Source organism: Urtica dioica, chromosome 5, assembly GCF_054948205.1.
Source record: "Urtica dioica subsp. dioica isolate 48M chromosome 5, U.dioica_male_clone48M_v1_H2, whole genome shotgun sequence".
In the NCBI taxonomy this organism is placed as follows: Eukaryota; Viridiplantae; Streptophyta; class Magnoliopsida; order Rosales; family Urticaceae; genus Urtica; species Urtica dioica.
The window spans coordinates 40,603,279-40,671,078 of record NC_142760.1 but is presented as its reverse complement, the minus strand read 5'-3'; the positions used below and the strand labels follow the sequence as shown (position 1 = coordinate 40,671,078).

At 35.9% G+C, this 67,800-nt stretch overlaps 11 protein-coding genes and 2 non-coding genes across 17 annotated transcripts in view; 6 read left to right on the top strand and 7 right to left on the bottom strand.

Annotated features, from left to right (window-relative positions):
• The window catches only part of LOC149398522 (Major facilitator superfamily protein), a 4,351-nt gene extending 2,239 nt beyond the window's left edge, over positions 1–2,112 (bottom strand). Inside the window, exons 1-3 of the mRNA XM_089615327.1 lie at positions 1,714–2,112; positions 1,036–1,163; positions 186–407 (exon numbers count right to left, since the gene is read on the bottom strand). Of these exons, the coding sequence (XP_089471453.1) occupies positions 186–407; positions 1,036–1,163; positions 1,714–1,794 (431 nt within the window). The 5' untranslated portion in view covers positions 1,795–2,112. The remainder of the gene's footprint in view (positions 1–185; positions 408–1,035; positions 1,164–1,713) is intronic.
• A 600-nt stretch (positions 2,113–2,712) lies between these two features.
• LOC149398521 (Pollen Ole e 1 allergen and extensin family protein) lies at positions 2,713–4,750 on the bottom strand. The gene is made up of 2 exons (XM_089614002.1): positions 4,478–4,750; positions 2,713–3,156 (listed from the first exon to the last, which is right to left on the bottom strand). Exons 1-2 carry the CDS (start codon positions 4,635–4,637, stop codon positions 2,876–2,878), a joined length of 441 nt encoding a protein of 146 aa, XP_089470128.1. The 5' UTR covers positions 4,638–4,750; the 3' UTR covers positions 2,713–2,875.
• A 438-nt stretch (positions 4,751–5,188) lies between these two features.
• On the top strand, positions 5,189–5,263 carry LOC149398520 (small nucleolar RNA R21). The gene has a single exon (XR_016299321.1). It is a non-coding gene; the product is annotated as a small nucleolar RNA R21 (small nucleolar RNA).
• A 56-nt stretch (positions 5,264–5,319) lies between these two features.
• Positions 5,320–5,399, top strand: LOC149398519 (small nucleolar RNA R21). Its single transcript, XR_016299320.1, has one exon. It is a non-coding gene; the product is annotated as a small nucleolar RNA R21 (small nucleolar RNA).
• A 7,105-nt stretch (positions 5,400–12,504) lies between these two features.
• LOC149398518 (Protein kinase superfamily protein) lies at positions 12,505–15,976 on the top strand. Its single transcript, XM_089615164.1, has 5 exons — positions 12,505–12,788; positions 13,357–13,538; positions 14,233–14,422; positions 14,785–15,176; positions 15,453–15,976. Exons 1-5 carry the CDS (start codon positions 12,665–12,667, stop codon positions 15,810–15,812), a joined length of 1,248 nt encoding a protein of 415 aa, XP_089471290.1. The 5' UTR covers positions 12,505–12,664; the 3' UTR covers positions 15,813–15,976.
• A 5,893-nt stretch (positions 15,977–21,869) lies between these two features.
• Positions 21,870–28,764, top strand: POLGAMMA2 (polymerase gamma 2). Its single transcript, XM_089615162.1, has 11 exons — positions 21,870–22,277; positions 22,826–23,627; positions 23,716–23,907; positions 24,502–25,184; positions 25,266–25,716; positions 25,892–25,987; positions 26,124–26,216; positions 26,312–26,506; positions 26,609–26,701; positions 27,220–27,522; positions 28,289–28,764. Exons 1-11 carry the CDS (start codon positions 22,138–22,140, stop codon positions 28,448–28,450), a joined length of 3,210 nt encoding a protein of 1,069 aa, XP_089471288.1. The 5' UTR covers positions 21,870–22,137; the 3' UTR covers positions 28,451–28,764.
• A 441-nt stretch (positions 28,765–29,205) lies between these two features.
• Positions 29,206–35,969, bottom strand: TOR1 (ARM repeat superfamily protein). 3 transcript variants are annotated; one of them, XM_089615226.1, is made up of 8 exons: positions 34,879–35,969; positions 32,714–32,905; positions 32,047–32,149; positions 31,353–31,978; positions 31,086–31,269; positions 30,876–31,013; positions 29,944–30,386; positions 29,208–29,682 (listed from the first exon to the last, which is right to left on the bottom strand). In XM_089615226.1, the coding sequence occupies exons 1-8, from the start codon at positions 35,596–35,598 to the stop codon at positions 29,485–29,487; spliced, it is 2,604 nt and encodes an 867-aa protein (XP_089471352.1). In that variant the 5' UTR covers positions 35,599–35,969; the 3' UTR covers positions 29,208–29,484. The 3 variants fall into 3 exon arrangements, with proteins under 3 accessions (XP_089471351.1, XP_089471352.1, XP_089471350.1); XM_089615225.1 differs by having other exon boundaries at positions 29,206–29,682; positions 30,876–31,269; positions 32,092–32,149; XM_089615224.1 differs by having other exon boundaries at positions 30,876–31,269; positions 34,879–35,968.
• A 4,805-nt stretch (positions 35,970–40,774) lies between these two features.
• On the bottom strand, positions 40,775–43,226 carry LOC149398515 (protein TIC 20-I, chloroplastic-like). 3 transcript variants are annotated; one of them, XM_089615912.1, is made up of 3 exons: positions 43,102–43,226; positions 42,711–42,881; positions 40,775–41,529 (listed from the first exon to the last, which is right to left on the bottom strand). In XM_089615912.1, the coding sequence occupies exons 2-3, from the start codon at positions 42,850–42,852 to the stop codon at positions 40,919–40,921; spliced, it is 753 nt and encodes a 250-aa protein (XP_089472038.1). In that variant the 5' UTR covers positions 42,853–42,881; positions 43,102–43,226; the 3' UTR covers positions 40,775–40,918. The 3 variants fall into 3 exon arrangements, with proteins under 3 accessions (XP_089472038.1, XP_089472041.1, XP_089472040.1); XM_089615915.1 differs by having other exon boundaries at positions 40,775–41,526; XM_089615914.1 differs by lacking the exon at positions 43,102–43,226 and adding an exon at positions 42,970–43,072.
• Positions 43,227–44,660: 1,434 nt separating this feature from the next.
• On the top strand, positions 44,661–46,452 carry LOC149398514 (hexon). The gene is made up of 2 exons (XM_089615734.1): positions 44,661–44,852; positions 45,645–46,452. The coding sequence occupies exon 2, from the start codon at positions 45,752–45,754 to the stop codon at positions 46,268–46,270; it is 519 nt and encodes a 172-aa protein (XP_089471860.1). The 5' UTR covers positions 44,661–44,852; positions 45,645–45,751; the 3' UTR covers positions 46,271–46,452.
• Positions 46,453–49,847: 3,395 nt separating this feature from the next.
• CHL (chloroplastic lipocalin) lies at positions 49,848–52,629 on the bottom strand. Its single transcript, XM_089615473.1, has 5 exons — positions 52,471–52,629; positions 52,103–52,232; positions 51,447–51,686; positions 50,624–50,914; positions 49,848–50,192 (listed from the first exon to the last, which is right to left on the bottom strand). Exons 1-5 carry the CDS (start codon positions 52,524–52,526, stop codon positions 49,899–49,901), a joined length of 1,011 nt encoding a protein of 336 aa, XP_089471599.1. The 5' UTR covers positions 52,527–52,629; the 3' UTR covers positions 49,848–49,898.
• A 246-nt stretch (positions 52,630–52,875) lies between these two features.
• LOC149398512 (uncharacterized) lies at positions 52,876–55,357 on the bottom strand. Its single transcript, XM_089615471.1, has 9 exons — positions 55,258–55,357; positions 55,006–55,162; positions 54,795–54,907; positions 54,631–54,709; positions 54,347–54,375; positions 54,139–54,232; positions 53,795–53,884; positions 53,525–53,717; positions 52,876–53,360 (listed from the first exon to the last, which is right to left on the bottom strand). The coding sequence occupies exons 2-9, from the start codon at positions 55,147–55,149 to the stop codon at positions 53,026–53,028; spliced, it is 1,077 nt and encodes a 358-aa protein (XP_089471597.1). The 5' UTR covers positions 55,150–55,162; positions 55,258–55,357; the 3' UTR covers positions 52,876–53,025.
• Positions 55,358–56,888: 1,531 nt separating this feature from the next.
• Positions 56,889–60,487, bottom strand: ASHH1 (SET domain group 26). The gene is made up of 5 exons (XM_089615759.1): positions 60,324–60,487; positions 60,120–60,254; positions 58,754–59,076; positions 57,761–57,854; positions 56,889–57,680 (listed from the first exon to the last, which is right to left on the bottom strand). The coding sequence occupies exons 2-5, from the start codon at positions 60,245–60,247 to the stop codon at positions 56,948–56,950; spliced, it is 1,278 nt and encodes a 425-aa protein (XP_089471885.1). The 5' UTR covers positions 60,248–60,254; positions 60,324–60,487; the 3' UTR covers positions 56,889–56,947.
• Positions 60,488–66,184: 5,697 nt separating this feature from the next.
• Positions 66,185–67,800, top strand: part of SGP1 (Ras-related small GTP-binding family protein) — a 3,058-nt gene continuing 1,442 nt past the window's right edge. Inside the window, exons 1-5 of the mRNA XM_089615177.1 lie at positions 66,185–66,591; positions 66,681–66,801; positions 66,928–67,024; positions 67,148–67,187; positions 67,323–67,406. Coding sequence (XP_089471303.1) covers positions 66,301–66,591; positions 66,681–66,801; positions 66,928–67,024; positions 67,148–67,187; positions 67,323–67,406 — 633 coding nt within the window. The 5' untranslated portion in view covers positions 66,185–66,300. The remainder of the gene's footprint in view (positions 66,592–66,680; positions 66,802–66,927; positions 67,025–67,147; positions 67,188–67,322; positions 67,407–67,800) is intronic.

The following is a 67,800-nucleotide window of genomic DNA, read 5'->3' as shown; positions in this document are numbered from 1 at the left end:
TGAATTAGGCTCCACAACTCATCAATAAACAGATAGGATTGGGGTGGATTAAGGCATATAAATTGTATGAGTGTGGAAGAAATTCCACTAAGGAGATTTGTGAGTCTCTCAATCCGATTATCTTGTACTTTCATATCATTTTACGAATGTAGCAACGTTTGTATAAAAAAAAGTCAGGAACGTACCGCTCGGATCTTACTGCCTCGGCAATCATGGCGTCGATGACCACATCAGCCATGGCTGATCCGAAATTCTGCAGTGTCAATAGAGACATCAAAGGCCAACTGGAACTTCTCGTGATCTCGTTCAGGCCTAGTACGAGCCATGGGACGAGAGCGAGAACGGTTGAGATCAGTAAATATGGAATCCTTTTCCTTCCTTTAATTGGTATACAATCCGAAATGATTCTGCAAATGTGTATTTTGAATTGCATAATCAGATTCGGAACCCACGCTGAATTTTCCATTCTGTTATCGATCTAAAAATCCTATCAGCCTCATTCACTATTTTTCTTTATTATTATTATTCATTTGAACTAACTTCCAATCTCACCATCTATATTGATAAAGAAAAGCTTATGACTAGTCCAACCATTTTGCAAGCAAAAAACAAACGTTATTGAAATTGCACCACAAAAAAATTCAGCTAAATATGGGTTGAATAGGTATTAAATTAATAAATAAAATACATGCTAGGATTGCTGGGCTCTAAAAATGATCATTTTGCATCGAAAAAAAAAAAAAAAAAAAAAAAAAAAAACCTGCACGGGACAAATCATACCCGTATAAAGGTTTAATGCTCACTCTGTTATTGATCTAAAAATCCCATCGGTCTCATTTGCTACTGTTTTTTATTCATTTGATCTCACACCTTGCAAATTACAAAGGTAATTTAAATCCCACCATCCATGTTGATAAAGAAAAGCTTATGACTAATCCAAATATTTTAACAAGCTTACAACATGATTCAATTCCACTTAAATGAAATAACAATAATAAAAAAATAAAAATAAAAAAGTGTATGAGACAGCCATACCCATATAACGGTTTGATGCTCCACGGGAAAAATGCTACTGAAAAGACGAATTGCGAAGCCGAAGGAGATAGCTTGAGCTTATCCTTTAGCTGGTATGAAACAGCAGTCCAAACAAAGGATCTGAAACCCTGCATATACATAAATATTATATTCATCAGAAAATGAGACTGTAGTTTGAAAATCAGAAGGTATAAATTATAACACGCATTAGAATACATAGCCGTGATTATGACTATAATCCAAGCCAAAAACCAGTTTCCATTATCATTTAGCTAAAAACTCGTCTATTTCAACACGCCAAAAATTAACCTGTCTCCAAACAAAAGTATATGCTAGCAAATAAATTAAACAAAACAAATATTTTTCTAGAAGGTAAAACACCAAATGAAATTTAAGACAATAAACATCCAATCAAGCGACCATAAATTTCAGGTATTTCTGGAAAAAAATAACAGAAAAAATAATCCAAAATAAAAAAAAAATCACTGCGGACTTCTGAATCACAAATGACCATTGTTAATTCAAATTCACGCATCTCAAGCTCAGCGAGAAAAAAAAAAAAAAAAAAAAAAAAAAAAAAAAAAAAAGGCATTCGCATAGAGGTTTCATTGATCGAAACGCACAAAAACGAAATTATATCCGATCTGAAAACGAAAATTTTAGAAGCGAAAACCATACCTGCGTGAAGTAAATCAAGCAGATGAGCCAGAGAAACGAAGCTCCGAACGAATCTCGTAGCTTTCTCAGCCACTGTATCATCTTTCTATGACCTCAAAACAACCACACACACACACAAACAAACAAAAAAAAAAGATCTCTTTCCTCGGAGAAATTATTCGTAAAATTAACCTTTCAAGCTTTCTCGGATAGTGCATTCATGCCCGATTTCTTTCAACGATCAACGGTTTTTTCTTTCTTTCTTTTGGGCGCTAAACATAGGACGCTTTTACCCCTCCGATTCCCAAAATTTAGAGCGTTACGCTTCTGACGGTTTCGTCATTTCGCGAAAATTATACAAAATGCCTTCAACACGTATGTCGTCCTACCAAATCTTGCCACCTAAGCATTTGACCCAACATTGATTATTTGGCGGAATGTTTTCCATTTTTACCCTTTTGGGACAGAATATTCCAAGTTCTAAATTTTTCTCCGTGGTAGATAGATGAGTATAAACTGTCAAATTACATATTTTAAGCCTTTTAACCCACTTTATTAGTGCATGATGAATCTTGGCCTTGTTTGGTAGGAAATATTCTTGCAATTGCAAGGTATAAAACAGAAAGAAAAGAAAATCTAATGAATTCACAATCCCTCAAAACTAAAACAAGCTTACAAGAAAAGCTACAAAATTATTAAAAAATAAAAAATAAAAACACTTGTGATTGAGAACCAAAACTAAATAATACAAAAGCTATTAAGCTTCAATGATACAAAGGGTGTGTGAGCGTTTTTCACTTTAATTTTAATAGATTAACTTAATCATTTTATCGGGAGAAAAAAAAAATCGTTACGTGACCTCTTAAGGCATTTTCAGTAATAAAACAAAATTACAATTAATCGGGGTTCAACGTTAGATCGAAAATTATCTGTAAATGTTACTCGATACAGCAAGTTGCCAAAGCCAAAATCCATACTTAAGCTCATCACTATACACCTAGTACAAATATACACACAAACTAACCAAAACCTTCACTAATAAAATTTAAAATAAAAATAAAAATAAAATTAACTGCAAACAACCAAAAAAAAAAATCTTATAATTATGAGCTCCGAGTGTAATTTTCTATTATTTTTTTATAATATTTAAATTATTCGAGTATGTTTTTTTTTTTGTTTGGCCTCAAATGCAGGAGGTGGGGGCGGTGATGTGGCGGTAGACGAAAGCTCTGACGGAGTGGGAGTAGCCGGAAGGGCGATTGTACGTAAATTTGACCCCACCACCTTCGCCGAGTTGGGTGCAATGATCGTGGAAGCTGGCGATGGGACGCGCGAGGCACGCATCCCATCGCTCGCTCTCTGGCATCGTCTCCGCCACAGAATACACACCTCTCGCGTCCGTGAACGCTTGGTAGTTTAGGACTTCCCCCGATTTCGTCACGCAAAGAACCGCCACCTCAGCACCTGAACCGCCATAAAAAAAAATTTGAAATTAGTCTAAACTAAAGGTGGAATTTAAGGTTAATAAGTTTTTTTTTTAAAATTTCATTCTTGCATCACTATAATATTGTACAAATGATTAGATTACATATTTAAAAAATTGACACAATAATACTATTTGTTCGTCACTTACCAAAAATCAACGAACATTCAAATATTGACACATCTGGTACCAAACTAGTCGCGAACGGCAACCAGTTCGTGACTAATGTGTCACGAAATCAACCCAATTCATGACTGATTTGGTACTAGATGTGTTAATATTTGGATTTTGGTTGATTTTTGATAAATGACAAACAATTTGTATTATTATGGTCAATTTTCCTAGATAGTTAAATACAAAATATGAGGAAAATCTTCTAAGCTTACAATATTTTTGGGGTTGGAAACCTCTACCCTTGCATCCATCACTTGAATGGGTAGAGGCACCTAAACTAGGTCTTCTAAGGGTAAGTTAATTTTAAAATAAAATTATATGCTAAAATCAACCAAATTGTTTTTTATAGTTAACTAAAATACATTCATAGGCAATTTTGAAAGGAAAAAAAAAAGGTTAATCTACGTTAATCTTACATATTAAAAAAAAAAAAAAAAAAAAAAAAAAAAAAAAAAAGCGAGAGAGATAGAAGAAGAAGCTAATCTTTTGAAATTTCAGTTGATAATGTCAACCTAGCATTCCTACTCGTTGGTTTAGGTCTTTTAGAATAAAAAAGAAGTATTTTCTGGATATTGAAATCACATTACAATGACTATGGAAGGGTGACTTTAATTTCAATGCAAAAATTTAGGGATTTTTTTGTCTCTTCTCTCTCTCTTTTTCTTTTTCTTTTTCTTTTTCTTTTTTCTTTTTTCTTTCTTCTACTCCTATTGATCATCGTAGGCGGTTTTCAATTTCAATAACATTTTCTAATGGGAGCACTAGTAATAGCACATTTTACACATAGATAACGACTTGATGTAATTCACTTTGATAAGTGATTTTACATTCATGTTGATCACTGTGAGTGAGTGAAATAAAGTGATGAAAAGTATATAGAACTCGAAGGCTTTGATTATCAACTTTTGAATTCCACTTTCAGTTCACTCATTAAAAAATAAAAAAATAAAAAATAAAAACCAACAAACTACTTTACAAATGGTTCACAATTATCATTTCATTCATACCCAGAAAAGAACCTCTGTTAAAAAAACCCATCATCAAAACCTCCTTAAAAGACCCAAAGAGAGAGAGAGAGAGAGAGAGAGAGAGAGAGAGAGAGAGAGAGAAAGAGAGAGAGAGAGAGACCTTCAAGAACATAATCTTCTGGGCCCACTGAAGAATCTCCACAGACATCACAGACAACCCTGCCATGAATCTCACCAGTCCAACCTTCTGAACCAGAAATCAACACAAACATAAGAATCATAAATATCAAACCATTCTTCTTCTTCTGATAACCTTCCATGGACAAATCTCTCTTTATCTCTCTAAATTTGCCTACTTTACTGTTTGAGAGAGAGACAGAAAGACAGGGAGATTAAGTTTGCTTTTCCTATTCGATAACGTAAAGGAGTGCCTACCTCCAAAAAAAAAATAGTAGTGTCGGTGAGTAAAAACGACATGTAGCTTTTAGAATTTACAAAAAACGACACGTAGCTTTTAGAAGTACAAAAAACGATACGTGTAATATTAGAAATCGACGGTACGACAAAAATTCCCAAATTGGATATCTAAAATCTCCTATATAAAACCTCAAACAAAACCCTAATCTGTACTTGGTCTCTTCACTTCCTCAATCCTTAGATCTGGTTAGTTCTAACGAAATTGGTTTCGTACACTACCATAGATTTCGCAAAAGTTTCGAACTTTACCCAGATTTTTTTTTCTTGCAACTATGATTCTGCTAGGTTCTGGTTATCTCTCTTTCTACTGAATTTCTGAAAACGGCCGAGCAATAGATTTCTCATATTGCTAAATACGTATGCTTTATGTTTTCTCTCGTTTTCTTTTTCGATAAACCCCTATGATGAGTTATTGAATTTTAAAGTAGTGGTCTGAATTACTGGATGAACATTTGATTTCTGAGGGGTGTTCTTTGTTCAGTTTGTTTTCCTTCTTTTATTGTTTATTTCTTCTTTTTATGTCTGTATCTCAATGAGGATTGGTGTTTAAAATTTAAAAAGTAGTGGACTGACTTCCATTGATGATAAACCTTTTCTGAGAGATTTGGAAATTTGAGCTCATGTTAAACTTCATAGGAGAAGAAGGTATTATTCACTTCAAATATAGTGAGCTACTGAGCTTGAATCTTAGGGAGGCTTGTTGGTTTATTCATCATAACTGCCTGGTATCCAAAAATATGTTTTAAAACAAATTTAAAATAAAAAAGAAACCTAGAATCAAATGTCTTTTTAATCATCTCCTCAATATTGGAACCTCTTCAAATGTTATCAATAAATTTCACATTGTTTGGGATAATTATTTATCAAGCCAATAATTGCTCGAATTCTATACTAGAAATTAATGATTTAATTTTTTATTTACAAAACATTAGGCTGACACTTTCAACTTTCAGACCTAACTATTACTAAAATTACAGCAAATATATGTTTCAATTTTCAATTGATGTTTAGTCAACCTTTTTATAAATATTAGGTAAATAGTCACAGACTTGACTCACGTATTTATATGTATTTACACTTTTTTTTGTAGTTAAGTTTAAATAATTACTTATGACTATTTACCAGAAACTTATTAAAAGTTGGCTAACTAATAAACCAGATATGTAAATAACGTTATATATTAATGGACTCATTTTTTTTTTTTTTGATAAAAAGCTGAGTGTTAGTATTGATTGAACCTCTTTGAGAGCTCCCTAAGATTCCTCGAGCTCTAGATTGGGGAAGACCGATTCAATCGATGGCTTCAATCTTTTGGCCCCGCAAGCTAGCTAGCATTGATGGACGGGCATATATTTGCCCTATAGCGTGGCCTAACGAGACCTCCCTAAAATTCCTTGACCTCTAGATTCGGGAGACCGACTGAATCGATGGCTTCAATATTATGGTCCTGCAATCATCATGAACGAGTAATCTTGGGATAATTTTGGCCAGAATCTCGGTATAAAGTGACCAGAATTTCAGCCAAACGGGACTAGGACTTCCGTTCCAAACAATAACTAAAATACTATGTAGTTCAAGAAAATGAAAAGAAAAAAAAATATTGTGGCAACTATTCACAAAACCAAAATATGGTTTCGTTTTACTATCGGAGCGAAGGAGAATTTCGGTTCTCTTTTGTTCCAATTGCTCAAATTTACAGATGGGGCTTAAGTAAAGCATGTCTCGTGGTGAATGGTACAATTTGTGCCTAAAGGCCGTGTCGTGGAGGGACTACAATAGGGAGTCGAGGGCTACTCCGAGTTTGGGCTCATGGTGTTCAAGGATGCCATGGTCATTGAGTTAGTGGAGAAGGACGCGAATGACATTGATGAGGTGGTTGAGAGAGTGCTGACCAAGGATGACATAGACGGCTAAATCGACAAACGAGTAGCAAGCTCTCGGAGTGGTCAAGGCTTAGGTCAACTAGCATGCGAGTAGTAGAAGATCTTAGGAGTAATGCACAAAATATAATGAATACTTTATTGTAATTTAGAGAATGATAGATGGTAATTATCCATTTAAACGTCAATATATAATTTTCATTTTTTCCATTTTAACTATATATTATCGTAGTTGTCGCTATAATTTTGGTGACAAGTAAATTGCTTGAGCGGGATGGATTCGGTTGAGCTTCGTAGACAAAGTTCATTTACTAACTCAAATGTGTTAAAGAATGCAAAACATAAACAACATAAGGGATGGGAGTACATGGAGCACTGTTGGTGGAATTCAACCTGCCAAAAAATTGTACGTTCTACATTTATCCGCACCGTTTGCTTTGGACTGAAAATGGTCGGAGCACTTGAAAAGGTTCATCTTCTCCGAGAATCGCTGCAATGAAGGACCTTTATTTCTTTTACTTGTATTACGTTCGAGGAGTCAAAAGTATCTCGTAATAACTCTATTAGCGAGGGGTCCGAGCATAATCTTAAGTGATATTGCGTGAGTACAAGGATCTGGGTACGCTCCTCGAGTCGCCAATCGGTCCTAAAGCGATCATGAATTCAACCTGCCAAAAAAATGTACGTTCTACATTTATTCGGACCGTATGCTTTGGACTGAAAATGGCCGGAGCACTTGAAAGGTTCATCTTCTCCGAGAATCGCTGCAATGAAGGACCTTTATTTCTTTTACTTGTATTGCGTTCGAGGAGTCAAAAGTATCTCGTACTAACTCTATTAGCGAGGGGTCCGAGCATAATCTTAAGTGATATTGCGTGAGTACAAGGATTTGGGTACGCTCCTCGAGTCGTCAATCGGTCCTAAAGCGATCATGAGGCCTCTTGTTGACTTTAGACTGACTGGGTCGAGGTAACTCCTTGGTTATTTAGCTTGTTAAATGTGTTTCTAATGACGTGGCACGCCCTCATATTTTCACATGCAAGGTTCAAAATACCAACGATATATCGTCGATATCAAGGAAAAATGGGAAGTTCGGTATAAAAATTAATATAACAGCTTAAATATCATTTTTATTCCTCAAATACCGATATTTATGGAAAAATGACTATCACATCCAAAAACAGAAAAATTATTCTTGAAATACCGATTTTTATGGCTCTAAACAGGCCCAAAATTTAAACTTGAGTTCTTGGGCTGATAAAGACTCATTGTTGCTTCTGAAAATTCATAGAACCACATAAGTTTATATGGAGTGATTTCTTTCAATTTTTAATTTCACAATAAGGTGAACTTTATTTGTTAGCTAAATAACATCAAAGATGGTTTTTTTTTTTTTTTGCATTCTTTTGTTTCAAGTTAAAATCAAGTGGTTCAAAATTCAAACAAATGTTATATATTCATTCATTAAGTATATTTATAGATATAAATATATACATATATAGATATGTTATATGTATATATATATATATATATATATAAATTTATAATATAAATGTTATACGTATGATATATACATAATATCTATTTGTTATAGAATTTTCGTCGATATATCCGTCGGTAGTCGATATATAATCTTTATCATCGATAGTTGGTATTGAAATTGTTATAAGATATCCATCGATACTCGATATATCAGTAAAATCAAAACTTCGGTATTGGTATCGGTATCGATATTTTAATCCCCCATAGTTTTATTTTGGTCAACATTCAATTTCTATAAGACTTATTTATACCACTGGCTCTCGAACTTGAGTTGTAGTAGATTCATTTTATTGTATCAAAAGTTCACGAATTTGATGGATGGCGACAATTCTCTCCATCTCGAAAACCCTCCACTAGTCTTAAACCAAAGCAGAGTCTCTCTGGTCCGAGGTAGGTCCGGCTGAGATGAGTTAGATCATGCTGCTCTTTATAATCCTATTCACCAAGATTAAGAATATTTGAAGAAGAAGCCAGAATGAAGAATTGGACCATAGCTTTGGAAGGTTAATTCATAACCGCTCTATCATATTAAAGTTGTATAATGCATTATTTATTAGTTGTTTCATGAGTGGTCAGTACTAGTTCTTTACAACCTCTTATCGGTATTTAGTTAGGGTCTAATCTAGATTGATTATGTTGTTTCTTTGTGGAAATGAATGATGGTATTTCTTATAAAGCTCCGCTCTTACAATTGGGTCGTTTCGATTAGAAATACCACCAAGACAAAAGACCGGTTGTTTATGAAGAGAGCAGTCTAAACATCATATGAGAACGGCATATAATACGAGTCTAGGCTTCCAATTCAAAGTTTTTTTTTTTTTTTTGTTGGAGAGGGATCAGCTGAAATTGCTTAAAATATTTATCTGATTACTGATCAAATATGTAAGAAATATGACTGCCACTTGAATACAAAATACATGAAATTTATAATAAGATTTGGCATTCATTGGTTGCTTTTTTTTTTTTTTTTTTTTTTGCATAAATTATTCATTGATTGCATGGTAAATTGATGAGTTCTCGCTAAAAAAATTTAAAATCAGCATCAAATTTGAAGCACGAAGATCTTAAGAAAAACAACAAAGATTGCATTATATTATGCTACATGTAAATTGAAATATAAATGAAAAGCTTACCCACAAAACGTTTTCATTTACTAGTTACTCCTGAAAAGTATCACATTTATATTTATGCAGATTGGGTTTTTTTTTTTTTTTTTTCTCGAAAGCTGGCATATTGGTTAACCCTCTACGTTTTATTTTTCCATCCAGACAAGGACCCAAGGGTTGTAATTCAATATAAACTAAGATGCTCAAATATAAAGAATGTTGCACAATAACTATAATATTAGCTAGTGACCATCTTAGTTTATACTTTATATTAAATAAATAAACCTTTCCTCTATTCTTAATGTATATGGTTCACTTTATTTGCCTTTTCCCTCAGTCCAAATAATATATAATAATTTAAGCCTTTGATATTTTTAATTTGTGTATTGCTCTCAGTGGCATCATTTCACATTTTTAATATTATTGAGCATCGTTGTTTATACTAAAAATAAAAACAAAAACCACTCCACTATCTCTATGCAATTTGGCACTTTATTTCCCTTTTCCCTTGACCAAATAATTTTTTTATAATATTTTATAAAATGTGCGTTATAGGTTCTTGAATCTTTTAGTATGCTTTATGGTTGTAGCCATCGACGAAGCTAGGTGGTGTCCACCCCCTTTTTTTTTTTTATATAAATAATTTTGCCACATAACTCATTGTAAAAACAATAATTACATATTATAAATTCAAGTCTCCTAACATATTATAACAAATAATTATCCCTCATAACTTATTTTTTAAAATAATTAAAGCTTATAAACTTAGTAATAGTTTTTTAATCAATTTATTTAATTAGATAAATTAAAATAGTTATCTAACAAATTTATATTTAGTCTCCGTGAAAAAATATTCTAGCTTCGTCATTGGTTGTAGCATTCTTCAGTCTTCCATATCATAAAAGAGTTTCTAAAATAGAGTACAATAAAATTGATAGTGCTGCTTAGCTACTTTTTGCAAATCAAACAAGAAGTGTGAAGTAGAATGGTGAACTTCTTAAGTTGGTGAAGTTTGTTGTGCAAAGTCAAATATATGTTGATACTATCTCGAGACACAATGTCTTGAAGGGAAACCTTGTGGCGCTTCCAAAGTTTTCCTGGCAATGGTGATCTAGCATTGTTGAGCTGTAATTATGGAGAGGTTCTAAGAAGTCCAACACGGATGAGATGATTTTGAGTGTTGTCAGACCAATATAACCTTGTTGAATAAGAAATTTCTCACAAATGCGCACGAAATTTCAACGGGCAAAGAAGCTTTGGAATATCTTGAAGCATTGTGTCACGCGAAGGCCCTATCAACTATCGATTTAGTTTACCTAACAGGCCAATTCCACACAATATTAATGTTGAATGGATGAAGGTACGCGAATCTCAGTTCTCGATGGCATCGTTTATGATATTGAAGTAGTTGAACTTGATATAGATGATGATGACAAGGCTCTCATTCTAATCTTGCCGCTTCAAATTTCTTTTAAATATATGAAGCCGGTCTTGATGTACAAAAAATAGACTTCGGATTTTTTTCAACGTTAATAAAAAAGAGTGTTGTTTAAGAAAAAGGACTAATGAGTGAAGGATGTCCTAAACATATAGAGTCAACGTTGGTAGCCATCAACTTTTTACAAAATATAGTTCATACTAAGGTTTTTGAGAATGTGAATAAATGTTCACGTGAAAAGAGATCATTAAACAAAGCATGAATCGACAAAGCGCTCTCTACCCTATGCTCGCAACGTCTCTAAAGTTAGAGGAGATAGTAATAACTATCAAAGTAAAATCCTCATCATATGTTTGCTTTACCATGATAGAGGATGTGGTATTGAGAGTTTAAAACGGGTTTGTAAAGTGTGTGAGGAAGAAGTTATGTTGATCGCTAAAGAACTTTTGGAATGGCCGAGCAACTAGAAGTTGCGCCACGAGTTTCAACATAGTTAATTGATTAAAAGAAGAAAAAGGTTGGATTGCGGTCTCCTAAGTAGTCTATTGTAACGGTAGATTATAGTTCTTTGAGTTAAGATATATGATTGTCAACGAAAGATAATGGTAAGCAACATGAGCTATGAAGTCTTCAAGTATATTTTGTCAAGGTGGAAGTTATTCGTTTTTGGAAAAAAAAATATTAAAAGTATGATAAAGAAGTATAAAGTGATGATTTTCAAAGGTTATAAAAATGAGTTTACCGTTTTCATTTTATTCATCTCAATTATAGTATTGGATGTATTTGTAATTGAGGCCGGGAGAGAGAAAACATGTGTGAATATTAGATGTATATTAGAAAGAAAAAAAAAACTAATGATAATTTAGTAAGCTCTAGTGCTCTACATACCTATAAGAGCCTACGTTAAACGTTTCTTCTAGTTTTGCATGTCACATCACCAAAACTTGTTTTTGGCATTTCTCCTAAGTTGAGTTTGGACTTTGGTTAATTAAAAAAGAAGACATATATAGAAAGGACGGTGGAGAGCACGAGGAGGAAGATGGAACGAGAGAAAGAAAGTCGGAGATGGAGGGAGAGTTGTAGAAAGGAAAAAATAAAAACAATGAAGAAAGAAGGGGAGGGAAAGAGTTATAGGTTGACATTTTTTTTCTTCCTTTTTTTTAAATAAAGTATATGTAAAAATTTTAAATTCTAAGTTAATAATAATATAATGTAACAATAAGTAAAATTTATATAAGGCCATTTTGATGTCCCCAAGTCTACTTTTAGGGTTGTTAAGATATAATGATAATAAATAATTATAAAAAGATAACAACCACATAGAAGATCTAAATTAATGTTCTCTAACTATAAGCATTTATGTTGGTTTGTCTTGATGGATAAATATAGCTGGTAGCTTTTTAACGTCTAATGATAGGAAATCGGATTTTCAAGTGCATATGCATTCTCACATCAAAATTACATTTAAACTCTAATGTATAATTTGAAGATTTATATTTATTTTTCCCTTTTCTCATAAGTTAAAGTTAAATGCACATATCAAAATTGGTTATGAAAAATAACATAGTAGTTAATGGCAATTATGAGCGCTTTGCTGGTTTCTCCTAAACATAGTAAATTTCGCTCAGTCCTTTGCCTACCGGAATTGAATACGTTTCCAAGAAACTCAAAATTTCTTTAATAATAAATAAATAAATAACAATACGACAATTTTTTTTTTTTGTATGCTTGTGAAAAACTAAAACCAGATCCTCGATAATATAATACTTTTTATTATTTAGCGATTTGTGGTTTAGTTGTTATTTGGGAAACACCTTTAATTTTTTTTTTTTCTTCTTCTTGTTCTTCAATTATTTTTTGTTGAGACTCGATGTGTGATTTGTAGGAGAAGATAAAAATCAAAGATGAACTGTTTTTCATGTTGTATGTCGGAAGAGAAGACTCACAGAAAGACGTTGAGGAAGAGCATTAAGGAATATAAAGACACCAAAACTTTGGCCTCTTTTGCAAACCTCTCATTCAAAAATGGTAAATCTTTCTTGGATTACGTTTTGTATATATTGGATCATGGAATTTCTCTTTTTTATGTGGTGCTTCATATATCTATATAAATATATATATTTTAGATTTATTTGGATATTATAATTTATAGGTTCTTCTTCAATGTGATTTCCTCTGAAAAGATCAACATCTAAGCATTTGAATTGCCCTCTTTATCTCCGTTATATTTTACGTGGTTTTCTTTTAATGGATTACTATGGTTTAATATTCAACCATGAAAAAGAAAAGAAAGAAAAGAGCGTCTTGACTTTTATTGATATGTATCAAATTGCCTGGGTTTTTCTAACATGCACGTACTCTTTTACGTACGAAATCATCCACATTTTGTTTAATTTTTATATATATTTATTTTGGCATTTGAAAGATGTGAAGATCGATGATCTCATACATTTTTGTGGCTTAATTTCTACGTAAATGATTCAATTCGCTATGATTTCCTTTTAGCAAAGAGAAGATGAGAGCTATCATAGTATATTATCCAAATTAAATAATGAGGGCTAAAAAATAAAAATGACTAATTAATGCATGGTTACAGATAGTAGCAGAAAAAGGTACATAAATGAAGAAATAGGGAAGATCGGAAAAGGGAACATTACGGCGCAGATATTTTCGTTTCGAGAGCTTTGTGTCGCCACGCAAAACTTTCACCCTGACCACCTCCTCGGCGAAGGCGGATTTGGAAGAGTCTACCGAGGAAACATCGAAAGCAAAAATCAAGTAATAATTAAATAATAATATATATACTATAATGAAAAGAAAGAAAAAAAAAAAAAAAAAAAAAAAGGTAGGATCTTAGGGATGCAATGTTGATATTTTCTAGTGATATTTATATTTACTCTTTTTTGCATCTTTTATCCCCGAACGCTAGGTTGTGGTAGATTGGTTTTTCTTTTGTAGCACCATACCAATCCTTAAACTTTGAAGGAAAAAAAAAGTCCTCATAGCATTTTTTTGCCCGACTTCCTTTAGGTTTTTTTGACGAAATCTCATGTCCGTTCATGTGGTTCGTACTCAAATTCAACATTTTTCTACTTTATACAGAAGCTCATTGATCTTCATACTTTTTTGTCAACAAATTAGAGTCCCACGTACTTTTTATATAAAAAAAAAATAAAAAAAATCACATGTTAAGGTCAAGTTGATTTCACACTTGAGATTCTGTCAAATTGATGAAAATTAAAAACAAAAAAATTACGAGCACGGGCAAGTGGAGATCAGGGGACAAAAGTGTCACCCTTGAAATTTTAAAAATGTCAATTTTACCCTATTTTTCATTTGCCCCCTCTGGAAAAAAAATTCGTACATACCCGTAAGATTTACCACAACCCGTAAAATTTAGGGGCCGCATACAAAACCTTTATTTATGGATTTATTTATTTTTCTTTGGGTACTAATGATTTAAAATAATTAGGTAGTTGCTGTGAAGCAACTTGACAGGAATGGGTTCCAAGGGAATAGAGAGTTCCTAGTAGAAGTGTTGATTCTGAGCCTTCTTCATCATCCAAATCTTGTGAATCTTGTTGGATATTGTGCTGATGGAGATCAGAGGATTTTGGTGTATGAGTACATGCCTAATGGCTCCTTGGAAGATCACCTTCTTGGTATTCTCTCAATTGCACATCTCACATTTTTCATATACAATTAATATCTTTTTGTTTCACTACTTTCTCATACAAACCCCGGTGTTCATCGAAATGTTAAACCTAAAAAAATCTATTCAAATGCTTCTCATTACGCATTTCATTTCGATATCTCATACGCCTAGGTAAGAATAGTTTGTACCTTTGAAAGAAAGGAAAGAAAGAAAGAATAAAAAAAAGTTGTAGCTTGAAATTGATTTCTTTAGTGTTATCAATCTTAAAAAGTATTTCCTATTCACACAAGTACAAATTATAGCTTGAAATTGATTTTTTTTTAAGGGAATTAACATATATTTCTTTATCAAAACCAAAATGGCTTTCAGATCTACCGCCCGATGGTGAGCCTTTGGATTGGGACGCAAGGATGAAAATCGCAGCCGGTGCAGCCAAAGGACTCGAATACCTACACGAACAAGCCAATCCCCCCGTGATATACCGCGATTTCAAGGCCTCAAACATACTTCTAGACAAGGAGTTCAACCCAAAGCTCTCCGATTTTGGGCTCGCAAAGTTGGGCCCAACAGGCGACAAGACTCATGTGTCCACCCGAGTCATGGGGACCTATGGCTATTGCGCTCCCGAATACGCCCTCACCGGGCAATTGACCACGAAATCCGATGTTTATAGCTTCGGGGTTGTGTTTTTGGAGCTCATCACCGGAAGAAGGGTTATAGACAATGCAAGACCAACCGAAGAACAGAATCTAGTCAATTGGGTATGTATGTATGTATATATGTTAGCTATACAAAACTTTGATTTTTTTTTTTTTAATATACTTTTTTAACTTAGGGTACATATATGCAAAAAAAAAAACAACTTCAATGTTTTTAATGATTCGTGGCATACTTTATTTTGAAATGGGATACATCATACATTTATTTTTAGTGAAACACAAAAGATCTACTATCATTATAATTATTTATCATATGATGATTCCAATTTAAGCGATAAAATTGGATTTGAGTGTTTTATTTATCATGTTTTGTTTTAGGCACAACCGCTATTCAAAGATAGAAGGAAGTTCACATTGATGGCCGATCCAATGCTCGGAAAAAATTTCCCGGTGAAGGCTCTATATCAAGCGCTCGCGGTAGCAGCGATGTGCCTTCAAGAGGAGGCCGCCACTAGGCCTTTGATAAGCGACGTTGTGACAGCCCTCGAGTTCTTGGCTGTGGCCAAGAACGAAGGGCCCGCCCCCGCAGTCCAGATCTGCGAAGACGATGGTCATGATGATAATGGGGATGATGATGATGATGATGATGATGATGAGGATGATGATGATGCTGATGACGATGATGGGAGTGATGGATCGGAAGAAAGTGCTATTGCAATAGAAAGAAAAAGTATTTGATTACTCAAAAAAGTGTTATCTATTTTTTCTTCATATGGCTTTCTCATATTTCATATGATGATACTAGTTGATGATGCCCAATTTGTTAAACTCAAAATGAAAAAAAAATATCAGCTTGTTTCTGTAGTTGTAGTGTTGTGCACGGGATAATGGTTTTTTTTTTTTTTTTTTTTTTTTTTTTTTTTTTTTATTGGTGAAGAAAAGATTGAGTTATTAGTTGATGAATTTGTGACATTCAATGTGTGATGTGAAACATTGGTTTAGGAAATTATTTAAGCGAGGTCTTGGTTAGTCATACATGATTATTTATAGATGTGATTTTGTTGGGCTGGCAAGGTAGGTCATATTGTGATCTCAATCCTTTTTTTTGGGGGGATCTCAATCCTTAATGTCACCAATCTAATATATGTATGTATATATGATTTAAAATCCAACAAATCCATTCAAAGTTCTAGCTATACGAGTCAAAGTTTTGACGTTAGAGTCAAGCACAAAATTACATATATTAAGAGTCGATGAGTGCTCGATGGATGTTGAACGTCTTAAGAAGAATATTGAGGACTTTACTTTTCTTATCAATAGATCAAGCCATGAGTTTGATCTTTCTCTTTTACCGATGTGTGAATTTACTACCATCACTATGGCTCCCCGTTTTGTATGGCTGAAATGGAATCCTCCTCCTTGTGGTCTTAAATTAAACGTTAATGGCTACTTTTTTTGGTGAATGTGGGAGTGTTGACCGAATCCGCCTCAATATATATGATCATTGTATCATTAATTTTACAGGCCTAATTGTACTTGTTAACTCAAGTCTTGAGGCTGTGGTTGAAAGTTTGATATAAAAAGCATCCAGAAATTGCATTCTTATTGGCAATACATCTCCATCATTGAGAGTGATTCTAAACTAGTTCTTATTGAGGCTTTACAATGTAATACTCTACCTCCTTGGATCATTGGTTACAGATGGAATTTCATTGTGGAAGCGGTGAAGAATATGAAATTTAAATATGTGCATCGTTAGCTATATATGGTTGGAGGGTCTCTTTGTAACATAGGGCTTTCTTTGACTAATTATTGCAAGGGAACTAGATATCACAAAGGCTTTGTGTAATCTTTCTTCCTTGCTTTTTTCTTTTCTTTTCTTTATTTTAGATTGGTTTTTTCTTTTATTTATTTTTATTATTTTCATGTTCTAATGGTTGTTACTACGGTTATTTTCTGCCATAAGTGAGACATATTAATAAAATTGGCGATAGTGCTCAAATGGGATAAAATAATCAAATGATGCATTTGATTCTATTTAAAATGACTTTAGGGACTAAAAAGGCATAACTAACAAAGTAATGAGCTCATAGTTAGCATTACAATATTCCTCCGGGAAATGGATGGATCTATTAGTGTCCCTACAAACACATTTGCCATAATCAACCAAAACCATAATTTGGCCAATTCTATTAGTAAAAGTTGGAGAGAGAAATCTTTGTATACATTTTTAACCTTATCTTTTCTTTTCTTTCTTGTTTTTCTCCTCTCTTCTTTTTCTATCTCTATTATTTTTCTTAATTTTTTTTCTCAAACTATACTACTCTTTTTTTTCTTGCTCTAATAAAATAAAAAGCGACGACTTTTGAAAAACTTGAAAATAGATTTATTGACATAGAACTCAACAAAAGACATGATTTGTTGACATACAAAATAGATTTATCGACATAGAACTCAACAAAAGACATGATTTGTTGACATACACGTCAACAAATGACATAATTTGTTGAAAATTATATCTCAGCAAACGACGCGATTTGTTGACATAGATGTCAGCAAATTACATAATTTGTTGACATACATGTCAATAAAGAACACGATTTATTGACATAGATGTCAACAAATGACACGATTTGTTGACATGTGAACTTGCAAAAATTGTTCAATCATCAGATAATTGAAGCACTTAGACAATTGTTTAGCAAAGAGAGATGTACTACAAAAATTCCCAAAGTTTGCTCTAAGAACTTTGACCCCAGCGAAACCGAACTGAAGATCTGGGTTTGTTGTGCTTCGAGATTCTAGGCAAAGTGATGGCGCTTTGAGCTCTGTTGCCACATAATATGCTCCGTTGCCCTATTTCCGCTCTCTCCTCTCAAGTCTTGACCTTTCCGTCGGTCACCGCCGTCTCCAGTGTGACACATTGTCGTCATCCTCCTCTGCCGCCGCGGCAAACCTTCGTCGTCGTCCATTTCTCCACCTCACTCGCGTCGGAACCTTAGAAGTGCTATTTTTTTTTTTTTTGCATTGTGGCTGAGTGAAAGAGAGAGAGAAAGATAGGGTTTTGCAAAGAAATGAGAGAGAAAGAAGTTGCAGACTTGGCTAAAGATGATAGAAAATATAAAGTTAAAGAAAAAATGTATTTGTGCACTGGATCCACTAATAAATGTGATCAAATTATCATTTTAGTTTATTTGAAAAATGAGTTTGGAAATGCTAATAGATACGTCAATTTCCCTATTCCCTTATTTGGAAAGAAAAAATAAAACAACCTGGCTGTAATCAAGGAGAAACTGATCGTATTAGAGCAAAAATAATTGAGAAAATTGCTGGCAAGAATGTTTCCACGTGTTCCCCACGTGTGCCCCTATAACAAAAGAGAGTAAAAAATGCACATTATAAAGAAATAAATAACCATTTCCATGTTTATTTTTTTATTTTTCCGTAAAATTACTCTATTTTATTTAAAACCCTTACAATATATATATATATATATATATATATAATATGGTTCTCATGAAAATAATTCATCGAAACTTGTAGTTGTTGGGATTTTGAGCAATCAGATTGACATTATTTTACATCTCATAATATTGTAAGTAAACTTCCTTAATTATTGTGTTCATTATAAGTTTATAACACAATAAAATCACGTTTTAATAGTCATAGCACTTCACAAATTCGTTTCTTATGGTATATATGAGTAAGTGAATTTTGTCCCTAAACTTATAATCTTCTTCACAACACATACGTCATCTAATTTGAGATTATTAAGAACAAAATTATGAGTTTCAAGTCATCGCCGACGCTCCAACTCCGTCAAAGCTCCGACGAGATTTCGTTCAACAATGGCCGGAGGTAAACGTTCGATTCATTACGCTTCCGCTTTAGTTATTGTTCTAATAATTACCTTTAGATTAGAGACTATTGATTCTCTCATTAATTTATTAATAATTAATCAAAAGTAACGTTACCATTGATAGAGAGAATCATAATGCGAATTAAAAATTAAAAAGACATAATAATAAAGTTTATTTAAGAATATATGCTCACTCGTAAATAAAAACAATTTGGAGTCACTTTTATTTAGATAAACAATCTTTTTTTTTTTGTAGGAAAAAGGCTCGGAGCCATCTATTAGAGAGTTGAGTATCGCAAATACAACTTTAGAACTTCTTGATCCAGGGAACAATAAATACCTTAATTGGAAAAGATCTACCGCTAACGATAACGTTTATGTCAAATACAAATAATAACCCAATTTGTGCATAAGATGCACAATAAAAATAGAACATAAATCAAGATCTTTCAAGTAACCCTTAGTAGATGGTGGAGAGATCTAGCCAACCGCGATTCATTCACCAGGATGAAAACATGTCTTCAGACTGTATATGCAAAAGTCTAACAGAGTTTTCCGAGTGGAAAAGTGGACGACGGCTAGCCCGTTTCCAATTCAAAAGATAAGGCAACACCAAATTAAGTTTGTAATACGAAAATTAATGATGAATGAAATAAAGAAAAAACATAAAATAAAAGAAAATGCTAACACTGAGGGTACCATCCACAATAACGATCCAAATCCAAATCTACTACCACCCGCTGCCCACGAATCTGAAGAGGACCACCCGAAGCCGAGAACCAACACCCTTCAAAACACCTGAAGCCGAAATCCATCGCTATTGTGAACCAATCGAGGTCAGCGGTCGCAGTGGGCACCCGACACGCGCCGTTGAAGGAAACGAGGGAAAACAACAAGAGAGACGACGAGGTCGCATAGATTCTTGTGGGGTGAGAGACCGATGCCGAGGAGCGAGGCAGCGCATGAACCCACGTGGTAGATCTTATAGCAAATGGAGAACGGTGCAGCACGGAGATCTGGTAGCGAGTGAGGCGCGTGAGCTCAATGGCGGCTTGAGAAGCAAAGAATGGTGCAACGCGGACTTTTTGAGGAGAGAGAAACTTCAAGATTGTTCGATATTGTTATTTTAGATAAACAATCGTTTATAGTCGGAAATGACATGATTATATGAAGTGTTTTACGCATTTATTCAGCAGAGTCGATACCTGATAGGATCTTAAATGCTTCTTAGCAAGACATATCATGTCTGCAAACTTATTTCAAGGAAAGAAATAAAAAGAAAAAGCTACTAATCTTTTCTATACCTTATCCTTATTTCAAATTTTTATAATGCGAGCGATAGGGTCTCAAATAGCTTTCTCTCAATTCTATAGCTATTAATAACGGTTATTTACATGTATACAAAAAAATATTCTACCTTTTTATGTTAAACATGTGTTAGACACTTATTTCGCATATAATTTTGTCTATTAATAATTATTGGACACACCTTTTTTTTTAACAAAATGCTTTGAGTTGAAATTTAAAGATTATTATTATTTTTTAATTTATGTTTGGTAGTAATTAATAGTGTACATATAGAATTTAAGATTGAAAATCAAATAACAAAAATTGCACCGAATGGACGAGGGAGCCAAAGGTATGTAAAATAGTTTTTGATAGTGGAGGTTTTAAGTTTCAAATGGGATACTTTTTTTAATTTTTATGTTCGATGCGCTACTATAAACTACTGCGTGAATTTTTTTTTTTTTTTTTTTTTTTTGTCTTAAGGACACCCGAATTCATTCCCAGCTTCCTCCGCCTCAACCAACGCCAAGAGCACGAGTACATGGTTGTACTATTTTATGTAAAGGACATTGTCTAGCTCTCGGAGACTGAAGAGTGGAGTAGCTTGGTCCGGATGATGAGGGTTGTGAAGTATTACGATGTGGTGGTTCTAGGTGACAGTACTCTATTTTGGGTCGAGAGCTTTGACAAAAGGAAGGCGGTGGTGTTCGACGCCTTCACCGGTGGTGCTTGGAGCCATGTCACCCACCCTTATGAGCCTAACTGACTACATGATAATTAGACGCCGTTCCAAGAACGGTTTGCATATTGCAGCAATTGAGGACCATAGACTACTAATTTCGTGTCATGAAGAGAGCCAGAGAATGGACGATAACTACGAGTGAGCAATTCTTATGACATCTTTGTCCATATATATTTTTACTTTTTTAATCATTTTTACTATCCTATCCATGTGGGATTTTTTAGCTAGCAAATATATTTTTCCAGCCAATCAATGACAAAAGATTACATATACTTAAAATTTAAGTCAATTTACACGTGTAAGTACATGACCATGACTATTTACTTAAAATTTACAAAACGTTGATTATATTGTAATGTGAAACTGTAAATATGATTATATATCTAATGGACCTTTTTTTTCATTATCGATTTCACTCTCTTTCTCTCTCAAAGTGATTCGCCCCTTGTCGCCGCCACCAACAATTCTTTTTTGCCCTCCGACCGCAAATAGTTTCCTTCTCAAATCTATTTTCTCTTTGTCGCCGCTCTTCGTTTTCCGTTGTTGCTCTCTGTCCCCGTTCGTCGCCACGAAGGTAAGTCCCTCATTCTCATCCCCTATCTATCTCAATGTATATTTCTCGTATTAATCCACTCTCTCAATCCATGTATGAGAGATTTTTTTTTTTGAGCAAGATGTACGAGAGAATAAACCAACCGAAATGGCATATATAGTAATATTATAACTATAACTCCACCGAAATGGCATATATGTAATATCCTGTACTTATAAGCCTTAATTCGCAACGAATATCTCCTCTTTGCAATTTTGACCAAACCCACTAAAACCGAACAGCAAAAATTTGCCAGTTCATAAAATTGTCCGTACACTAACTAGACTATTTATATTACTTGGGAGAGAGAGAGAAAAAAAACGTTATATATAGATAAATTAATTAATAAAATAGAAATGAGGTTTCTCTTCTTAGCCGCAGGGTTTAGCTTTCTTCTTCTCCTCCTTCTTCTTCACGGCCATGCTCTGCTACTGTAGCCCCACAGACCGAATCCCCGAATAAGCCCCCGAAACCAGAGCTTATTTACAGGCTTGCCACTCTTGAGAAAGAGAAGAAAAAAATAGAAGAAAAGAAAAATAAATAATTAAAAAAACTGGCTAAGGTGAGCAGAGTCGCAGAGGCCATGGCGACCGGGGTTTCTTCAATCCAGAAGAGACCTCTCAGGCCTTCATTTCCTTCTCGATACTACTTCTCTCTCTTCAAGCCATCTCCAATGGCGCTCTCTTCTCGCTCCGTCGTTGCGTATTCCAAGGCGTTTCATAGGTAATAAGTTTCTTCTTCTTCGCAGCTTGATTAGTTAGTCTGAAAGAAGAGAATGTCTCTTGCTTTGTTGCTTTGTTGCTTTGTTGCTTTTTTGCTTCGGAGTCGCTTTTGTGGGTTTTGGTTATGTTAGTGAGAGTTTTTCTTTGAGGGTTTAAGAATTGGCACTCAATGACAAGTCAGAGAAAGTTATCTTTTTTTAATATGTCGTTTCTATCACATTTGAATTTTATGGCCAATTTTTTTTTTTTTTTTTTTTTTTTTTTTTTTATATTTTGATGGCTATTTGGATAAACTACTTGATAATTTTGTAGAAATTGTTCTTGATCGAGTAGGAAAAACAAAGTGTTGAAAGGCTTAAGGAAATGTTATAAAGATTAGTTTTTAGGCCATAATATGTTCTTCAAGCATTCATATAATGCTTTGTTTGATGGCTATTTGTTCCTCATTTGCTTTTTATGCCTTTATAGTTGGTGTCTTTCGCAAGAATCTATTATTTAGTAAAATAAACCCTAGGGATCGTTGAATATTCATGAATTGTATTTTTGCAGGCGAGAAGTGTGTAAAATCCAGAGCTCTTTGGACAGTTTCCCGACCAGAAGTCCGTTCCAGCACCGACAAGAGGCTTCGTATTTATCAAGCCCTTCTATAGAACGGAAATCGGTCCCGGGAGGGTTTGTGTCCGATAGCCTCAAACTCGGCGATAAAAAGTCTTGGAAAGAAGAGACCGAGTCAATGAGGAAGTACAGAGGCGAAGGCACGGCCGAATTGTATAGCAACGGCGTGGTGGCAAATACGAAAGAAGATGCGGTGATTAATGGTAAGAATAATAATAATCACCGTCAGCAAATATATCGGAAAAACTTTGCCGCCGAGGCAAAGCCCTCTTTGAAAGATTCGCTATTCAAGGCTCAAAGCCCGAGTAGATCGAATCGGTACGATTTCACCGCCTCCGACGCTCGGCAGCGAGATGATACATATCTTGACAGCGGTGGTGTAAAATTAGGTGTGTTAGGGACTCCAAAATCGACGGTCGTCGACGAAAATATGGTTTCGGAAATGAAGAAATTTGTCGAATTGCTGAAGCGTAACGAAATCAGTAACGTGGGCGTGAACAAGACCGATGGACGCGAGAGTGAAAGTTTTGGCGAGCCGGCATTGTCGTCGACGCCGAAGCAAGTTTACGAAGATATTACCGAGAACATAGTTAAGAAGAAGGATTTGAGTATCCGAGAGCAGCTCTGTAGCATCTACAGCGAAGTTCTCGTTGTGGATAACATCTCCGTCGCAAAGAAAGTCGTCGAGAAGCTAACAAAATCTTACAGGCATCTCGTTCACGCTTGTGACACAGAGGTCGGAAATTCCGCTTCCGTATGTGTAAATATATATATATATATATATGAAACAGTCAGTTTCTCGGTTATTTGACATTTGATTACAGGTGGCAAAGATCGACGTGAAGGCCGAAACCCCTGTCGATCACGGTGAGATCATATGTTTCAGTATCTACTGCGGACCGGAAGCTGATTTCGGGAATGGGAAATCGTGTGTTTGGGTGGATGTTCTCGATGGCGGTGGAAAGGAGATTTTGAACGAGTTCGCGCCGTTTTTCGAAGACCCCTCTATTAAAAAGGTATTGATCAAGGTTTTAATTTGACTTGCAGACATTATCGGAGCATATTATACTCTTTTGACCGGATATGTTGAATGTGTCATATTGGTGCATAGAGAAAAGTGGGACTTTTTAGCCCAAATAGTCCCTCGACTATTATGCGATTGGGCATTTCGGTCCCTAAATAAATTTTTGTTTGTAAATATGTTTTAAGTTGTTTTAGGTGTTGAATTTCATGAAAAGAATCAATTTAATTTTAAAGAACTAAAGTGCTACATAATTAAAAGGTTGAGGACCATTTTGCTCAAAAAAATAGATTAGGGGCTACAATGTATGTATATAATTGGTGCTTAGAAAACAGTAGGCTGTTTTAGCCCAAATAGCCCCGCAATTATAATGCAAATGGCATTTTGGTCCCAAAACTTAATTAAGTTAAGGTGTTGAATTTCATGAAAAAATAATATATTTTTTTTCTTTCGGAAAGGACTAAAACACTACAAAATTAATAGGCTGAGGAACATTTTGCTCCAAAAAAATAGGTTAGGGATCTTCTATGCTAAAAACCCGAAAAACATATGACCTAAACCTATCGTCAATTGTTTATGTGTTGCGTAGGTTTGGCACAATTACAGCTTTGACAACCATATAGTAGAGAACTACGGGATCAAAGTCTCCGGTTTCCACGCCGATACGATGCACATGGCTCGTCTTTGGGATTCGTCGAGGCGAGCCCTTGGAGGTTACTCCCTCGAAGCACTGACAGGCGACCCGAAAGTCATGTCCGGGGCCGAGCTGCCAAAGGAGAAGAAATTGTACGGGAAAATCTCGATGAAGACCATATTCGGGAAGAAAAACCTGAAGAAAGATGGGACGGAGGGAAAATTGAGCACGATTGCGGCGGTCGAGGAGCTTCAGAGGGGAGAAGAGAGGGTCCCGTGGATAAGCTACTCGGCCTTGGACGCCATGACCACTCTCAAGCTCTACGAGAGTCTCCGGAGGCACTTGATGAAGAGGTCTCTGAGGGTCGACGGGAGGCCGGTCAACGGAAAGTCAATGTTCGACTTCTACGTTGAGTATTGGCGGCCTTTCGGCGAGCTCTTGGTGAAAATGGAGGCCGAGGGCATGCTCGTCGACCGGGAACATCTCGCCGGAATCGAAAAGCTGGCGAAGAGCGAGCAAGAACTCGCTACGGATAGGTTCCGTACTTGGGCTTCTAAGTATTGCCCCGATGCCAAATACATGAATATCGGCAGCGATACTCAGCTCCGTCAGCTTCTCTTCGGTGGGATTGCAAATAGGTACACCGTCGTCCATGTTTCTTTCGAATAAGTCCTTTCTTTCTGTTAAAAATATGGTCTCGATTTTTTTTTCTTTCGCAGGAAGAACCCGGACGAGAGTCTACCTGTGGAGAGGATCCTCAAGATCCCGAACGTGGACAACGTGATCGAAGAAGGGAAGAAGGTTCCGAGGAAGTTCCGGAACATCAAGCTGAACAAAATCGACGCGGACTTCCCGGCGGAGGTGTTCACGGCGAGCGGCTGGCCTTCGACCAGCATCCACGCCCTCAAGATCTTGGCCGGGAACGTCTCAGCCGAGTTCGATCTGACGACCGAGTCCGGTGTCGAGGACAATCAATCCGACGGCGAGGAATCGAGCGCGGATCAGGAGCCAGAAAAACAGCAGCGAGATTGGGGAAAGCTCGGGTACGGAACGGCGATGAATGCGTTTCAGTCGGAAGAAGAAGGGAGAGAGGCTTGCCACGCAATCGCCGCCCTCTGCGAAGTCTGTGCCATCGACTCTCTCATCTCCAATTTCATCCTCCCATTACAGGCGAGTAATGTAGAGATATTATATGAAATAATTAGTGAATTACGGGGTTAATATAGAGTAACTCGAAGTTGTGTTAGGAAAGCCAAGGGTCTTTCGAAATAACTAAGAGCTCCCGAGATATCCTAATTCACAATTTTGATCATGAAAGTCTTAATCGTTTCTTTGAATCCCACAGGGTAGTAATATATCCGGCAAGGATGATCGGATTCACTGTTCGCTCAACATCAACACGGAAACTGGTCGCTTATCCGCTAGGCGACCCAATTTGCAGGTTTTTATTAAAAAAAAAATACCTGACCCTTTTCTTAACGGTCCTGTCTTTCTCTACAAATACCTCATTCAAACTATTTTCGAAGATTGGGAAAGATTCACGAGTTTTTTTTTTTTTTGTTTTTTGGCTGAATCAGAATCAACCGGCTTTGGAGAAAGACCGGTATAAGATCCGCAAGGCATTTATAGCCGCACCTGGGAAATCCCTTATTGTTGCAGATTATGGACAGGTAAATAAAAAAAAAAAGTAGTAGTAAATAAAATGGGAAAGATGAAATCCATCGATCGGTTATCGTTGAACTTTTGTCGTCGATGTACTTTACAGTTGGAACTTAGGATTTTGGCTCACCTCGCTAATTGCAAGAGCATGTTGGACGCTTTCAAAGCCGGCGGAGATTTTCATTCGAGGACAGCGCTGAATATGTATCCACACATTCGTGAGGCCGTCGACAACGGGGAGGTTCTTCTCGAGTGGGACCCGCAACCTGGTGAAGATAAACCCCCCGTTCCGCTCCTCAAGGTAAATATATATTTTATTTATTTTATTATTTTTGAACTCGGCACTGTAATAATTATTTTCTCAGCAACTTTTGTGACAAGTTTTTCCCTTTCTTTTTTTTAGGATGCATTTGCTTCCGAAAGAAGAAAAGCTAAAATGCTCAATTTTTCGATTGCGTACGGAAAAACACCAATCGGCCTTGCCCGGGACTGGAAGGTAAATACTAAAACCCAACATACTTTCGACTTCATGCTATTTGAAAAATATCCAAATTACCATACTATGTACTGACTAATTTTAACAGTTTGGAAAAAATTCAGACCGAACTGGACCTAACAATTTTAATCCAGTCCGGTTCACTCCAATTTGGACGGTTTCTTGAAATATTACAAATCTAACTTTAATGAAATGCCTCGCAGAGTTCAATCATCTCAAGTCATACACATGTATATACTTATGAGTCAGTATCAAAAATTCTTTTTCCCATGTCCAAAGTTTGCATAAATTCTCTAACTATGCACATTTTACCTAATTACCCTTAAAAAACATAGTTTTATAAGAAAAAACACATTTAGTTTGTTAAAAATGCACCTTTTATGCAACTTTGCACATTAGAAACCAAATTTAGTTTAACTAAAAGGAAAAAAAAAATAAATAAAAAATTGGAAGCGGTCTGTTTCAAAACTTGCGTTACTCGGTAGTTGAAAATGGATGTTGGCCGATTTTCGTGTCAGGTTTCGGTGGAGGAGGCGAAGGAGACGGTGGACCTTTGGTACAGAGACAGACAAGAAGTGCTGAAGTGGCAAGAGAAGAGGAAAGAGGAGGCTCGGAAGGAAGGTTGCGTGAGGACTCTGATGGGACGAGCTCGGGTTTTCCCGTCCATGGAAGGCTGCTCTTACGGCCAGAGAGGCCACATCGAAAGGGCCGCCATCAACACTCCCGTCCAAGGCAGCGCCGCCGACGTCGCAATGTGTGCCATGCTCGAGATTTCCACCAATCAGACCTTGAAGGACCTTGGTTGGAAACTACTCTTACAGGTTTCTTCTCTCTCTCTCTTTTTCTTTCGTTTATACCCCTCTTCTAAAATTGTTCCGATTTTCGCCGCTCATAGTTGATTTATTTCGAAAATTCACTTTTCTCGTTTTTTTTTTTTGGAATTAAAATTTGAAAAATTTGTTGCAACTAGTCAATCGCCTAACTTTTAAGAAAATAGCCTAGCAGGCCGAGGTAAATTAAATTAACTAAAACAGTTAATTCCATTTACTTCGGCTTAGTGGACTATTTTTTTAACAAAAATTTAGCGATATAAGCCACATAAACATAAGTGTTTGTGTTTTAGCCAACGTTTTGTAAATTTTTTGTAAATAGCCAAAAACTGTTGGAAATAGTCCGTAAATAATCATATTTACTAGAAATTTGCTCTGCATTTTTTGTTATTTTTATAGCGTAAATAGATTTGTGTCGCTATTTACAAAAAATTAACGAAACGTTGGCTATTTCAAAATTCTAACATTTCATATGGCTAGATAGCTACTTTACCCAATTTTGAGTCCATCGAATCGGTTTGATCCAAATTAATGTTTATTTTTTCTTCAAAATTTATAAAAACTTTTTTTTTCACAAAAAATGTCTAAAAAAAAAGTCGCAGCTATCTTTATTTTCTCTCAACACATGATATATTGAGCTGCAAGCAAGTATATAAAAATTAAATTTGACCAGAGTTAAATGCTGTTTATATTGCCCGAGTAAATCTCTACCATAGAAGTTGTTGATACCATTTTTTTTCTCTTTCTTTGTTGTTAGGTTCATGATGAAGTAATATTGGAAGGGCCGTCGGAATCAGCGGAGGTAGCGAAGGACATTGTGGTCGAGTGTATGTCGAAACCCTTCAACGGACGTAACTTTCTCAAAGTAGAACTCGCCGTCGATGCCAAATGCGCACAGAATTGGTACGCCGCCAAGTGATGACCGTTCGTTCCATTCTCTCTCTCGCTCGCCTTTTGGATTCAGACAAGAATATCCCGGTATGACGAATCCAAATTCCGTGGCTTTTTTTTTTTTTTGCAATGTGTGTCTGTGTGTGATTAGATCAGATGGTGGTGTGAAAATTTTCCGTGGTCTAATCTTAAGAGATGATGTGTTCGTCACAGCAAGAGCCCCCAAGAACTCTTTTGTATAATATGATAGTGATTTTTTTTATTTTTTTTCCGTAACGTGTGCGCTGTATATATGAAATTTGTTAGGTTGAAATTCTATCTAATTATGTTATTTTTAGATAATTTCAGATTCAACTTGTTTCTTTTTTTTTTTCTTGCTCAAGAACGATGTTTCACTTAACACCTAACTACATGATCTTCCTTATTACGATATTTTTATCTCTTTGAATTTATTTTTGAATATTTTAATTTCAAATCTTAAACATGTTCCGAATTCAAATAGTTTGGTATTTTATCATAATATATTAGAACTAATTACGTTATCAAATAACAATAAAAGCTATTACAAATTTTTCCTTTTTATGAGCAAGAATGGGATTAAATTTTAAACGAAAGTGATTAAAACTTGTAAATATGATTTTATAAATTGTTTGTTTTTTATTTTAATCAAAAGTTCAATATTTCATTTTTTTTTTCCAATTAAGAAAGAGCTTGATATTCTATTTTTGTAGAGTAAAATGCTTCAAAATTAATACAAGTTCTTCTACTCATAAAATTAGTACATCAATCAAAATAAAATATCATTGGCACCGAAGCTCAGGACTAGTATCAAACTATCAATAACCCAAAAAAGAAAAAAAAAAAAAAAAAAAAAGAGAGTGAGAGACACAACGATGTACACATTCATAAATCCATTTCCAATTATGAACCAAGAGGCATGTTAATTAATGTTCAATACCAAAATGTCCCATCCCCCATATTTTCCACTCCTCTGAACCACCCAAATGAAGAAGAAGAAGAAGAAGAAGAAGAAAAAAAAACATGTATAGAACTAGAAACAAACTACTTATCATTTTGTTGGAGATCGATTTCCCACGAAGAAGCCAACTGCATCACAATCTGCTCGGGCGTCGCTCCTTCCCAGTCCTCCGGCGGGTCCATCGCCAGCGAGGCCTCGTGCAGAGTCAACAATATCTCTCTCTTCAACTCCATCGGCATCCCCAATATATCCGCTCCGTGTTCCACCACCACTTCTGCCAACTGCAACATTTTTTTTTCCACCCAAAAAATAAGCACATCGACAAAAAAAAATAGCGATTAGAAAAATCTCACAAAGTAGGCCACTTGAAACTTTGGATTTGCAATCTAGGCAACGTTTCGAGCATGTTTAAAATCTATCCACATTTAGTGACGTAGCCCTCATCAATCAATCAGATATCATTTTACATGATTGTCCCTAGCATTTCCATACCTTGATTTTGGTTAATGTTTGAAATCGACTAGATAGCGCTTTTTTTTTACCTGTTGAGCCCAAGACAAGCAAATGTCGAACAAGTTGTGGTCGGGGAAGAACTGGACGACGGCATTGAGGGTCTCGTTGGCGACCTCGTTGGTGAGCTGGTCGATGACGGGGCCGGTGCGGTCCATGAGCTTGACGAGCAAGAGGTCGTCTCCGCTCGACAAGACCTCAGCGTAGGCGGTGTCGGCGTCGCCCGCGTGGAGGGCGTCCATCGCGTTGGTCCACGCCGCCCAAGCCGGGTCCCGCTCCCTCGCTCCTCCGCCCTCGTCTCCCATGGCCTCCGCGATCCTCTCCGGCGGCGCCGCTCTCGCCACCGACGACCGCCCCGCCGCCGCCCCCTTGTCGTCCCCGGCCACGCGGATCGCCTCCAGGGTCGCCTCGTCCTTCGAGGCTTGCCACACGCTCCGAGCCGAAGGCCCTTCTCCGAACCTCGCCGGCCCCACGCCTAAACTCAAATCGACATTTTTGTTAGGACTCGGGTTATTAGGGTATACTAGTAATTAGTACATTTTGTTAGGAAAGAAGTTTTCAAATTTCACGGGGCGTATCGCTTTTTTCCTTTATAGTTTTTTTTTTGGGGGGTGGTCTACTGGCTAAATAGCCGATTGAAACTAATGAATTTGCGAAATAGCAAGAGTTTATCTATAATTAGCAGAAAAGCCAAAGTTTTTTTTTTTTTTTTTTTAAATCGCAAGTACTATGTGTCGAAAACAATTGTTGATCATGCACATGAATTTATGTACAGGTTCGCATGTGTCAAAAAAATTTATTGACAATGTTACATTTTGGCTATTTTACTAAAAACCTAAAACCTTGACTATTAAGCAAATCAAATAGTTAATAATTTTTTAACTGATTTTCTTTTTTTGTTATAATCATTCTTGGGTCGATAGAGATGATAAAAATTATAATGAATTAAAATGCCGGTGTTTACCCAATCCGCCCTTGTCGGTGGATCCCGGGGCTCTCCTGGCGCCGGATTGCCCGTTATTCCTAGAAGTTGCGCCGTAGGTCGGGAAATCCCAGGCGTCCGACATCTCCGACCTCCAGTGGGACCCGCGCCCCCGCACGCCTGAAGCAGAGCCGTCAGTTTGGGAAAACCTTTCCCCAAAGCGCCCTCCGTCGGGGAACCCGTTGTACTTACCTAAGGCCCGGTTGTTCGATCCCTCGAATCCCATCCCGAAATTCCCGCCTCTCCGGCCACCACCACCACCACCACCACCGGAAGATATCGACAAATCCCTTGCCATGTCCTCAACGACCCTCTCGAGCCCCCTCACCCGATTCTCAAGCGTTATCATGCTATCGTGTGACCCGCCCATGAAATCCTACCCGCCCGAAAGGAACAAAAAGAAATGAGTTACGTAAAAAACACGACTCGAAATCGTCTAATAAAGAAGAAGAAGCGCACTTGAAGCATATTCATGAGATGAGCTTGTTGCCTCTCGAGCTGAAGCAACTGCCTTTGGATCGCCAACCAATTCCCTTTGTTGTTGGCGAACGACCCATCAGACTGGCTGTCGGTTTTCGAGAATCCGGCGCGATTACCCGAAAATTCCCTTTGAACCCTATCGTCTCCGTCGCCGCTCTGTCTCGTCCTCGAGTCTTTCCCGTTCGTCGCCCTCTCTTCCGACCATTTATCCCAAGCCAGGCTACGATGCCTGATTCCCAGCGCTCCCTGAGAGTCATCTCCGATTCGGCCCGGCCGTCCCTTCGAGTCCAAATTGTTTCTCTCGGACTCTTCCTCGGTATTCGCGTTGGAAGAGTTTAGGTGTCTACGTGGAACGACTACTTCCACGGGGAGATCGTCGGAGACTCTCGCTTCGAGCCTGTGAAAGAATTCCGGGTTTATATCTTTGTCCGATAAACCCGGCGCTTTCTTCTTCAGTATTACGGCCGTACCGCCTTTGGGCTTGTTTTCGGAGTCCAAAGTCGAGGGACTATTAGGCGAGCTGTTCGCTGATGGGTCTTTTTTCTCGCCCTGCTTGTGATTTTTCAGCTCGCCCTTTTCCGAGCTATCATTGGGTTGACAATTTTCTACATTTCAGAAACCATCATCATCAGAAATATAAAATAAAATAATATATATAAATGAATAAACATACCATTAGTCGAGGCTTTACTGTCCTCTGGAGATCCATCGCCTTTACCTGCAATACTCTTCCACATTTGTAGTGCTTCTGTCATGCTCTCTCTAACAGGTTTTATCTACAAATACCCAAAAAAAAAAAAAAAAAAAAAAAAAAAACACATCATTAATAAAAACCATATATGACCCTCCTTATCAAGCAAGTGATATTTTGGTCTATTTGATATTATTCAAAATATTTTTATTTTATACATGTTCCAAATTTTAAATAACATTATTTATTATAAAATATCACAATTAATTCTTAAGATATCAAATAAGAATAAAAGCTAAAACAATTTCTATTTGTTGAGTCTTGAGACTTGGTGAGCAAGATTGTGATTTAACGATCTTTTTAAAATTATATTAAAAAAAAGTTATTTAAACTTATAAACATGATTTAAGATGTTTGAGTGTCGAATTTTATTCAAAAGTTTATTCTATTATTTTATGAAAAAAAATTACTAAAATGCTACAAAATTAGTGCTTGTTATGCTCATAAAATTAGTATGACAATCAAAATATAACCATATACAGAACATTATTAGCAAAACAATCGAAACTCTGGAAATTAAGACCATTCCAAGAACCCCCTTGATGCCTAGAGATATTTTGAGGGCAAACTATTTTAACTAAGAACCTACCTTGTCGAAACGGGAAGCCTCGAGGACGGCGAGTGTATGGCTAGTATTGTCTGCGATTAGGTTTCTTGCGTGAGAAGCTAGGGCGACCAGAACATCGGCCGCCGCTTTACGAGTCGCCCAATCCGAGCTTCCGATGCAATCATGAATGCTTTGCAACAGATTTTCCAAGCTCTGAGGTGCGATCGCTCCAACCTAAAAGAACAAAAAAAAGCATTGCGGTTCTCAATACACGATTTTATTCAAGACAAAGACTAGTCGACAATATAACGGACTTCGAGAGTGGAACTGACTTAATATCCTTGGAATAAACGTCGACACAGACTAGAATTGAATTTTTTTTTCTTACATTTACCGAGATAGACATAAATGGACCTTCATAAGAAATCAAAATGATTCATCACAAAATTAAACGAAACAAACTACTACCAAAAAAAAAAAATTAAATTCTATATCAACGAGCTCAACGCAATGTACCATTAACATATAAGTTTTTCTATATGCTTCCATTACAACACCCTAGTAATTTTCGCAGAAGAACAATGGATTTTGATACGATACAATGTTTACATGAGATTTACTAAATATAGCTAAATCATCATTTATATATATATATATATATATATATATATATATATATATAAATTTTAAAAAAAACCGTCATTAAGCACACATCACCAAGAGAGGGACAACTTGCCTAAGCTACTGCATTATCAGTTTGAAGCCCTAAAACAATCAATCCCATCTGATTCCCATAAATTCTAAAAGACCATCCTCAATAGGCATCACTTGCCTCAACCCGATATATTATCAATTAAAGAATCCCATCTATTTCTATACTTTATCAAACTGAATCATCAAAGTAATGCACATCACAAAACTCACCATTCTAATAACTCCATCCATTTCTAAACATAGTAAAAAAAAACATATACTGCCAATGTTACCACATTATCAAAATAATGCATATGCGATGAGCATTTAGACTATCAATTATTACCCAAACTGTTATGTGTGTGGCATCCCAGCCCCTAAACTAACTCTATGAGCAAAATGACTATTAATTCTATAGCATTTCAGTCCCTTCCACCCAAAAAAAAAAAACCCTTCAAATATATTTTTCAAACTTGAACCCAGCGTCCCTAATGACTCATTCACACTAATATATGATTAAATCAATGAATAATTTACTAATTTACCATCCCGGATCTTATACAATCTCGCTAGTCCGATTTCTACACATCATCATCAGCTAAGCGAATTAGATAATCGGCATTCATTTTCAGACCATCGAACCCGTTAACCTGAGCCAAGCTGGATTTGACCGGTATCCCAGCCCCTAAATAGCTCTATGAGCAAAATGATCCCCGAACTATTGATTCTATAGCATTTCAGTCCCTTTCACACACACACAAAATGTAATCCACTTCAACAGCCGAAACAACTCCAAACATGTTTTACAAACCTGAAGCCAGCGTCCTTAATGACTCATTCACACAAAACTATTAATAAACAAATAGATTACTAATTTACCGTCCTGGGTCTAACACAATCTCGCTAATCAACTAAACAATTCCACCTATTTCTAAACACCATCAACTAAGCGAATGAGTCCCCAAACTATTGATTTGATTCTATAGCATTTCGGTTCCTTTCACTAAACTACGATTGAATAAATAAATTACTAAGTTACCATCCCGGGTCTAACTATAACACAATCTCACTAATCAACTAAACACACCATCATCAACTAAGCGAAACGAGCTCCATCAATACCCCACAGCTGGAAATGAGATCCATAGTAATTTACCATTTTGACTATCAACGAGTCCCCAAACTAATTATTATATTTAGCATTTCAGCCCCTTTCATGGATAAAATATGTAAATATTTTGTAAAATCCTCCTAAAACTCATTTACCTAGTAAAAAACCACCCCGGGTCTAACTCTAACACGATCTCGCTAATCAACTAAGCGCTGACCTGAGCCAAGCTGGAAATGAGATCCACAGTAATTTACCATTTCGACTATCAATGAGTCCCCAAACTATTGATTCTATATAGCATTTCAGTCCCTTTCATGTAAAATCCTCGTAAAACTCATTTAGCTAGTAAAAACCATCCCGGGCCTAACTCTAACACGATCTCCCGAATCAAGTGAGCGCTGACCTGAGCCAAGCTGGAAACGAGGGGCAGGAGCGCGGCCTTGGCGAGGAAGTTAGGGCTGTTGAGGAGCTTGGAGATCCTGGGGCAGAGCTTGTGGAAGAGCCCCGGGGCGGCGGCGGCGGAGGAGCACTCGACGGCGCGGGCCACGCACATGGCGGCCCCGGCCTGGAGGCCCTTGTTCTGCTCCGCCATGGCCTCGAAAAAGGGCCTCACGAACACGGCCGCCATGGTTCCTTCGGGCCCAAGGTACTGCGCGGCGAGGGCTCCGACGGCGTCGCGGCAGGCCTCGCGGACGGCGGAGTCGGCGTCTTTGAGGCGGCGGACGACGTGGGCGAGGATCTTGGGGAGGTGGGCGGCGGCGGCGTCGGGGTGGGCGGCGGCGACGGCGGCGATGAGGCGGAGAGACTCTTTCTTGACGGCGGGTTTGGGGTCGGGCGAGAACGAGGCGTCGTAGAGGCAGTTCAGGAGCATCGGGACCGCCGCGTCCGAGGGGAGGGACTGGATGGTCTTTTCCAGGTCCTCCACGGCGATTTGGTGGGTGTCGCGGTCCGAGAGCTTCGACAGGGAGGTCAGGATCCGCTGCTTCAGCTCCACCATTGCCAGGTGGGACGAGAGGGATGACGTGGCGGCGCCGGCGGTTGAGGATCGGTTGGGGTTTGGGGGTTGGGAGTGTTGGTTGGGGGGTTTCGAGGGTTTTGAGTTGGCTGATCTCTGAGCGCTCATTCTCGCGGCTTTTGAGTTCTTTCTTCCACTCGGTGGTTGGTTGGTCAGTGGAGAGAGAGCTGTGAGTGTAAAGATTGGAGCTTTGGGGTGGAAATGGAAATGGGTATTTGTCTGTTTGCTGATTGGGACTTTGAAGAACAGGGATTGAGATTGGAATGAGAGAGAGAGAGAGAGAGATGGAGTGAGAGAGAAGGGTTTGTTAAAGTTGGAAATGATTCGTGAGAGGAAAGTGGGAACAGACTAACTCGGAGGAATGAGTGAGATCTGAGAGAGAGAGAGAGAAGAGAAGAGCGCTTTCAGATGAAAAAGGCCAAAAAGAAAACAGCAAGAAAATTGGGCCAATAGTGATGGTGGTGTTTTTTTTTTCAAATAGAGAGCCTGCAAATTTGGTTGTTTTTTTTTCAAAAATATTTGTTCGTTGGAGAAAATATAGGGAACTTTTTTTTTTTTTTTTTCTTTCTTCTTCCTTTTAAAGTACTCAAATATTTAGAAGTTTAATTATTTATTTATTTTAAGACAAGAATAAAACAGGAGTGAGGAGAGGACTGTGGAGTCTATGAACACGTTTACTTACTTTTATTTACCCAATCGATTACAACACCATTTCTCTAACTTTTATGAAGAAAAGACTCTTGAGTAAAATTTAAATCACTTACTAGATTACATTTATGATCAATGGTGTGATTATTTCCCTGATGGACGGCCATACTTTTTATAATTACACTTTTCAATTTAGATAAGATATATTATAGTGAGGGTTCTTTTATTTTATTTTTAGATTCCTTATACATTTTCTTTTATTACCAAAATCCCAATCAAATTTTATTAACAAAAACTTTAGTCGATTAAAGTTGGTTAAACACTGTCAATTTTAGTTAACAAATAAGTTTTTAGGAAGAAAACCACCACCTTCAATTGAAATGTCAATTATCTTATACCGTTAGTTTCACAAGATTAAAACAATACCCCGAGAGCAAAAAAAAAAAACTAGACATTAAGCTCATGCACAAGGCCCAAGACCACAAGCAAAGTGCGCAAGTCAAACTCCCAGTCAAACTCACGAAATAAGGTTCGCGAAACGACTCGAGCCCATGTCAACGAGACAATCCACGAGTTACATATCGAGACCGCATCGGCAAGTCCTCTTTCAAATCCACGAGACTACTCGAGAGTCCACACAATGACTCAAGTCAAGATCATGTCTAAAAAAGATATCTCTCAAGACCACGAATCGAATTCACAAGTCCTTACAGTGACTCAAAATCAAGTTCACAAACTCACGCGCTAAGCTCCGAATCAACACTCATAAGATGTCTCTCAAACGAGCTATCAAAAGAGACTTTCAAAGCATGTTTTCAAGCTAGACTTCTTGACAAATCTTCAAGACAAAGCAACAAATTGTTCACCAAGAACACAATGCAAGACGATTAATGTTGAGCGTCGGAGGCGCGCCGAGAGAAAACCCTCCGCGTGTGTTTAGGTGAAGGTGCAAGGATTCAAAGACCCGACGAAGAACACGAAGAACGTGGAAGATCCAAAGATCCCGAGACTCGAAGATCCAAAGATCTGGACACTCGAAGATCCGAAGAACACGATGAACGTGAAGAATGCGAACACGTAAAAAACGAAGAATGTGAAAGATCCGAAGAATACGAAGAACGTGGAAGACCAAGGGAGTCGAAGATCCGAAGACCTGGACACTCGAACATCCGAAGAACACGATGAATATGAAGAACACGAACACAGCACGGAGAACATGAAAGATTCAAAGGGTTGAAGACTCAAGAACTCGACAAAGAACGCAAAGAACGCGGAAGATCCCAAGATCCGAAAACTCAAGGTGACCCGGAGACCCGAAAATACGAATAACACGAACACGACGAGAATGAAAAATCCGACGAACGTGAGAAGCACGAAAGAGATACATTAACGAGACGAAAACGACCAGAAGAGAAGAAGTTCACCAAACCGAACCTACGTACGATCCTAGGGTCCGGCTCTAAATCGAATCACAGACGGTTCTTAGTGCTAATTAAAAAACGCAATTAACAAGTCAAACACTCAAACTATACATATATTAAAAATATAAGTCATCTCTTACATCATTCCAAAAAAATTAATTACTTAATGACTGTTCTAAATAAATTTTATTGACAACTATGATAAATTAAATTAAATTTACTGAAAGTAGTTTCGGTCAAACTACATTCTTTTGAGCTTCATGTTCGCAGTTGACAATTTTCTTAAGTAAATTAAATTTATTATTGTAATAAATTTAATTAATCATCATAGTAAATTTAATTAAATCACTTACTAGATTACATTTATGATCAATGGTGTGATTATTTCCCTGATGGACGGCCATACTTTTTATTATTACACTTTTCAATTTAGATAAGATATATTATAGTGAGGGTTCTGTTCTTTTATTTTTAAATTCCTTATACATTTTCTTTTATTACCAAAATCCCAATCAAATTTTATTAACAAAAACTTTAGTCGATTAAAGTTGGTTAAACGCTATCAATTTTAGTTAACAAATACGTTTTTAGGAAGAAAACCACCACCTTCAATTGAAATGTCAGTTATCTTATGCCGTTAGTTTCACAAGATTAAAACAATATCCCAAGAGCAAAAAAAACGAGACATTAAGCTCATGCACAAGGCCCAAGACCACAAGTAAAGTGCGCAAGTCAAACTCTCGAAATAAGGTTCGCGAAACGACTCGAGCCCATATCAACGAGACAATCCACGAGTTACGTCTCGAGACCGCGTCAGCAAGTCCTCTTTCAAATCCACGAGACGACTCGAGAGTCCACACAACGACTCAAGATAATGTCTAAAAAAAGATATCTCTCAAGACCACGAATCGAATTCACAAGTCCTTATAGCGACTCAAAATCAAGTTCACAAACTCACGCGCTAAGCTCTGAATCAACACTCATAAGATGTCTCTCAAACGATGAATATGAAGAACACGAACACAACACGGAGAACATGAAAGATTCAAAGGGTTGAAGACTCAAGAACTCGACAAAGAACGCAAAGAACGCGGAAGATCCCAAGACCCGAAAACTCAAGGTGACTCGGAGACCCGAAAATACGAATAACACGAACACGACGAGAATGACAAATCCGACGAACACGAGAAGCATGAAAGAGATAGATTAAAGAGACGAAAACGACCAGAAGAGAAGAACTTCACCAAACCCAACCTACATGCGATCATAGGGTCCGGCTCTAAATCGAACCACGGACTATTCTTAGTGCTAATTCAAAAACGCGATAAACAAGTCAAACACTCAAACTATACATATATTAGAAATATAAGTCATCTCTTACATCATTCCAAAAAAATTAATTACTTAATGACTGTTCTAAATAAATTTTATTAACAACATATGATAAATTAAATTAAATTTACTGAAATTAGTTTTGGTCAAACTACATTCTTTTGAGCTTCATGTTCACAGTTGACAATTTTCTTAAGTAAATTAAATTTATTGTTGTAATAAATTTAATTAATCATCACAGTAAATTAAATCACCTAAAACTACTCAAAATATCAACATAATACATTGCATACACATGTTAAATCAAGATTAGTTTAACCCCCCCCCCCCCCCCCCCCCCCCCCCCCTTTAATTTACCATTTCATCTTTAATGAATAGAGTTAATGATGTAAAATAGACATGTTGGTACCAAACTAATAGCAGGTGAGGTGGTGCAAATTTTCTCTTAAATGTTGTGGAGGTTGTGTTGGGTTTGGCTGGGGCAGAGAAATAGATCTGAATTTGGACGTGAAGTCCTTTGATTTTGTGCGACTTTTGTTTATATTATTATACAATTTTCTTAAAAGGGTTTGTGGGAATGAGGTGTATAAGAGGACCCCCATGAACTCAAGAAAGCACATGCAGACGCAGGTTTGGGTATTTAAACTTTAAAAGAAAGAAAAAAAAATGTCATTTAATTTAGTATAATCCTGGCACTACTCAAAAAAAAAAAAAATTTAGTATATTAATTATTCTACAAGTTCGCAATTATTTGTTATACGCTTGTCAAGGAGTTGGTTTGACGAAATAAAAAGATGGAGATGGGTGTTCTATAAATTACTATCGTTCCTATTATATTAATAAACAAATGGTTTGAGAAAAAAAAAATGTTTAATCGTGCTATATTTTAAGTTAATCATACGTTCTTATGGATGTATCTCACAAGACACTTGTGTTGAAGCTTGAAAGCGCTTTATGGATTGTAATGGCTGTAAAGCAAGCAGCCTAGAACTCTTCTTCTTCTTTTATCTTTTTTTTTTTATCTTTTTTTTTTAAATCCCACAAATACTCCATTTAGAGATGGCGGTTTCTTCAATTATTTCGGATTTTATTTTAAATGAAACTGTAAACATCTAGGACAAAATTAAATAAATTATTGAGGATAAAAATAAGAATATAGAGATCGAGGTCTAAAGCTAAGAGCCAAGAAAAACTTTTGTTTTCTCATCATCATCATGAACTTTATTTCTTTCTTTTGGTTTTGAGAATATTGATGATGTTATATTGTGTGTGTTTTGTTACATGCTTCCAAGATAGAATCGGAGAGGAGTGGTGCCTCGGAGCCACATCGACGGCGGAGAAGGCCTCCAACGGGTATTCGAACTCCGATGTGGTGCCTCGGAGCTCGATACGTTTTTTGCGTCTCATAAATCTAATTTGTATATTAAGCGCGTTGAATAAGAACATTTTAGTCATAAGTAAGTAAAATCCGTCATTTTCGTAAGGTTTTAAAAAGTCCGTTATTTTTGTAAAGTATCAACCAAAATCCACCATTTTCGTAATTTACCCAACTTTGCATCGGTATTTTGACGGCCCAATTTAACTAAGCCGAAAGGTTTCATAAAGAAGAGGAACTAGAAAAATACCCATTAATTTTCTTATAATTGGAAAAATACCTTTTTTTTTATTAAGAAAAGATATGACAACACTAGTCTCACAATGAAACGAATCCTTTATTTTTTTTTATCTATTTTTTAATTACCGGTATATAACATAGCATAGCAAGAGAAATTATCATCTCTACCATGCTTTAGACGGTTTTATATTAACCTCTTCAAATTAACTAAACCAAAAATTGCCTAAAACCACCCTAAAATGCGGGGGAGGGGGTGCTCAGAAACCGATACCGAACAACACTAATCCCTGAAAATAAACCAACGGAAACAAGAGTACAATCTCACCCACGCCACGACAGTCGGTCAAAAATTTACAAAACACACAAAAACACAAGAAAAGAAAGAAACGAAGAAAGACGAATATTATTCTCATTAGTCGTAGGGAATCTGGATGTAGGCGGCGTCGCATACGAAGGGGATATCGGCGTACATCCCGGCGAGGGCGCATCGGATGCTCTCCAAGATGGTGAAGAGGTAAGCGAATGCGAAGGCGGTCCAGAAGTGCATCCCGACTTTGCCCCAGTAGAGCGCGAGGGGCATCCAACGGCTGACGGTGCCGGTGACCTGGAGGGCGATCTCGAGGAGCATCCCCATCACGACGTGGAACCGGAAAAAGTGGGGCCACTCCTTGCGCCTCACGACACCGAGGTAGGCCACGAAGAAGTAGGCCATGAGGGACCACGTCGGGAGGGACCCGATGGCGCCCAGGAACGGGTACGTGGCCATCTCCAGGTCCTCGAGGAAAGGGTGGAGGTGGTACGCCGTCTCCGCGTACATCCACGTCTCGTGGAGCGGCATCAGGTACGGCAGGCACGCCAGCGTCCGCCACCACCACCGCGGCTTCTTCGTCATCGCCGGGAAGCGCCAGCTCGTCGGGACGTCTTTCGCCGCTCGCACTGTCGTCGTGTGGGGCCCGCGGGGACGGAGGAGGGTGGGGGCCGGGGACGACAGGGCGGAGAGGGACGACGGAGGTGACAACCCTACTATTTGCAAACGAGAGAGAGAGAGAAAAAAAAAAGTAATTGAGTGACTAAGCCACCAAAAAAATTGAAGATTTGCTAAATAGCCGATTTTTTTTTAATGAATTTTAAGTAAATAGTCATTATGCTGATGCGGTACGACGGAGCTAATACCCCTACTAGTCACAAACAAGAGAGAGAGAGAGAGAGAGAGAGAGAGAGAGAGAGAGAGAGAAGTAATTGAGTAACTAGTCAACCAAAAGATTTGAAGATTTGATAAATAGTCAATTTTTTTGTAAATTTTAAGTAAATAGATATCATGTTGATGTGGCATGACGGATACCGCTACTAGTTGCAAACGAGAGAGAGAAAGAGAAAAAAAAGAGAAGTAATTGAGTAACTAAGCCACCAAAAAATTTGAAGATTTGCGAAATAGCCAATCTTTTGTAAATTTTAAGTAAAAAGTCATTATGATGATGTGGCACGACTTAGCTGATACCCTACTAGTTGCAAACGAGAGAGAGAAAAGAAAAGGTACCCTATTGATTTTAATTTCAAATGAGAAATATGACTTAGAGTGAACATACACATTCAATTGGTTAGATTATAAACGAGACTATGTCATTATCGATTAGAAGACTACCTCAGTGATCCTAATTATTGCTCAGAGCATTATACTCATTAAAAAAAAAAAAAATGCATGAGGACGTGCGGTCATGAGCAGTGCAATTAGGATTTTCTTCTAAAACTATGTTTTTAAGGGTAATCGGTTAAAATGAGCATAGTTTTAAAATTTATGCAACTTTGGACATAAAAATCGAATTTGACCTACTACTACACATATTATAAAAATGAAATTTCTCTTTCAAATTTCTGCAAATTTATACCCTATCCTACTATTATATACCTGGATTCTTTTGAGGGGAATTCAAGATTAAAGTCAACTAGCTATGAAATTCAAATGTATCTTATAGTAAACTGTCACTACTTACCCTGACATTCCGAATTCCTGCGAATCCATATCCTAATTCTATAATTAGAGCAATTACAGATTAAACTCAACAAGTTATGAAACTAATATATACAGAATTCGAAAAACGAGAGCATGAATTTGCACAACTTGAAAAGCGATGGTATTATTTTGTAGTTTACCCAATTTACGAAATGGAAAAAGAAAAAAAATAAATGCGGAGCCGAATTCTTACAATGGCGATGGTGAGGCATAATCCTTGAGTTGGGGACATGGAAAGAGCTGTAATTACTACATCGGAAATGTGTACGTTTGATTGAGCTTTGATTCACTGAGACACACCCAGGGCTTGTTACTGTGCACCCATTCAGAATCATACTCACATGCTCTTTCTCACCAAAATGTCCTGTAATCGAAATACCACTTCTTCCATTAAAGAACGAACTCCAATATATGAAACGAAACCATATCCGACCAAGTGTAAGAACTATTACAAGCTTATTCCAGTGATTCGAAGCTTCAATTCCACAACAAAAATATCCTCCATTCTATATTACCGTTTCACTATGATAAGCTCACACGAAAAAGAAAAAAGAAAAAGAAAAAAAAAAAGAGAGAGATAATACCTGATCCGATCCTAGGGTTCAAAGTTGATTTGCGGGGAAAAGAACGAACCCTTTGAGGCTATTCTGGGAGTCTCGCTGGGCTTTAGTGTTTTAGTCTGAGAATCAGGTGAGAAATTACGGATAAGTCCATGTACTTTGCTTTGGGCTTTTGAGGTCGGTTTTGTGATCAAGACGAATAAATTACGGGAAATTGCCCCATCTAGAACCAAAAGCAATTTTGATATTATTTTTTCTAAAACAATAGCCATTATATTTTTTGACACTTTTAACAGTATACTTATATATCTACAATTATTGTTAGTTGTAGACTTGTAAGTTAATAGTTTATGATAACTGTATACTTTTATGTATACAGTTGCTAGAAAAAATGTTAAAAAACATAGTTATTATTTTGGTCCAAATTATCAAAATTGCTATTAGTAGAAACTATTTCTCTTATGCTTATATATTCATGGAAAAATGCCACAAAGCCCCCCAAATGGACTCTAGTTGGGTTTTAGTCTTTCTGACTCATTTTAAAAATTAATACTTTTTATAACTCATTGTAAAAAATAATTATATATTATAACTTCAAATATATTAATTTATTTTAAAAAATTATTACTCCCAACATATTTAAAAATAATTTATAACCTCAATTATAATTTTTTTTAATTAATTTATTTCATTTGATAATAAAAATAGTTATCAATTTACTATTTTACGATGTTACACATTTATATATTTATACCCCCGTTAAAAAGATATTTGTTGGCTCGTTCAATATATATATATATATATATATATATATATATATATATATATTATATAGGATAGTCAATAGGCAATTTATGGTAAGCCATCTATTTTGTCACCTAATTTCAGCTAAAATTTATTACATAGCTCATGCTGCGTTGACATTCTATCCAAACGTACATTATTCTAGATAGTCTACTAATAGAAAACACACAGTAATTTTCCATCCAAACGTGTAAATAATCACATAAAAACACAACGGTGCCGTTTGAGAGATCAATCTCCATGTTAAACCATCTTGAGAACAAAAGTAATATCAGTTTTAATTAGCATTTGGTATTTCAAATTACATCACTATTTTTTTTTAAAATATATTTTTAAACTAATAGCATAATTCACTTTATTATACATAAAAATTAATTACAGTTAAATTTATTTATGTTTGTTTTTCAATAAAATACCTTTAATATATTCTGTTCACATTAAAAAAAAAAATCCTGTTAGAATGTCCGGAATACTTCTACTACTATTGAATTCGCCAAAAAGGATAAATTTTTAGAGTATAATGAATCTCGAAAGAAATATCAAGCCAATTTTTTTAAGATAACAAAAAGCCAATTTTTTTAAGATAACAAAAAGCCAATTCATGAAGCAAAAATTACATTTGTTTAGATTTTGCAGCAAATAAAAAAAAAATGTTTATATCATTTTTGGGATCTGCTTTGACTGCATAGTCTGTCTCTGTAGCCAAGAAAGAAACAAAAAAACAAGAGCGTGAAATGGGATGGGAAAGATAAACTTATACAGAGTTACATACAATTATACATTTAAATATGTTTTCACTAAAATAGTCACTTATTGTTATTAATAATAATATTATTATTGGTGGCGTGACATTACTGTCTTCCATGTGAAAGATATTGGAATTTGGAACTCTCCAAGACGACGAACTAAAGAAAGAACCACAGATCTCTCACTTTCAGAGGACTCTTCTTCTCTATCAAATCATTTCATGGGTTTGTACAAATCACTTTCATCCTTTTGTTATTCCTTAATCTTTGTTTATCTTTTCTTTTTTACATCTCTTGATACCTGTTTCTGTGATCTGGTGTTTTCTTTTTGGATCTTAGTGTGTTTCTTTAATATACATGTATTACTACTAATTTAGTCTTTTTGAACATCAGCAATATTTGTTTGTTCCTTTCTTCTTTTTTCTTATTGTGGCATTTGAACTGTTGTTAAGATTGATTAAAAGAGAAGTTTTTTTTTTTTAAATAATTATATCTGCTTCTGGGTCCTTTCTTTTAATGTGTTTAGATTTTAGAATCAGACAATACATAAAGATGCTTGCTTTTGATTTATTGCTCACCATTTTATTACAGAATACAGATAGATTGTAGAGAAAGATCTTTCCCATTTTTTTTCTTCCCAACATTATTTCACTTTTTGTTTAATCAATAAATTCATTCATTCATTAATCATCTGCCCTTATTAGTGCCATTAACTCCTCAAACCTAGCTTTAAATCCTACATTTATAAATAAATCAAAACATTAGAAAGAAAAAAAACCCTCACAATTACACATTTCTCAGCCCTGCTTTATCTTGAAAGATTTCAAACATCTGAAAAAAGCAACCCTTTTTTTGTTATTAAATCAATCACAGTATAAAATTGAGTAATTAATTTAAAAAAAAAAAAAAAAATCCCTGTACTCAATCTGAAGCAGTTCAACATTTTTCTTTCTTTCTTTTTGCCAGCTAAATTACATGTATCTAATGATCCAAAAAAATCATCCTTTTCTCTATCAGGTCAGCTCAAGAACCCTGCTTTTTTCCACCCATAAAATCCCAAGAAAGAACAAACAACTCACAGCACAAATACAACACATATCAAGAATCAAGAAGAACAAAGAAAAATGGTTGAATCTCTGGAAGCCATGAAAGCTAATGGTGGGTCCATCAGAGTTGGGACCACAGGCACAGTGAGCTCTCTCATGACAAGAGAAATGAACTCTCTTCATCATCATCATCATCATAACCCATTGCCATCTTCATCATCATCATCATCATCATCATTAAGTACTAATCTCACAACCCAACAACAAGATAACAAGCACTCACATGGACCCTCATCATCATCATTACAACCCAACAAGGCCACTAATAATAATAAGAAGAAGAAGAAGAGCACAAGTAGAATCCCAATGCTCGGCTCCGATATCAGCAATAACAACACTCCGATCAGAGACCACAGGGCCGAGAAGAAAGTACCTTCGACCATTGTCAACCTCGTCGAGATCGTCGACATAAAGTGTGGCTCTTCTTCTTCTTCTTCTTCCTCGCCGGACTCTCCCAATAATAAAGCGTGGACCGTTCCCATAGCCAGCCGCCTCAGAAAGCTCGGCTTCTCGAGGCTCTCCGAGAGCCGTGCCTAGCGAGAGTCTAGGCCTGCAAGTTCTTCGACTGATCCGCTTTCAAGCTCCGATACCCGAAACCCCCGGTCCCGATCGTCGCCTTGTTCTGCTCCGACACCTCGACCATCGAGCACATGCTCGGTATCAGCCTGTTGCTTCCTCTCGCCCGGCTCTTCTTCTTCGAAGCCTTCGAAGAGTTCGCGTTGTTGGAATTGGTACTCGACGGATTGTTGTTCGATGACGATGATGGTGGTGGTTGAGTGGTCTTTTTCTCGAAGAAATCGATCTCCTTCATGACGAGAGACCCGACCGTGCCTCTCGTGCCTATGGAGATCGGGTTCTCGGCGGCGGTTGAGTCGGTTATTTTTCGGTTGTTGGTGGTTGAGGAAGAGGAGGCTTGTGGTTGTGGACTATGGAGAGAGTTTTGTGTCTTTGTGTTGGTGGTGTTAGTGGTGTTGAGAGAATTGCTTTCACTTTGAGACATTTTTTTTTTCCTTTACTTTTTCTCTCTTTTTTTTAGTAATGCTTTCTTTACTCTCATGACCTCTTTGCCATATGTTCTCTATCTTAAGCCAAAGAGTTTTTTTTTTTTTTTTTTGCCCGATTGAAAGCCTATTGGTTGGTTGTTGATGGTGGTGATATGGCTCACTTCACACACAATATATATGTGTATATATATATATATATCATTTAATTAGCTTAACCACTTTTCTTTTTCTTTTTTTCTCTTTCTAAATAAACCACTTTTTTTGTGAATCACTAGTATACTTTGCAAATAATTATTTGAAATTGTGACCCGAAGATCATCATGGGTGTGTCTTTTCATGTCCAATTTTAAGTAGTGTGTGAATTGTCTATTTTTTTATGTCTTGTGTGTCAAGGGAAGGACTATGAAGGAGTGCTTTTTGGGTATGGTGGTATGGGAAGGTATACAATTCTTGGTTTTCTTTCTTTTTCACTCATAATTATTTGTTTATTATACTTTTACATCACATTTTCTTAAGAATTTTCATTTATTTTTATTTTATTGGAATGAGATAGGAATGAATTTCTTGGTATATGACAACACACATATACCTTGTGATTTTTTTTTACTTTTAAATTATGTTTTGAATTGTGAAGTAAGTGCATTCATTTTTCTCTCCCATTTCTTGTTGCATTGCATTGACACGGTGTAGTATAATCAATGTAAATATTAAATAATTTGCAGAAATAGGCTTGCCATGTACAACTGTGTATTTATTAAATATGACGGTTAGTGAGTTGTGACAGAGTGAGGTTTTTATGCTTCTGAATTGTGTAATATTTATGGAAAATAGAGTGGACTAATACCTACTATCTTCTGCAAATCAATTAAGAAAAATACTGCAATGAGCTAAGCAAATATGGCTCAGTGAAAAAAATAGTCAATTAAATGACGCAAGTAATAAATATACACATCTATTTTAAAGTATTTAACCCTTTTGAGAATCTTCAACTGTATCGTTCTTATCTAATTATCTGAAGAGGTCATTAAAGCTGTAACTTGAATTCAACCTCAGGTTTTGTTCAAAGAGAGAGAGAGAGAGAAACTATTTCTATGTTGATTTCAACATAAGATATTAAATTATTTAGCTAAGAAAAAAAAAAAAAAAAAAAACCCTTAGATCTTAAATTTTGGAACACATGGAGTGGTATGTTTTTGTGAAAGAGAATATTTCCAAGCGAGCAAATCCAAAATATTATCATGTGACGACTTCAAGTTACTCTATTTGCATACATCTATCTATATATAAAAATAACTTGTTTTTTGGGAAGATGACAACTAAGCATACATCCTTTTCTTATCTCCATTTTAATGATTAACACCAAATTACAATGCTAGTTTTGATCACAAAGTGAGGACCATCATTAGTTATAGTGAAATCTCTATTTATATCATATTTGAGTAGGGTTTCTAAATGGGCAATGCATAACATTTCATAAGTATTGTTGATGCTCGAAAACGTAACAATACGATGGTAAGAGAGTCTTGCTATGGTCAAGTCTCTCGTCTTATGTAAGAGTTAAACTCATTTAAGAAGCTAATAGTGGAGTTAAGATTTAAGAAGAGTACGTGCTATGGATTGCGACTTAACTTGCATTACCTTAATGCCGGGGGATTTGTGCGTCAATGAATCAAGCACTTGAAGAAGAAATTACTCCATTTCAGATCTTCTCACTAAAGTTTTATGAGTTTGTTAAGTCAACCAGATCAATTGTAGGATCCATAATTTTTGGGATATAAGCCAAGGTAAAAAGTCAAGTTTCGAGATATACTTGTTTAAGTCTAAATACCAGCCCTTATCACTATCCAATGTTCAAGATATTTGCTCTTGACTTGGTTGGGATAAGCGACCTCGCCAAGGTTGAAATTACCAATCTTAGCGACCTCGAGATGTGCCCTATAAAAGATTTTAGTGGTAACCTAATCGACATAAAGATATTCGGGTTACATTATTTTTTACTTGAGTCTTTGAGTGTCCGACATTATAAAACATCATTTTCCAATACGCTTGACGTTGAGGAATCAAAGACGGTATCAAATGTTGTCGAATAATCCTAAAGTATCTCTTAGAAGGGATTCCAAGTATATCTTATTGCAAGAAATGATACTGAAGGAATGGTTTTTGCATAGACGACAAAAGCGATGAACGATTTTAAGGTTAGGAGCTAAATCGAAAACGTGATCGTCCATTTTGCTCATAGGTATTCAATAAGGACTTCGCAAATCATTTCAAAGAAAAAAGATCTATTTTCAGACATTAAGGGTATGTTTGACACTCGTAAATCTGACATAATAAGATGTGTGAAAACCCATTGTATTTTCTTTTTGTTGTTTGAATTAAGAAAAATTCTAGAGAAAGAGAATTTGAGTGATATAGCAAAATTAGGATTTCATTCTACATATTAAAAGTATGTGTAAAAGATGAAAATCCAAGAAAATTTACACATGCGAGGGATTTTGTAAAAGAAAATAATTATGGATTCCATTCTCCTTTTCCTCAAATTTCCATCATCAAATCCGGGTCCCGAACATAGCATTCATTAAGAGAGAAAGTGAGGATACTTATATTTTATAAAGAGAGAGTTCTTATCGTTCTAGATCAAATTATCTTATAAACGCTCTTTGTAGCAAGGCTTGTGTTTCTTAGTGAGAGCGAAGAGATTCTAACGAGCGAGCGCGACTTGGGTTTATTTTCTTATTCGATCTTAGCGGACTCTCGAGGGAGAAATCTCGACTTGGGTGTATGAGACATTCTCTTAACCAATGATAAGCACCGTGAATTTTATTGTTTTCGTGCTCTTCATATTCAATTCTTGTGTGACTTGTTTGAGTGAGATCGAGAGAGATTATAAAGCAATCGATATGTTTCCCGGAATGTCGTGGCTGTTGCCCTTTTAGCCGCGACAAATGTCGTGGCTATTGAAGGTTGATGCTTGATGTTGAAGGTTAACGCTTTGAAACATATATTTTTTTTTGGCTAAATTTGTTACTTTTTTTTCTTTATTTCTGTTTTCAGTTGGTGGTGTAGAGATTTGCAGCTCTTGGTCATACTCAATGTAAAAAATTAAAAAAAAATAAAAAAATTTAAAAAATCACACAATATTGTAAATGTGAGTTTTATATTCATTTGGCAAAGAACTGCTTAAAATAGAGCTCGACGAGCTTCTTGAGAGTGTCGAAGACGCTGGTGAGAGGGTCAAACTCAACAGCGCGGCTCAGGCCGAGATCGGGGAACTCGTTCGTCAGAGCCTTTTGCATTCCGGGCATCGACATCATCGTCGCCAGCTGGCTGTTCGACGTCTCTTCGCAGTCCTGCGGCGTGTCCTTAATCTCGCTCGGGTTGTACCCGAAGTCCCCGAGATAGGTCTTGTATTTTTCTATGAACTCCGGTCCCGGATTCGGCACCCTCGAGTATATCTAGGAGATTAAAAAAATGAAAATAAAATTGAGCATTTAAATGGTGACTTCATCGATAAACTCGGTTCACGGTACCAATCCCTACACTACTTGAGAAAAAAATGATCTGTTTTTTATTTGTTTTATTTAACCCAAATTAAATTAGACTAATTCAATTTTTAGGCTATTTTAGCCTTTGAGTAAAACAAAGTTGGTTAGTTTCAGCTAATGTATCAATTAAATAATCAGTTAGCGGTTAATTTTGATTAACGGTTAACCGTTTATTCATCTAAAACACGAGTGACTCTTCCTGGACGAACGATAATGATGTATTGATACTAAAATATGATTAAATTTTTAAGAAGTAAATAGATTAATTACTACATTACCCCTCTAGACAAATGAAACTACCAATGTACCCCTCTCGGTAACTAGTCGGACAGAGTACTCACTTGTACGAAGCTCGTGTCCTTGGCGCCCGAAACGAGGGCATAATTGTCATAATCGGTCGCGATGACGTCGTACGGCTCCTTGGGAATGAACGGAAGCGTCGGAAAACGCAGGAAACATTTTCCTTTGATCATTTCCCGTTTCTCGAGGTCCGTTTCCTTTTTAGCCAACTCTTCCTCTGAAAGGCATTGGACTTTTCCCCTTATACCGGTTATGTAGCCGTCGGGACTTCCGTGAACGCAAAATGTGTCGACTTGGATCGACGGTTCCTCTTTGTTATACGTATACACGCCCTGCGTTTATATAATTGAGAATTATCCATGGGAATCAGATTCATCATTTCCTCTAGAATTGACAGAGAAATAAATGTCTGAAAAAAAATTGTAGCTTGGTCTCGCTACCACGATCCAGCGAGATTCTCATTCAGCTCTATTTCGCTCTGATTCTTTTTTTTAGTAAAAATAATAAAAAGCGTATATGTCTATCGTCTTAACCTTAACAACGCCTTAGAATCTCAAGAAAATGGCTAATATAATTTTTTCCAGAGCCATACCAACCCCGAAATATCAAAGCTAGATTCACGATTTCCTTGAACAATGATAGACAAAAAGAAAATGTGTCCGGAAAATGTAAGGCTGATTATGTCTCTTCCACCAATTTTAGATCACCTTAAGATATCAGAAGATTCATTTCTCTAATTTGGTTCAGAACCAAAACAGCACAAATTTGAGCTACAAATCCCTCTCCGAAAGTATGATATCGGCATCAAGATTCACAAAAAAAAAAAAAAATCACTATTTTGAAGACATACCATTTGCAAATTACCTGCGTGCAATGGCAATCTTCCTGGCCTTGTCCGGCGAATCCTCGTTTGAGCGAAGCCACTTCGAACCACCTTCCCGAGTATCTGACTGGATCGAAATTCTTGGCTGTCATGCCTCTCATCATCATCATCGTCGCCGGCGAGCTCTCGGAAGCCTCGTCAAGCAGGAGAGCCGGTAAACTGTCCGCTGCACTGGCCAGCTGGCACATGTTTCCTTGGTGGGCTATATCAGCACCAACAGCCTGGCAAAATCGTAATTCTTTTTAGGTAACTTAAAGCGCAATCATTATCATGACAAACTTAATTTCTGAAACGTTCGGTTATATGATCCTATTTGAGCTTATAACAGTTTAGTATTCATATATACCGGCAATGCAATCATGCCCATGAAGAATGAATGAATAAAGATCCTAGCTTTACTCCTCAAGTCAAATATTTTTCTTCAGTTTTGAGCGCCGAAATGATGAGGGAAACACACGAACCTAGTTTGGTTGTAGAATTCAATTTGAGCTTAGGATGGTTAAGGGTTCATATTTGAAGACAATGCAATCATGCCCATGAAAAATTAATGACTAAAGACCCTAACTTTAACCAAGTCGAAACTTAAAGTTGCGAACTTTAGTGCTGAAATGACGAGGGGTAGAGAAAAAACACGAACCTGGTTTAGTTGAGAGAAAAAGACTAGTGAAGCAGCGAAACCAGATAAGACGTGTTTGGTCACAAGCTTATTGCTTGTTGACACTGGACTCTCAAATGAGCATTTGACCACTAGTTTTTCAGGCACAGCCCTGCATTATCAATTAGTACTATCATTATCAGGACAACATATAATACAAAATCAACTGCAAAAATAGAGGGAATAAAAATCCCACAAATTCTGAGCAACAGAGAAGAGGAAAACAATGTCCCAGGAAATCCCATGACAACGATCGCTTTGTAAAGACAAAAATGTAAACAAAAGAAAAGAAGACCCCCAGAACAATACGTACAGAAAGTCATAGAAGAGAAATAATGTTTATAAAATACCTGGAGGTAGAAGAAGAATGTAGAGCTGGAAAAGCTTGTAGAAGTACTTGCGACATTTTTTCCCCTCTTCCCTTCTTTAGTTTGAAAGCTAAAGATCAATTCACACTTTACGCTCTGAAGGGGTTTTACTATAATTACAATTTTTTTTTTTTTTTTTTTTTTTTTTTTTTTGCTTTTCTCCTTCCAGAAAAATCTTTGGTAAGAGCTAATGAGCTAGTGACTTTAGATTAATTATGAAATATGAATCTATGATTCGTCATAATCCAAAAGTTGAAGTGGGTCCTTGTTTATTAGCCGGTTCTTATTTATTGCATAACAAAATAACTTGTTGAAAAGTATACCAATACGTAGATATTTTAAAGAGGAAAACTGCTAAAGAGTATAGACGACACAATTGATGTTTGTCGTTGCTACAGAATAACTCATAAAGATTCGATGTAAAATCTCGTGACTTTTCCAACCAAAAAAAAAGAGAGTATATTTTACACTATTTTCCTAGAAAAATTGAGCTTCAAAGTTCAAATTATATATAGTAATACAACTGAAACAAATGATTCAAAACAAACTTTCTTTAGTACTCCCAGCAGCTAAAAAACTGAAGAAAGAGTCTTCTTTGTTACTACCAACACTCTTGCTTTCGCTCTCCTTTAACCTGACCACACTCGAATTCGACACCGCTGTCGAATGATTTTTAAGCGCCACAAACGCCACTTTTCTTGATCTCGGCACTGACTTTACTTCTCGTTCCGGTGTCTCTGAAACGCCGCTCAGAGGGTTTCGTAATGTGTCGCGACCATCCATGGATTTCCCATCACTGTCTGAGAGCGGCGAATCAGCGATGTTCGTTGCATCTTCTTTGGACTTTTCATCCTCAGAAGGAGTTTCAAGTTCTGTATACGCAGAAAATGGAAACACCAGTTTTTAAGTTTCAAGTTCTATATATATATTCAAAACGAGTAACATTTTTGTAGGCTTTCCTGAGCTATAAGCGAGTGACTTTTTGGTCCTAACTAGCATTTGCACTAAAAAAAATATCTTGTTATGGAAATTCTACCTCCGAGAAATGATTCGACGGTTAAATACCGTACAGCTTTTGACCGTTTTGAGGAGGATTGTCCTTTGAGGTCTTCATCGTGACTTGGAATAGGAGCATCGTTCGTCTTTTCTAGTAAAACAAACTTGTCTGATTTCCAAACACATTCCAATACGACGAACTCATTTTTTATAGGAAATATCTCCCTGAAGACCTGAGCCAATAGACAATGTTGAAAACTCTAACCAATATTACCCTTATACATATATAATGATAAATAATTGTACTGACCTCAAGTCCACCTTGATTTATCTTTACAGTTTGTTTGCTTTGCGCGATAGAAGAAACGGAGTTGAATACAGAAACAACATCAAGTAGAATCTGTAGAAGCAAAAGGAATTAAAAGGAAACTTTATATATATACATATACATATCAAATGCTAAGCTGTCTAAGGTTCTGAACAAGAACACTACTGCAAATTATAAAACACATTGATAAAAAACCACACACACAATTTTAGCCGCGAATTTATGTATTTCAAAAGATAAACAGTCTAAACAAGGACACTGACCAAGAATTTTGAAACACAATTAAAAAAAAAAAACACACACACACACACACAAATAGGTCTTACTTGTTGAACCAAGACTCGGAGACGAGCAAGCAATGCCAAGATTGTGATAGAAAATCCCATGAAGAACGTCCGAGCAAGCACGACAGATATCTCTCTGCGGAGCCATAGTCAAGGGAAAATTTCTAAACACTTAAAAAAATGATCAACCCCTTAGTTGCGAGAGTGACGATAATCATGAGTGTATTTTAATCGGATAAAATAAGGATACGTGGCTGCCTTTACCATTGGCTCAACCATCTGCAAGAGAAATAGACAAAGAAGGTTGTTAATACTACCTCGAATTAGGGAACTAAACAAAGTAAATTATGAGGTGTTAAAATTCATACATTTAAGTTCAATTTTAACACGAGCAATATCATCTCAAACTTTCGATTCCTAGGCTAGAATGTTGAACCAAGAAGCAACAAGCTCAAGAAAAAAAATTCAATTCTATAAATTTCGACATTAAATATTTAATAAACCTAAAAATGACATAAATTACTGTAACAACACCTGAGAAAGAAGACGCGCAACTCCGAGCAAACGCTCCAAGAAACTGTACTTTCCAGCTTCAAGTTTTCTTTTCTTCAAGCTATACACAAAATAAATAAATAAACATTTATTTGATAAATGAATAATGAACTGAACTAAGCTATCATTTGATAAGCAGATTTTACCTTTCCAAAAGATGAACTTTTTGGCCAACCCTCTTCCCAGAAATAACTAGGAAACAAGAGTTCAAAATCTCTCTCAAATTAGCTGATTGCAAAAGCTTCAAATCTCTTCTGACCTTAAAAACAAAACATTAATCTCATTTAATTATACTCTACACAGTAAAAAAAACAGAAACCCTAGATTATCATAATACTGAAAAGAAAAACGCGAGACCTTGAGCAAAAACTGGAAATAAGAGCAACGTCTATGCTGATTCTTGTTCTTGTAGACCATACGCTCGAAAATTCCATGCTCGCTTTGAAGTTGGCCGAGCAAAGAGGTAAGCTTTTCTTCTATATTTTCAGTCTCTGAACCCATTATAGAAATTACTCTGTACATTGATGAGATTATAAATTTTTTATGAAGCAGTTACTCAAAAAAAAAAAAAAAAAAAAACTCTACGTCGGACGAAGATTAAGGCTTTACCAACTCCGACTGGTTCGCCGGAGAATATCGGCGACGACGGTGGTGATGCTCGCTGTTTAAAATACAGCGAAGGTCTGTTCCCCTAACGAGTAGAGCAGTGATACGCGACTCGGGAATTATGGAGAATTGGGCCGAAGCTCAATTATATGCCATTGTGATACTGGAGAAAATTACGAACATATAACAGTTTTAGGTACCAACGTCAAATTTTTATTGACATTGAATTTGAAACCAATTATATTTGTTATATGTAATTTAAATTACAAAAAAAAAAAAAAAAAAAAAACATCTCTTAGGAAGAACATAATAAAAAGAGTCAAACAAATAAAAGTCAATCGTTGATAATCATTAAAATCACAGATGCGAACAGAAAAATCAGAATTCAAAGTTGAAATCGAACACGAATTAAGTTATTTATTGGAAAATATGAATTTTATTATTTAATTTCAATTTAAAGCTATTTTTATTTCAAAGTTGGGAATTTAAAAGTTAGATTTTGATTTGAATTTGATTCGATTTTTCTTATATAAGAGTTAGTGTCAATGAAAGGGAGATTTTGATATTGTTATCTATTTCAGGATATAATTTCATCATTTTAATTAAACAGAGGGTATGAACTTGACATTTTTAAAAATCAAAAGTTAAACTCGACATTTCACTAAAACATATTGTATATATGTGTTATTTTTCCACAATAAAAATAGTTGCTACTTTAAATGCCTTAGAAAATAGAACTTTTTGAAATGCCAAAATAATTATCACCTTTAAAATAAAACTGTAAATAGTAAATAAAATTAAATAGAGCTCAACAAAATAAATAAAGCATAAAAAAATGATTGTTTATAACTTAAAAAACACTATATTCGTAGTGAAAAACTTAAATTTTTTTGGCACTGAAATAAAAAAAATGACTACCGGAATCAGTTAGTTACCACTACTTTAATATTGTGGGGAATTAGACATTAATATTAGTAAAAATAACACTTTTCCCCAAAAAAATTACATTTTACCCAAAAAAAAAAAAAAAAAAACTTATATTAGTTGGACTTACCTGAATTATCCATATTACCCTTTAATTTAATTTTGTTTCTCCATCTTTCTCTTTCTTTCTTTTTTTTCTTTTTATTTTCCCTCCTCTTCTCTCCGTGTTCCCTTCGACTCCGTGAGCTACCACATCGTCGCCCTAGTCTAAGATGATGCCATAGTGGCGCAGAGGAGAAGCATTCAGGTGGAGTTCGTCGGCGAAAGGAGGTACGTCGTTCAATAAACTTTCTTCTTGGACCTTTAGACCTCAAAACTTTTTTATTGGATAATTTGTTGCCTAAATATTTAAGCAAGGTGTGAAAAGTAAGAAATAAACCCTTGATTATATATTGTTGTATACATGTATTTGATAACCGTTGATATTCGGGTTTCACCCGACTAGAGTTCGAGCGAAAGACCCAGCAGTGACCTCAAAATTTTGAGTTTGGGAGAATCGAACCTGAAATCCAACATTCTTCCTTTCCACAATTACCATTATCTTGAGCTTTTTGTGTTTATATCAGGTGGTTTATATATTGCATAATATCGAAGTATAAGTACTATCTCAATTAAGAAACACATCGATGTCTCTTATTCATGAAATCAAGTTAATCCATAAATCTTGTTCCGTTGATGAAAACAAGGATAGAATCGAAATGGGTTACACTTAAAAGCGAGGGTGCAAGTCTAAATCCATGTCCAACCCGGGTTTCGGGACGACAAAGTTTTTGACAATGGAAAAACAGAGGTCAAAGTCGGCTCTAAACTTGGCGCACGACGCTTCGATCCACTTCTCCGCAACGGTGGTCGACACGTTGTCTTGGTTCACCCTCTCGTGCTCTTCGATGGCCGGCCGAATCTCGTCGTACACAGAGTCCAGACGAGCATTGGCCTCCTTTTTCGTTTCTTCGAATCCGAGCACTTCCTCTTTCGCTTCCTTCGACGAGAGCAACAAAGCCGCGGCCTTTCCGTCCACCATACTCGCCGCCGCCGCCGCCAAAATCTTCAACTTTCCGTTGTACGACCGTTTCGACCTCTTCTTCTTCTTCAAAGTCGGAACTTGGTCTGCCTCCTCGACTAACTTGACTTCGACAATCGTCGTCGTCTTGGTGATTTCCTCGTCGTCCTCTGCGGAGTCGTAGAGCGGAATCTTCTCGACCGAATATCTGTCGTCGTCGTCTTCCCAAAGATAAGTGTCTTCTTGAAAGCCGCGCGATTTGGCCCCGAGAAAGCCCGAGCAAGAATCGGCACCGCATAGGCACCGAACCTTGGGACCTCCGTACCACTGGAAGTTGTAGTCGTAGCTCAGCTCGGTCCCTTCCTCGATGTCTTGCTTCGCGAATATGCCCACTCTTATCTCCCCCAACACGTTCCACTTTCGGGTTTCGCAGTTGGGTTGGCTTCACAACCTTTCTCACTCTCTTAAATTCTTGTTTAATTAATTGTATAAATGATAAAGAAGTTGTTTCTCTTTTCTCACCATGAATGGTTGATGAACCTCGCGAGGCTGCCCTTCTTGGTCGCGTCGATGGACTCGGAGCCGTTAAGAGAGATTATGTACGCATCGGTTATACCTAAAACAGCAACAGCAACAGCAACAGAAACAATAATGAAAATGAAAGCAATGAAGAGTAATATGAAAGGACTTGGCTGTTAGAGCTAGTCTCAAAGGCTGGACATTTGTCTATGTCAGCAATATTAAGGTACGATACTACGACTTATCATCATATAATAATAATAATAATAATAATAATAATAATAATAATAATAATACTTCACAGTCAACTGGGGTGGTTAAAGAACACAGCTTATCTTTCTCTGTCTCGGGATCATTTAAGTCGACGAATTTAAAACTTAATATCGATTTAAAACATGTCATACCGGATACTATTACTGTTAGAACGAACAATTGAATAGCGAATAGTAACTCTGCAAAGTTGTAAATAAGTAGCATAGGTGTAGGATTTCATCACATGATTACTTAGGAACAATATGCACACAAACCTAATCAACAGTACTTATTGTACAAATCCATATTCGCTACATTTCTTCAATTATTAATTATTTGTTAAAATACACTTAAATTATACTTGAGAGAGAGAGAGAGAGAGAGAGAGAGAGAGAGAGAATTATTCTTTAGAAGGACCAACTTTGTTCTAGATCATAATTTCCATGTCTTTGATGAAATATTATAAATGTGGAAAAATAAGTCTTCTTCTGAGCCCAGAGGAAAACAGAGGAGAAGAAGATTGAAAACAAGCTTAGGCTCTCTTAAAATCAGTGGGAAAGATTGAAAATCAAGTGAGGATAATGATCCAATACATACAATTTTTTTTAATATAAAATTCAGGTCATAAGATGAGCTCACTGAGAACATTTAAAGATTTGAATCAAATCATTGACATATTAGATAAGAACTTTTTCAACTCTTTTTTTTTTTAAATATAAATTCAGGGTCATAAGATTTTTTTACCTTGGAGGTGATAGGCTTGGGATCTGCGCTTGGCTTGCTTGCAAGAGATGACCTCGCCGCAGTACTCGATGATGAAGGTTCCGGCGGAGATGGGTTCGGCGGCGGCGAGGCCCCAGCCACGGGAGGGCGTTCGGAAGAGGCGTGTCGGGGCGTAGAGGCACTTCTGGAACCGCTGGTTGGTGCAGCGGAGGCCGGTGGGACACATCTCCGGCGTGCACTCCGTGTTCGTCAAAACGTTCAAACACCCCTCAACGCACCCTTCCCCTTCCCCGTCTCCCTCGCACTGGCAGATCGCCACATCTTCCTCTTTCTGCTTCTTGTGCCTAAACAACATCAAGAACAATTAATCGAGCAATTAAGCCACCAAAATGTGCCATTATGATGATCTGGCATTGTTTGGGCATTTTTAGCATTCCATTTATGCCCTTGGAGCTTGATGGTTATTTACGATTATTAACGAATATTTACAAATATTAACGTCTTTTTGGTTTTATTAATCAAATCTCGTGGCTATATACTGTATGGAAAAAGCTTGAGTTTTCATATGACTATATATCTAGAGAGCCCCATAAAGAATTCAGGCAAAAAGTCGAGGGCCGGTCTGTTGGGCCAGTGTTAGGAGCTAGAATATCGAGGGAATAAGAATAATAAGGGAGAACTATGGGGTTAAGTATATAATATTTAGAATTTATATTAGAGTATAAAAAAGAGTCATTAGTAGAGAAATGGTATCAAAATATGAATCTGAAAGTATTTTGTAAAGGAGAAATTCTTCTTTGGAGAGCACCGACCTCTCGAATGATCGATATCTCATTCCGTTTATATTCAGATTGATACAAAAAATATATTGGGGCGTATTTTTCAACATCAAAGTCGCGAGGGGGTCTCGATATTTCTCCATGCGGAAGTATGCCATCAAGGTCTAGGGTTTGTTCTTGTAGTTTCCTCTAGGAGGTACTATTTTAAGAGTGTTAGATTTTATTTTCACTATTTTCATGTAATATTACTCAATATTAATTCCTTTAAAAATTGTGTTTCATCTTTGAAATTCATTTCATTCCAACATCAAACCAAAAGGAACAAAAAGAAAATCATTCATTCATCCATTCAAACATCCTAAATTGAGATAGATTAAGAGCATAGATATATCTATGGGTGGTGACATGGGATAGAAATCACGTTATAGCGTAGCATAACAAGATATCAACTTATCTATATATATTTATATTTATCGAGATTTCATGTTATAGCACTGAAAAACCGACTTTAAATTGGATGGATTGGTTTGGTGTTTCGATTATCCCTACATGTGTATTTATTATCGCTTTCACTGAAACAGAAAGGGAATTCGAAGATCGATTCTTACTTTCGATGCCAGAACTCGTTCTGTCGAATGTGGATGTAATCTGGCATTTCTTCATGCGCTTCTTCTTCTTCTTCACCGCCATTCTCAACCGGAACACACATCATCGTTACTCTTCCGTCTTCGTTCATTCCGTATCTATGATCATATAATCGAGCATTCAAATTCCTTTCTCCCGCATTCGATCAAAGGAAGATCTAAAATTACCTCTCTCACTAGAACAGAATCGAACAAAGCCGGATCAGAAGGAAACGCTAACCACGCGAGTCCACCGTGTCGCTGGTTCTTCGCGACGGTGCTCCGACGACGACGCGACCGTCTCACCGCGAAGTTTTTTAATTCTAGGGTTACTAAAAATCCCCATTCGCAACTTGGACACGGGCTAAAACTTCAACTGGGCCTAGATTCAATTAACCCGACCCGGCCCACGCAACAAATTTGGAACTTAGGCAACGGACTTGTGGCAGCCAGTTGGGCCTCGAAAACCCAAAAAAAAAATAACTAATACAAAGCTTTTTAAGATTTTAGATTGAGGTTCATTTTATGAAGAAAAAAAAAATAGTCTTAATTAATTTTATTTATAATAAAATTAAATTTGGACAACTTTAAAGATAACGGGCTACTAGTCTAATTGCCCCTGGTAATTGCTTCTAATATGCGTGTATTGAATATTATCGCAAACATAGCGTGTTTAAAATTTTTTACTCCGATAATAGCGTTTTTAGGTGTAAATAGTATTTTTCTTGATGTTTACAATTTTAAAAAATATTTATTTATTTTTTTAGGCTTCTATTTACTGATTACAATTTCATATATTAAAAATAATTATTTATCATGGAAAAAACACTATTTTTGTAATGATTTAAAAGAACTAATATTTAGAAAATGTTACACCCTAAAATTGTTATTTTTGTAATTTTCTCTTATTATAATTAAACTAACAAATATGAATAACAAAAATGTTTTCTCTTATTATATCAAAAATGGTATAACTTGTTCTTTTTTTCTCAACAAAAACAGACATCATCATTATTTGATCTTCTTTCATTCCATGACTATAATCATATAATCTAACTAATCACAAACATATACTTACCATTTCAATCATTCAAAATTCCTTTCTTTCGCAATCAATCTATACGAGCATACACAGTTGCGTGAGAACATAATATTTCTCAGCAATGCACTCAAAGGTCTAAATTAGCTTTCTCACTAGAACAGCTCGAACAACCAAATAAGACGGAAGGACAAACCAGAACACGAGTTTAGATCCGAAAAGTTCTCACACATGAACGAGAACACAATTTGTAGTTTCTTTGCTAGAGAGATAGAAAATGTAGAGATTCGGTGATGTTCAAGAGAGGAAGAAAGTTGTGTTATGATTCTTAAATTTCATTTTGTATTCTAGGGTTATTAATAATCCCCACAAATGTGGAGCTTGGTAAGCTTTCAAACAAACTTGGAGTCTTCGAAAAACCCTACCTATGTTAGTGGTGTGGAGCCTAATTGGCGCCAAGGTGACGACTGAAGACCTTATGACGATGATTTGCGGATCGACCTTATATTGTAAGGGTTATTAGTTGAGGATATTTTGGGAATTTCAGGCATGTATGTAAGCTCTAATGTTTTCCCTATAAATATCTCAAGCGTCGATGTTCTTTGTAAAGTGTAAGAGAGTTGTAAACACTTTTTTTCTCCCAATTAGGGTTTTAGTGAGAATATGCAGCGGCAAAGTGGACGTAGCTTTCGTATTGAAAGTGAACCACTATAAATCTGAGTATGCTAATTTTGTTCTTTGCGATTTCGTTTTTATGATTTTAGGTAGGATTCATGTGTCGAATCCTAACAACATAGTGATTATTAGGAAAATTACAATAGTTGTTATCCCCTCTTTCTGTCAACATATAAAAATGTTACAAGCGATGTTCTTTGAAGAATAATAAGTTTCGTCACAACATACGCTGAGCACTTGGATAAAATAGGCATAGTCATCTATAAATACACGTGAATCTAATAAAAGAGATAAAATCAATTGAGGTTTGTTGCGATTCTATCTTGTGCCGCAAAAAAAAAATAGTAAAGATTTGTGAATACAGATGTCACCCACGAGGATTAGTTAAAATAGCATATTAATCTAGTTTAAATTGCAAATTGATTTCATGGTAATTGAAAGGTGGTTTGGACAAAGAATAAAAACCAACTTAATCAATACCTAAAAAGTAATAAAAATAACATAAACTCAAATATGGATAAGCGGGGGTTGCGATTTCACTGGAACTAACTGGATGGAGACTTCGGGTTCGAAACAACTAATCAGTTCTTATGGATGTTAATCTTACTCTCTTTCTCTCAAATATTCCTAAACTTATCTCGAGTCTTCTAGAAAATCTATGCAATTGACGGATTATTATCATCTCGGCTTCTAATCATATTAAAACAATCACAAGCAAGAAGAACGAGAATGCAAATGATTACATTATCGTCTAGAGTTTTCTATTAACCTAGGCCAACTATAAAGATATGAATAACCGCACAATTGTCAACGATCCTTCGAAAAACAAACAATCCCAACAATTCTAATAGTGATCAATCACTAGAAAGGATTAAGCACAATTCATCGTAAGTAATCCATATAATTTGAAATAAACTAGAATATCTTACCCTAATGAATTCCCCAACCATCATAAATTCCGACTGCATCGCAACACTATAAATTCTTAGCTCATAACTGATTTCATAATCTAGTCAAACACACAATATTTAAAATCAACAAAACAAGCATTGAAATAATAATAAAAAAAACAAATTCATATTACCTAAAATTGAGGTTCAACAATATCTAGAGTGCAAAAGTAAATAAAAGAGAAGAAGAAGAGAAACAATTGAATTCGGAGTCGAAGCATTCATCGGGTTGTCAATTCCAGCGAAAAACCATTTTTTCCTTGTTCATGTGCTCTCAAAACTAGCCAAAACTATTTTAGAATGCTAAACAAAAGCAAATATATGTTTTTAGTAACTAGGTTACATGATGATTTCGGAGCTATATGAGCCACTGGACGAGTTTAAAAAGCTTTAAAAAGGGAAACAAACATTCCAGAATTTTGTCACACGGCGGCGCAGAGGCTTGAAGCATGGCGTGCTGTTAGTGCGGAAAACTCTTCCATATTTTGGCCCTGACCACAACAAGCATAGAAGATGAACGTAGCAATGAGGTGTTTGACACACGGTCAGCGCGGCGCACTAGTGGTCACCGCGGCGAGTTAAAGGTCATAATCTTGCCTCATTTGCTCGAATTGGCCGAGGAGGCTACTCGGAGTCCCTTACCATTTTTACTAAAATACTAAGAAACTAGAAGGCAATTGTTACTCACATAATCCGAATTGGCCGATGAGGCTACTCAGAGTCCCAAGAACAGGATGTGTCCATCACAGAGTTCGAGTCTAATAGGCCCAAGAACTCACGAAAAATAAGGAACGACTCGTTCATAAGTCAAGAACGACCCCTGCCGAGCAGAACTTCGAAGAAAAAGAGAAGCTGATAAGTCAAAGACTAGTCAAAACAAAACAAGCACATGTACATAGTCATAATAAAAGACAAAACGCTCACCTCAACAGTTATGACCAAGAAAAGCACGAAGAACAACCATCTACTACACACATGAACTCGTAGCAGTTATTTGATAATCGTCGAAAACGTGGGACTGACCACCCCGCGTACTCGTCTCAAGACGTCTGTAAATAGAAAAATGAACTCAAATGAATGGACACTTCACTTTTTTCAAGCACACAAGCTATAGTTTTCACCTTTCGACACCCTCATTTACTTACTTTCTTCTACGAGATTAGTCTGTAGTTATTTGGAAAAATCTTGCCTAAACATTTGGAATCCTCGAGACTGCATTTTCGGTACCTAGTGTATTTCGTGAGATATTATTGTACTAATTTTTCAAGTCAACATATTGTATGTCATAATGAAACAATTTAACTTTATATAATTTTTGATGCATGTCAACACGTGCTTTAAGAATAATCACTATACCTACAATTCTAGTTTCTTAATTATTTTAGTTTATACTTCCATTTTTTTTTTCACTACACAGGTTAGACCCTAATCATCTCTAGGTGAGATGTTACTTGCTAGCTTTACCTAACTTAAAACTATAATAAATTCCTAGAGAATGCTACATGGTCGCCTCATAGCGTTGTATTAAAAAAGGTACATAAAGCATTAAGATAGTCTATATGATGACATATATTATCTTCTAACTTAATGATTGTATAGTTTCGTTTTCATATTAACACTCATTCCATGGCCCACGCATGATGGCCCAAACACTAAAACTACGTGATTTAAATTATAGTTAGTTGGATTTATGAAAATGACATTATAATTTATACATATGACTAAAACATTTTAACTAATATAAATTATATATATATATATATATATAAATATGTATAACTATGAAGTTACTACCAATTAAAATGTGGGTTGTTAACTTATATTGCATATTTATATATTCAATATGAATCGACCAACTATTCATCTGGAAGAAAGCAAAAAAAAAAAACATTAGAAAATGGTTGGTACTAAGTTTAGAGAAATTTTTTGTGGAACACTCAAAAGGAAAGTGTTCATCGTTGAACATTGAAATGACAATTCCATATTGCCTACCCAATACCTAGTTAACAACCTAGAATACAATTAGTGGGTTTGTATTTTTGCTATATAGATTTGTCTATGAGAAAGTCTTAGAGATATATGACTACTTGATTCCATATAGATGGTGTACTAAGTGTAGCTAGCTAATTAAAAAAAATATATTAATTTGCTATTTTTTTTTAACATTTTAATTTGCTACTGGCATAGCACTTTACTTGGTCGGAGACGTCAATATTAATTATTTATTAATGTCCAAAAGTATTTAAAGGGATAAGAACGTAATGGAGACTGGAGAGTAAAGATGACGCTTCATTTAGATCAATTTATGACCAAAAGCTATTTGCTATACTCTTTATGAAAAGCAGACTATACGATTTTCATTTTTCAATATTTTTTTCTTAACAAGCGTAATAAGTGGAGAGGATATGGGGGTTATGTGGTAATTATGAAATTTTTTGCTGATGCAAAAAAAAAAAATGTAATAGATTCTTTGATCTAGATCTACGTTTGTAAAATGTAAAAGGACAAGCCCTTCGTTGTTTATTTTACTTTTGCATCAACCCATCATCGATTAACTTTTTTTTTATGAGTTAAAAAATACAATTTTGCTTACACACCTTAGATCGATCCAAAGAACTTTTAGTTTTTTAGGTTAGCTTTAACAGATAAATATATATATATATATATATATATATATATCGTACTTAATTTTTTTTTTTGAAAAAAAATTAATGGTTAATTGTTTTATTTTTATTTTTTACAATCCAGTGTTTTATTAAATTCTAAAATTTAGCACAAATAATAGTAAATTAATCTCAAAACCTGAATATAAAATTTCAACCATATAAATTAAGCCCGGATTATTCAAATATTACTTCATTTTCAAGTCATATTTTGACAACATATGGCATCTTCATTAGATACAAAAAATAAAAAATAAAAAGATTAACGTTTTTAAACAAACTATTAAAATAGTCACCAAGCACGCATTGCCAAATATTTATTTTCCCTCTCATTTAATTTTTTCTTTATTAATTTCTTGGAGATGCAATACAAAAGTGATTCTGGACCCTCTCACAACGCCCAATACTTTCTCAATTCTCACCCATTTTAATTTAATATGTCTCGATCTTTAATTTTCTTATCTTATAAACACCTCAAAATGATTCTTGTGCTTTGTGTACGTGGACATACCTTTGTTTTATTCCCTCGTCCCATCTTTCGGTTGTTTTATATACACATTTACCAAACTACCCTTCTACTAAATTACCAAAATATCCTAATCAGCTCCAAAGTGACCAAAATACCCTCATTTGAGGTCGTACCCAAGAAGCCGGCTTTATGGACTGTATAGGGAATAACACAAAATAAGGTGACAAATACCGGTCAACTGTCCTCTCTATATCACACTCACCTTCCAAGCAATTGAGTTAGTTAAAGTTAAAAAAAAATTCTCATCTTGTTCCTAAAACTCTTTCAAAAAGCTTCCAATTTTTTTTTTTTTTTTTCATGGCCACCAAAGATGACACAAATTTGTAAGAAAATAAATGTTAATGTCAATATCCGGTGGAGCATAGTGGAGGAGAGAGTCTCAATCATAAAGCAGTTTTTTAGGTTCATATGGGATAGAATTGTGGTGTGCTCTCTAGGCCGGCCAATCAGGTATCGCCAGCTGTCCTACCACCACCATTACCCGCCGGAGACCCCCGGAGAAGACTACCGATCGGAAACTGCCTCGGTGGCGGATTCAGATTCGGTCACTTTGAAGATTAGCTTATTGGGTGATTGCCAGATTGGAAAAACAAGCTTTGTTGTAAGTATTATATATATATAGTTCTTATTACCATGTTTGATAATTATTATTGCCTTTTTTTTCATTCAATTGATTTTTTTTTTTTTAAGATCAAATACATAGGTGACGAGCAAGAAAAGAAATGTTTAGAAATGACTGGGCTGAATTTGATGGATAAAACTTTGCTTGTACAAGGAGCCAGAATTTCCTTTAACATATGGGATGTAGGAGGTAAATAATATTTAATTTTTTTATTTATATATTAAATTTTCAGTTACTTTAAGGGACTCTCACATAGAACTATTCTGGCTATTGATTCAATTTTTTTTTATTTCTATATTTATCTTTGTTTATTAGGTGACCCAACATCTCAACCTCATGTCCCAATAGCTTGCAAAGACGCAGTGGCTATTTTGTTCATGTTTGATCTTACAAGTCGCTGTACACTTAACAGGTGTGTCTTAAAGTAATTATTATCTAAGTTTTGAGTGAAATTATATGTTAATTATATCCTTATATAAACTTATGATTGTGATCTAGACATTAATTTTTTTTTTTTTGTGTGACTACTTTACAGTGTTATTGGATGGTATAATCAGGCGAGAAAGTGGAATAAGGTAAACTAAAAACATATAATTATATGATTTATTGATCTCCCGAGTGGAATTTTATTTCAATCAAGTTTCAAATGAATTTGTATGTAGTTTCTAAATTATTTATTTATTACTATTATTATTGTTATTATTTTGCAGACGGCAATACCAATACTAATAGGAACAAAGTTTGATGATTTTGCTAGACTTCCACCGGATCTTCAATGGACTATTATTACTCAGGTAATTAAAAAACTGCTTTTCATAGTAATATTATGTAGTAAATATATACACACACATGTTAGCTCCATAGATCTCTTTTTCCTTTATTCAATAATTTTTATTACAAATTTGAAACAAAATAGTTTCCACATTATTCATTTAAGATAATCTTAAGTAGATAACTTGACTAGTGTCTATATCTCAACATTAAATGGGTTATTCATGACATATAACATCATTAAATGACATTATTAAATATGGGGACACAATTGGATTTAAATATGATATGCTGTTATAATTTCCATCCGATCTAAATGTGCTTAAACCGTGTAATAAAAACGAACTTAAACGCGATGATGTTCGGTTAATCTTAATTGAAATGATAAATAAATAAAATTACTTGTTTAGAAAATTA

Excerpts from the sequence above, each read along its gene's own strand:
- LOC149398514 (XM_089615734.1), top strand. The coding sequence starts at position 45,752 with ATGGTTGAATCTCTGGAAGCCATGAAAGCTAATGGTGGGTCCATCAGA.
- POLGAMMA2 (XM_089615162.1), top strand. The coding sequence starts at position 22,138 with ATGGCGACCGGGGTTTCTTCAATCCAGAAGAGACCTCTCAGGCCTTCA. Across the intron at positions 25,185-25,265 it reads TTCGGTGGGATTGCAAATAG|GAAGAACCCGGACGAGAGTC; the intron begins GTACACCGTCGT and ends TTTCTTTCGCAG. Across the intron at positions 25,988-26,123 it reads CTAGGCGACCCAATTTGCAG|AATCAACCGGCTTTGGAGAA; the intron begins GTTTTTATTAAA and ends TGGCTGAATCAG.
- TOR1 (XM_089615224.1), bottom strand. The coding sequence starts at position 35,598 with ATGAGCGCTCAGAGATCAGCCAACTCAAAACCCTCGAAACCCCCCAAC. Across the intron at positions 32,906-34,878 it reads TCGTTTCCAGCTTGGCTCAG|GTTGGAGCGATCGCACCTCA; the intron begins GTCAGCGCTCAC and ends TTGTTCTTTTAG. Across the intron at positions 30,387-30,875 it reads CACCGACAAGGGCGGATTGG|GCGTGGGGCCGGCGAGGTTC; the intron begins GTAAACACCGGC and ends ATTTGAGTTTAG.
- LOC149398512 (XM_089615471.1), bottom strand. The coding sequence starts at position 55,149 with ATGGGTTCAGAGACTGAAAATATAGAAGAAAAGCTTACCTCTTTGCTC. Across the intron at positions 54,376-54,630 it reads TTGCGCGTCTTCTTTCTCAG|ATGGTTGAGCCAATGGTAAA; the intron begins GTGTTGTTACAG and ends TTTCTCTTGCAG. Across the intron at positions 53,718-53,794 it reads TAAATCAAGGTGGACTTGAG|GTCTTCAGGGAGATATTTCC; the intron begins GTCAGTACAATT and ends CTATTGGCTCAG.
- ASHH1 (XM_089615759.1), bottom strand. The coding sequence starts at position 60,247 with ATGAACGAAGACGGAAGAGTAACGATGATGTGTGTTCCGGTTGAGAAT. Across the intron at positions 59,077-60,119 it reads AACGAGTTCTGGCATCGAAA|GCACAAGAAGCAGAAAGAGG; the intron begins GTAAGAATCGAT and ends GATGTTGTTTAG. Across the intron at positions 57,855-58,753 it reads CCAAGCCTATCACCTCCAAG|GTATAACCGATGCGTACATA; the intron begins GTAAAAAAATCT and ends TTGCTGTTTTAG.
- LOC149398518 (XM_089615164.1), top strand. The coding sequence starts at position 12,665 with ATGAACTGTTTTTCATGTTGTATGTCGGAAGAGAAGACTCACAGAAAG. Across the intron at positions 13,539-14,232 it reads ACATCGAAAGCAAAAATCAA|GTAGTTGCTGTGAAGCAACT; the intron begins GTAATAATTAAA and ends TAAAATAATTAG. Across the intron at positions 15,177-15,452 it reads AACAGAATCTAGTCAATTGG|GCACAACCGCTATTCAAAGA; the intron begins GTATGTATGTAT and ends GTTTTGTTTTAG.
- LOC149398521 (XM_089614002.1), bottom strand. The coding sequence starts at position 4,637 with ATGGAAGGTTATCAGAAGAAGAAGAATGGTTTGATATTTATGATTCTT. Across the intron at positions 3,157-4,477 it reads AGAAGATTATGTTCTTGAAG|GTGCTGAGGTGGCGGTTCTT; the intron begins GTCTCTCTCTCT and ends ATGGCGGTTCAG.
- LOC149398515 (XM_089615912.1), bottom strand. The coding sequence starts at position 42,852 with ATGATTCTGAATGGGTGCACAGTAACAAGCCCTGGGTGTGTCTCAGTG. Across the intron at positions 41,530-42,710 it reads TATGCCTCACCATCGCCATT|TAGGGTTGTCACCTCCGTCG; the intron begins GTAAGAATTCGG and ends GTTTGCAAATAG.
- CHL (XM_089615473.1), bottom strand. The coding sequence starts at position 52,526 with ATGTCGCAAGTACTTCTACAAGCTTTTCCAGCTCTACATTCTTCTTCT. Across the intron at positions 51,687-52,102 it reads TTTTCTCTCAACTAAACCAG|GCTGTTGGTGCTGATATAGC; the intron begins GTTCGTGTTTTT and ends CGATTTTGCCAG. Across the intron at positions 50,915-51,446 it reads AAGATTGCCATTGCACGCAG|GGCGTGTATACGTATAACAA; the intron begins GTAATTTGCAAA and ends ATATAAACGCAG.